The following is a 72089-nucleotide window of genomic DNA, read 5'->3' as shown; positions in this document are numbered from 1 at the left end:
GTGTAATGTTATCAGTTACAGATAAAATTGACATAAAAATCATAAATACAAGAAGAATAATAGTCTTCACAACAAAATAAGATTAAGAGCTCTGTTGCAAACTCTGCGCGAATTGAGGTATCGTTTAGCACAACAAACCCGCTTAGGGTAAGGAAGAAGACTGAGGCCAATACTGTGGCATTTTTTACAATAATGTGCGGTTTTGCCGTTGGCAGTTTTGTGTACATCTTACTTGCCATAATAAATACGCACCGGCACTACTTGCGCACAAAAATTGCCTGTACACTGCTGCCATTAACACAGCAGCCATTAATACAACTGTGGTCTAAAAAACTTCGGTGTGCAGTGACAGCATTCACCGCTCATGATTCAAATGTCTGCTCTATTTCTTTTGATTAGATCTAAGACAATTACAGTACAGCCGAATCAAGAAAGTGCAAAGTAACTCGGTTTTAAGAATAGCCGGGCGTTGAAAGACGCCCCTGTAATGGTGCCGGGGTACACTCAGACCCCTATAAAATCCAGACCAATGGAAGGGAGTCATTGAAACTGCTTTTCGCAAGCTATCAATACTTACTTCTTAATTTAAACTGGATTTCTATTTTGCAATTGCGTTCAGCATGCCCCTCCCCTTTCATGAATTCAGGCAAACATCTCATTCCTCTAGGTCACTTATGTGAGCGCGAATGTGGGAAATATTTTCAAGTCGATTTTGGCAACAAAGAAAATCTGCAAAGTTACACCCTCAAATCCGTAAACTCAAACCTTCAAGCAATGTTGACGGAAGAGTGCGACGGCGAGGTGTTACAGCTTCGTTCAGTCCTGTATTATGTGAGTGGAAGGCTAAATAAACAATATTTCATACTTTTATTGTATGAATGGGGAACACAAAAATAGCCGTTTTCTAGTGCACAGTCGTTTTTATTTAATTACCTGCTGCCACTGGCCCGTTCTGACGCTATACAAGTCCAAAACAGTCTGCATCCAACTTGTTTACGTTTGTTTTCTTGCAATTATATTACAATTTTGTGTATTTCTGAAAAAATACACCCCGTTCACTACACATTCATTATTTTTTAGAGTGAGTGGCACACCGGTTTCTATTATATTTCTAGAATTTCGCACAGGGCGGCAGAAAATTAGAAAACCTAGGCAGTACCTTTAAAAACAATAACTTTCAGGCCGACGGTTTTACTTACTGGGGTCCTTCCAGAGTCCGGTGGAACCATTGGCCAGTAGTTCTGGGTGACGAAACGCAGCTGAAATAAAATGAAAATGCAATGGAGAGAATACTTTGGAGATTCGAAATTCCACCCTTCGTGGCAATCCCGAAAACACGACGTCACGAGCGAAGGAGGAAAAACTTGGTCTTTCTTAAAGAACTGAATACAAAAAAAAAACCGACCGCACGCCAGCATTACTTGTCAGTTATACATGCGAAATTCATCATCCTCATCATTATCGGCCTACTGAGGTCTACTGCAGGAAGACATCTCCCATTTACTTCACACCGCTAATGTCCTGCGCTGGTGGAGTGCACAGCTTAACACCGAATTTCTCTATTTCAATCATTCCGTCGGGTTAATGACCTTCCACTTCTTCTAATCCTATCTCTTGGTATCCACTCTGTTACCCTAATTGTCCACAGATTGTCGGTTCGGCTCACAACAGGACAAGCCCAAGTCTCGAGTATGATATTCTCTATTCCAATTTGAACTCTTGTCCAAGTAGCTTGTTTTCTGTCCCTGGGCGTTATTCTTAACGTTATTCGTTCCATAGCACGTTGAGCCGACCTAAGTTTGCTTTTTAGCTATTTATTAAGGTGCCAAGTTTCAGCTCCGAATGTCATCACCGCCAGTAAGCACCGTTTGTATATTTTTTTTTCTTTTGCGTGACACAGGTAGCTTACTTTTCAATATCCGGGAGTGTTTGTCGAGTGCTCCCCAACCCATGCCTATTCTGCACCGGATTTATCTCTCGTGGTTGGGGCCAGCACTAAACACATGTTCGACGTAGTTACATTCTTTTACTTTTTCCTTGTTACGTTTCGTAATCTGAAGAGAGCATTCTTGGAATTCTTCCCTCCTGAAAAATTCCGTATATACGGAAATATGGGAATACGGAGTACTTTGCTAGAATGACACAAAGCCGCAACAAAGCACGGAATATTTTTGAGAAACACACATGAATGAAATAGTGCATGCTTATCTAAAAATGTGACACCAATTTTATGACTGTAAGTTTACTAGAACTGCCAAATCATTGTCCGTATGAATTTCGTATATACGGAGTATAAGGAAAACATACGGAGCGTCATTTTGCTTATTTTTGAAGATAAAAAATCGAAACCTGTGCCAAACGTTTTTATTGCGCCCACTAATGTGATTCCCTGTTTTTTATACTAACATATACTTTTGGTGTGCTTCGGGGAGGAATAATCCGTATGAACTCCGTATTCCCATAATTCCGTATATACGGAACATTTCAGTAGGGTTATTGCCCATTCTCTAGATTTATTCAAATTTATGGTTAGCCCCACGGCCGTGCTTTCTGATTGTATTTCTTCAAGCCTTCTTTGCATCTGTTCTGCGCTCTCACTTAGCAGGACTATGTCGCCCGCAAACCTAAAATAGCTCAAGTATTCCCTGCTTATCCTCAATTCGATGTTCTCCCAGTAAAGCTTTCTAAATACCCCCCCCCCCCAGACATGCTGTGAATAGTTTCGGTGACATGGTATCCCACTGTCCTGTTCACTTTCGATTGGGAAATACATCGCTTGACTTGTGGAGGGTTCTCCTGCCCGTTAATTGCTTATATATGTGTTCTAGAACTTTTATGTAGTTTTCCTGTAGTCCCTGGTCTTTCGGTGTTTCTAAAACGGCAGCGGTGAGTACGGACTCAAACGCTTTTTCGTAATCTATAAATGCCATGTAAAGAGGTTTAGTGTACTCTACGAATTTTTCTATCACTAGGTTGACAACATGAATGTGATCCATAGTTGAGTACCCTTTCCTATACCCAGCCTGCTCTCTGGGTTGGTGGAAATCTAGGCTGTCACCTTTGTGGCTAACTATACCTTTGAGTAACATCTTGTAAACGACTGAGGGTAGGTTGATGGTTCTGTACCTCTTGAGGTCCTTGGGATCTCCCTACTCATGAATCAGAATAATTTTGGCGTTTTTCCAGGCTGTGGGCACTTTTTAAGTCTTCAAAAATTCTTAAAATAGTACAGCAAGTTTTTCCAGTACAATATCTCCTCCCACCTTCGAAAAATTCACGGTTATCCCGTCGTCACCTGCACCCTTTCCTCTTTTCATACCTTTGAGATCCTTTCCTACCTCCAATTTGTTACTAGAGCGACATCACAAGTTGAGCTTGTATTCTGAGTAGATACCTCTTGGCTAAAGTTTCGGGCATACAGTTTGGTGTAGAATCGTTCTGATACCATATTATTTCATCCAAGTTTTGCGTAATCTTACCCTGCTGATCTGTAGTGCGTACATGCTGTATATGATGAGGGCTAGCTTTCTGTTGGTTGCTTTCAAGGTTCCCTCTTTTTTGCAGAGTTTCTTGGATCACTGCCGTGTTTTTTTTTTTTTGAAGGATTGTCATTTAATTTACTTCTGTCAATCTGTTTCGACAGCTCGGCTAAAAAATCTGCGGTACTTGACACTTTTGGGTACCAACGCAAGGCAATTAGTTCCTTCGCATTCTTTGTTTCAATGTTTAATTAATACGCCACCAATTTTCCTTCGCTTTTTAGCCCTGGTGGTACGGTTTTGCAGTTTTCGAATAAAATTATGGTGGTTATTTCTGAACGTTTCCACGTCGCCGTGTTGACTGTAGACCAAAATTGTGTGGGCAATATTCTTGTGAACCGTGCAGCTACCCGGCCTGTCCCTGTATTGACTCTTGCGCCCCTGGGGGACGCGCGCTGCCCAGCCTATCTTGCTGCCCAGCCATTTACTAGATAGGCGGAACGCAGAAACACCTGTTTGTCGAGATTTCGGTACACGTTAAACAACCCGACATGGTGAAAATTATTCCGGAGTCTTCCACTGCTTCGTACTTTATAGACGATGTGTAGCTCCTGCCCCATAAACCTACAAACATTTTTTTTTGTTTTATTGCCTACCATTGCCGCCAATCCTAGTATTATATTATTGCGAAACACGCGCCGTGGAACATGCAGCGGTCACGCAGGTTTAACAGCCCTTACCCCGCCATCGCAATATTTTCGCATAATTAACACTTGAGCCAGCGCTACACGTGTTCATCTACAGCATACGTCGCCCGCGTTTGTTGGTATAGTACTGCCAGCTTGACGTGTGTAAATAAAAAATGCCATAACTGAAATCTTTGGCTTATTATTCGCAGAATGTCCCATTCGTCGTCTTGAAAAATGTCGTTATCTGTGATAGGCTTCACGCCTTAAGATGCGTGTAGGCAAAGGGTTAGGAGGAAACTTGTAGCGCAAATGCCCGTCGAAACATTTGCATGTCTATTCCCCGTGCCAGTGCCATATATATTGAGCTGAGAGGACACATATACGAAATAGTTAAAGATAACATCCAAAGTCAACTACTCCAGAACGGAAACCTTCGCTGTGAATGCGTTGGCGGTTACGAAACTCAAACCAATTATTTTAATCTATAGCGTTTAAAACTGACCATTAGAAGAAACGTCTAGAATTCCAGCCATCCACAAAAACCGGCCTGCCCGGTTGGTTGTGTTTCACGATATGGCTTCAAATTTTAAGGCCTACATCTAAGTGTCAATGTCGCGTTGTGCGGTACAAAGGTGAGGTACAGGAAAGCGCTGTGGGTTGCAGAAAATTGGAGTCGGCCTCGGAAAAACGCAAAATAAGCGCCAGAGGGCGGTTTGGAGAAAGAGCAAAAGACTGTAGTACGCTCTGGACCTGCCTTTTATACGTGTCGGCGTGAGCTCAATGCTTCATTTTATATACACCCCTGTGCGTGACAATGCACCAGGCCGGCGCTGCAGGGGGAGGAGCGAGGAAAAACCATCACTGCGGTAAAGTTTAGAGCACATGGAAATGCGGCTCTTCGTCTTTGCTGCCGGGAGAGAGAGGCTATGGATGAATCTGCGGAACCGGCTCCCAGAAGAGCAGCGTAAAATTTCAACCGAAGGGTCAACTCATGATGAACGAAGAGCGAACTAGGCTTCCGGCTTCACATTCTTTGAAAGTTTTAAGCACAGCCCCTAATTTATTTTCTTGGGGGAAGTGAAGATGTCGATGCTTCACACTCGCTCGGAAAGCTCGCTGTTGGCGGAAGTCGAGCGCCGCCTCCTTTGCATCGGCGGCAACCACGCAAAGGAGTGCCCGCCTGCTGCCAACAGCGAGAGTCAACCCCCGAGTTCCCAGCGGGGCTGACACGGGCACAATAGCCTCCCTTTGGCAATGGTTGTGAACTTAAAAACCAGGCTCACGCCTTATATGCGAGAGTCAACGTTCAGAAATTGTATTTTCATAAATGTTATACGCTGGCTATAACGGGTATTATCATTTTGGATCGTTTTATGACGGAGAAATTTTAACATTGCCTGTAAAATGTAGCTCGTCTTTATAAAAGGACGTCCGCGCAAGATACCAGTGCCACTCACCTTCGAGGTCTCTAACGGTAATTGCCAGCAATTTTCCAACGTCTGCAAGAAAAGCAGAGAAGTATTTTTAGGTCAAAGGAACTATTTAATTGTGCCTCTCGCTCTCAGTAAGAACAAGTTAATCAACTGTACGTTTCTTTACTACATTGTGAAATAAAACGCAGCTTGTAGACACCTTAAGACCTCCTGGAAAAGCTGGCTCGACTATTTAGAATGAGATTCAATCCAGCTGATATGGACATCAATATTTATCACGAGTTTTTTTGCTTTCCCTTTCACCATGCCCCAACATTAGGTTTATAAGGGCGTCAAACTAAAAACACATGATGCCTAGTACATACCTGCCGGTCTATGCGAGTTTTCGTATACGTTACCTCTTGTATCTCTGCCTTAGGTTCATTGTGGTTGTTTTGTTTTATGTTGCAACTGCATCCAGATATGCAACACCCCCGCTGGCATTGCGCCGTTATACGGGTCAAAATGCCAATTTTACTCACGCTGCAATTTTCTCCGAGATCTGCTGTCAGCGTAATGTTGTACATTTGAGTCGTTTCTGCCGCACACTTTTGGGACGATCTTAATGTCAGAAAAGCGCCGAGAAGCACCTCATACGTGCCCCAAAAGCGGGTAATTGTAGAATCCTCCACTGAAAACCTTTCGTCGTACAGAAGTCTAAACTGCCAACAACAACACAGGAACGCTTAGCCCCATTCTGCGCAGCCTGCTGATAGTCACCGGCGTTACCAACAAGATTACGGATCTTTGATGTGGCATCCAATAATGTGAAATCTATAGTCTCTTGTGCAGCTTTTGTAGCAGCCAGATCGGGTCTTTTAGTGTTTCTGGGCGTGAAAATAAAGGTGACTGCAAAACTGCGCACAACGCGTGGGAGCACAATAACCATGCTAATAGCGAGATGAAAACTTCAATGGTTATCATCAGCGAAAATTACAAACTGCAGCGCTGGCTGCTGTTTGGCGGTAGGGGATACCCTAATGCGTTGCAGTTTAATGCACCCCCCCCCCCTTGCGCGCCCAGTTTTCATTCCCGTAAGGCCGCTTTACTCAAGGTCACTCCGGTGCTCCTCCTCGCCACCGCCGACCCCGTTACGCTATTGTTATTCCCCTCGCCACCACAGCTTCCTATTTTGTAAACTGCGCAATAGCCTGGTAACGCCGGTTCCCTGTTATCACATAATTGCGGATAAATAGCAGTAGCCCGATTTGGCGGTTTAAACGAATAATAGCCGCGGTAGGCCAAGGTGTAGTCGATACCGTTGCCGCCTCAAGTTCGACCTGGTTGAGTAACTGTGAAACCTTCCCGGATGAAGAGCAACATGCCCGCTTGTAACACCGATGTGAGCCAATAATTCCTGTCGAGCTTGAAGGGCTTTGGCAGCGCCATTTTTGCCGTTGTCTTTCACTCCTAAGCACGCAACTATCACCCGCGGGCGGTTTATGCGTGCACGTGTGGGGAGGGAGGGAGAGGGTGTGTACACGCTCAGCCCAAGATTTCATGCCCTCGCTGTTGACATGTCCGTTGTGCAGGCGAGAGGTTTAAACGTGGTCGTCAAATAGCCCAATGCGCCATGTCTGGTGACCTCAGTGGTCGAGGGGATTGGGTTGGATTGTTACAGAGACAGTGAGATGCCTACGACGAGGAAGAGAAAGAGAGAGCCCCATGTTTTACCGCTAGAATTAAGATCGTATCCTTATACGTTCATTCAGCTAATTGACTATGAAGTATGCTCAATCGGCACTTCGAAACAAACGTGTCTTGTTTTGTGGACTCCATGAACTGCGTCAGCTTCACAGGTTATCCTTCTTCACAGAGTGTAATTGCACTCATTATTAACCTCTGACGTTACCTCTTATAAAATGGAAGCATTAGCAATACCGCAGTTCGGGGAGCACCGCCCACAAATCTCCCTGAAGGCGCATGTGGGTATCAGCAGGCTCATAGCATGTATCGACGGCCATGCCGTTTCACGCTTTTGCTAACGGTTCTGACATCTGTAAATAGCCACTACCTAAACATTGAGTCAATAAATTTCAAAGACATCGTTTATCTGCTTGCTTCTGTACCAATCGACACTTTCTCAACTCCTTCCACATAACTGCCTCTCGCTGCTCCGCTGCTCCCCCCCCCCCCCCCCACCGTGTTAAAGTGCTTTTTCCTTTCCTTCTGACTCATCCCATGATCAATTCAGTGGACGTTTACTCAATTAGACTCAGTTTTCTCGCGTTTGGCAACACTGCCACCTTGACGCAGTCTTTGAGGCTCCCAAAGGGTTTATTTTGTGGTGTTCAGTAAGTCCATCAACCAATAAATTCCTGCCTCAGTGAATCTCCCGTACTACAGGTTATGTCTGTTTTGTTCCCACCATTTCAGCCGTCTTAATCCGCATTCTGATGTGTTATACTCAGCAATGTTATCTTAGTGACACAAAACACGACGCTTTTAGGTGCCTGGCAAGCAATCTCTGAGCAATAGGTACTCACCCTCGAAAGAAGGTCGTGCGGTCACAGCACAAACGCATGCTGCAAAGTAAAGAAAGAATAGTGGGCGAATGTCCATCCAGGCAGCCTAGTTGGGCAGCAAAAGCGCACTTAGACCTTCCCGTCATGACAAGACGCGAGTGAGCATGCGGGCAAAGCAGCACGTTTCTGGTAAGTTGCGCTTCCTGTACTGGTAAGGTGCAGAGGAAACAGTCAATTAAGTAATCAGAACGCCAGTATTTAGTTGATCCCGCATTTCAAAAATTTTAGCGACTTCTACTACGACACGTACATGCGCAAGACCGACACACGAGTGCAGATAAGATCATCATCATCATCATCATCATCATCACCAGCCTATCTACGCCCACTGCAAAGCAAAGGCCTCTCCCATTATTCTCCAATTACCTCGGTCCTGTGCCAACTGTGACCAATTTATCCCCGCAAACTTCTTGATCTCATCTGCCTATGTAACTTTCTGCCGCCCCCTGCAACGCTTGCCTTCTCTAGGGATCCACTCTGTTACCCTTAATGACCAGCGGTTATCTTGCCTTCGCATTACATGCCCTGCCCACGTCCATGTCTTCTTAATTTCTACTAATATGTCTTTAACACCAGTTTGCTCCCTGACCCACTCCGCTCTCTTCTTGTCCCTTAATGTTACACCTATCATTTTCCGCTCCATTGCCCGCTGAGTCGTTCTCAATCGCAGATAAGATATGCCCTGATTATTGTATCGTTGAAGCTTGCTACCCCAATGAATAGGGCCGGTGCCATGTCTGTCAACAGTACGTTTGGTAAACGCTGTCCTCACGCTTGCAGAATTAAGGCTTCCTTCTTGGTCTAAAGTTGGACGCCCATCGCTTTATTTGGTTGCGACGTCCACTTATATGGCGTTTTCTTTATCTAACGCTAGCTTACAATGCGAAGTTTCAAGGCCGACTTTTTTATCCAAGCATTTCAGCTGCACTGGAAGTTTTTGCTCGATTTTATATTTATTTTGCGCACACAATCATGCACCGTGGCTGCGACATTTCAGGCAAAGAGGATACGGGGTATATAAAAATGTTTGACAAAAATAACCCCGCACGGGACTGGTTTTAAACTAAACATAAGGTCGACATTCTCCGTGTGTTCTCGAAAGCTGTGCAAGGAACAGATGGATGGCACACGTAAACGAAAGAGTGGCCGCGTATACACTTGTTAGGGTTGGGGTTGCTAACTACGTGGTTTGATGCTAGGCTCTTTTCTTACGCTCTCTGGCCACCTGAATTTTTCTTCGCATTTCTAACTTCATAAGTGTTGAATTGATTGTTGTGTTAACTTAAACATGCTGCCGTGGAAACAAAAGTCAGAATAATAAATAATTTAGTTTATTCCGAAAGTCGTCCTGTTTGTTACACACGTATGCCCTAATCAATACCCTAAGTTGGGGAACGCTGAGGACTATAACGTTTGGAGACTCACAGATTGTTTCTTACCGTAGCTGAAGACCAAAATGGCGACGGAGGCTCCAAAATTTCCCATTTTCTTCCGCTGAAAATTGTTCTGCAATAATCCAACAGTGCATGTCCAGAGAAGATGTGTCTCAAAGGAAAGCTCTTTCTTGACTGTGTAATCCTTGCCTTTAAAATCATGCGGGGAACGCATGCCACCAGCACTTCTGCAATTTTTGTCAGCTACAATTTTTTTTCCTGGGCGAAAGTGGTTTACGCCTAGGGCTTAGCGGTTTCTGCGCTGGTTGGTCATGTAAAATGCTGGTATCGATAAAAGACAACTTTATGTCGATCTGAGAAACCCGTTCTCTCCGCAGGTGCACTTAGCTTCCCATTATGCATTTTTTATCGCAACAATCGACACTGTTATCGGCCTCCTGATATAAATTAAAAGATGCTTGAGAAGATGAATGGCTAACGTTAGGGACGTGATTTCGTAATGTCGGTGGCTGCATTTCCAAAACGTGCTTGAATATTGCGCCGAATTAAACACGTTGAGACGGTTCTTGCACACTAGCTGTAGAGAACGTTGCTAACATCTTCCGTGTAATATAGGATCAGTAAAACAGATGAATAAGTAGAATTTTTTGCAAGATAACTGCTACCCGAAAGCTAAACAAGCAACAATACTGGGGCTGGACGTCAGTTAAAAACTTTGATCCCATTGATCGGCTGGCTTTCCTCGGGTAATTGATGGATTAATGGGTAGGTTTGTTTTAGGAAGAAAAATGACCAAAAATATTATTTTAATAATGTTCACAATGTGATAATTAGTCAAATAAGATCGATAAGTCCATTATCCTGTGTGTAAATTTCGAAGAGAGGTAAGCAGGTCATCATTACGGCACCAATGCGGGTGATACGCTTATAACCGCGTTGATCACTCACATTTTTGTTGAATCAAGAACATTGCCACTCGAAGTAATCGCGGGGGCGCCTATAATTAGGGGTTTATTTGCGACAGAGTTGGTTTATCCAACGACCAAACTGTGCCGGTGCCCGCTAGTCGATTTTCGTTTCACGCAAATGTGTATTAAGTGTAGCTATGTTGTCTGTCTTGCCAATAGCCTTTCGGTTTGAGTTACAACATTCTCTAAGCACGCTGCATTGTTTTCTTTTGTGACATCAGGTGGCTCATTTGAATCCGAATAGGATCCTTGACACACTTGTGCACAAGTTCCACACGGCACTCTTGTTTTGGTTTGGTCGCATGACTTCAGCCGCTTAACCGAGTAAGAGGATTAATCGCGACTACAGCTTTAATTGAATAATTGGAAAGTTAAGCGATTTTGGCTGCAAAACGGGCGTTTTGTAGCCAAAATTACCCGTTTCTTTGATAAAGTAGTATTGGGTGAAGCATGAAATATGATGTGGTGTCGAAATATGATGAAACATGAAATATGATGAAATATGATGTGAAGCATAAAATATGATGTGAGTTATAGTATGCACATCTTGTTGCGTGCGCTGGGTGTCCTTGAAGCGGGTTCTGTAGCCTAAATAGGGGTAACACAGTTTTTGTGAATATTACCATCGGGGGATTCAAGTGAGTATGGGAAAATGTTTAGAGGTGACCTTTTTGAGCTTAAATTTTTCCAGTTTCGTTTTGTAAAAGCGGTACGATGAGAAACTGATTAAGGGAAAATGTTCCTTCTAAGAAACATACGCCCTAAAAGAGTCATTTGGAACCTTGCGCTTTAGAACAAACTTTTTCGGCGTTATGCACGTGACCATCCCCTTTATTTTTCAGCTAGGTTCGGCGAATTTATACCTTTTTATTGTGTAACCCCTACAACTTTCAGATGCTGATGATGGAAAAGTTGCGCAAGGGTGCAAAAACATTCTTTTTCTGTTCCTTGTATGCCCTTTCCCGTTCCTAATATTACACGTCCTAAAATATAAAACAGCATATGTGAACCTGTGTACTGCCAGTAGCCTAGCATTTCAATAAGTGACGCGCAAAAAGGCAATAAAACCTTGAGACGCTTACCACAGGGATATGAATGAACGTCTTCTGCAACTGGGAATCACGTTGTAACAAATCTCAGCGGGCTCCTACTTTTATAATGCCAACATTGCTTGGGTCACTCAACCAGTGCCCGCCTGCCCGACCAATCAAATGCATACTGCGGCTTCGACGACTTAACGCATACATTATAGCCGCCACCTGGAAGTATCACCTAAAATCTGCACTTCTACATTAATGATTCACTCATCGTGCGTCTCACTTCGCTTGTACACCATCCGATGTGCATACGACCTCCGGATGTACCACTTGTGCAAACCAACGCACGACGCGCGCGAAATGCAGGCGCATTCAAAGTAAACAAATTGACCGGGGGTGAGTGAACTTCTGCGTAGCTGAGTGCGCCAGCTTTCAGGTGGCAGAACGTTTTGCAAGTGGAATCGCTAATTGCAAAATTAGCAAGTTAGCAGGCGCTTTTTATTATTATTGAACAAATGACGCGAAACACGCTTACTAAAAACCATGACCGGCTTTAACAGATAGCGACCACTACACGCTCAGTGATGCAGTGTGCCGCATTTTTTATTGCTTGTTTGGCTTTGCCTTGTTCTTTCCAACGCCACTGCACCAACTTGCGTTGCTTTTGTTCCCTGTTATTTCCAGTTAGTTGCTGACAGTTGTGCTTTTTCCCGGTTCGTTGTGCTGAAGCTTAACCGAGTCACCCTGGGGGAAGTAAGCAGCTACTGGGCCCAAATGGAGTTCTTTTTTAACGCAAAATTATTACTTCCTTCGTTTGGTGAAAGCATGCACCCGCCTGGCGTACACCGAACGAGCACCCACCCGGATATCATCCTCGGAACGCGACCCGCAGCTGCTAACCCTTTGATAACGCGTTCCATACCGTCCACGCGTTTCAAAGCTGCGTACCAAAGAGAAAATAAAACAGAGAAATGTATGAAGCACGTTTTGTTCCGTATCATGGATTCAAAAAACGAACATGACCAAGCACTTGGCGCGCATCGGTTCATATACTTGGGCCTAAACAAAACGGGAAGAAACACTCCGCGCGCTATGAATTCCCACTGGCTTTTTGTGCGTTTAAAAGCACGAGTGTAACAAAAATGCAAAAAGCAGCGTTCATCAGAAATTATCACCCGCAATCTTGGTTAGCCTTCAGTACTTGTGGAGGCTTCGCACAGTCATGGACAACTGAAACGAGAACACAAAAATAAGTACCAGATCACGCCAAATCAAAGCATATGGATAGTGGATAGAAAACGACTTACCAGTAGTAGTATTTTGGGAAATGCACTGTTTCAAAGTTTGTTACTAAATGAAAGGCACGCAAAACGTTCACTTACGTAGAAATAAATCACTATTTTTGTGTGTTCTGCTTGATATTTTCGTGTTAGCGTTGCATTTGTCCATGCCTGTACCTCGCAGCGGCATGAATAAGGATACTGAAAACCGGTAGGTGCAGCGAGTCTCGTGCAGGGGATGTAGGCTATAGTCGACCTCGGCAGAAGGCTCGGCGACAAACCAAGCCTAATAAACACTTACGAAAAGAATGTGCTCCAAGATTCTGTGCAAATGTTTCGCACTGCACGTTTAGTGAACATATCGTGAGCGATGGTATTTATTGGGTACAGCTACAAAATACCGGCCGCCGCACGGTATAGGCAAGTTATTTTCACCAGGTTCCCGTAGCCTTCGTTCGGAGGCACTGGTTGTACGCCACATTGAGGGAGTCCGAGAAGGGTGGCTTTAGTTGCGGTAAAAACACTGCATCCTTTCAAGAGGTTCCTGTTGATTAGTGCTCCCTTCGATAGAAAAAAGTATGCTTTCTGGAAAGAATGATCGCGTTTTCGCGCACACAATCGCCTTCTTGGAGCTGCGATATAAAATGTAGATCCTTCCCTCGGACCTTTTGTGCGTGCATACACAAGCTTCATGCGAAAACAATCCTCATCAACGTAAAGCGAAAGCAAAAAAAGAAGTTTCCGTATGCTGATATGAACAAAAATGCTTCAAAATTAAGAATGATAGCCCAGCAGGCATATATGGTAGCAGTATGGTTTACTGCTGTACGTTGACGTTTACATAGCCAAGAAGCCAGTCTACATTGAACCGTCAATTTTCGGTTGATTTGATTGATTGTGGGGTTTAACGCGCCAACGCAACGCAGGCGATGAGGCGCGCCGTAGTGGAGGGCTCCGGATTAATTTTGACAACCTGCGGATCTTTATCGTGCGCCGAAATCTCGTACACACGGGCGTTTTTGCTTTTCGCCTCCATCAGAAAAGCGGCCGCCGCGGCCGGGAATCGAACCCGCGACCTCGCACTCAGCAGCGCAACACCTTAGCCACTGAGCCACCGCGGCGGAATTTTCGGTGCTAACCGGTATTGTTGGTAATAATCGGTACAATATGTACTGCATGGTACAACCGCTCGATTTCGTGCGAGAAGTCACTGGCCCCACTGCAAGCGAAGCGAAACTGGTGATGTTGGAGACTAAACTTAGCCCCACCAGATGGAGCGCGCCGTCACCACACAGCCATTTTTTGGCAAGCTGGCTCCCATTGCCGCCGACTGATATGGGCAGGTTGCTGTCTATAAAGCCGATAGTTATAAAAACTTCGCAATTTCAGGAATGCATCTCTTCAATCCTGTTGATGTACCAGAAACTACTCGGGCTGATCCTTTACTCATTGGAGAGAGTACCTGCGTGTATCAGTGCAACCCCAACTACTGGACGTTGTACGCAAATTGCCAAATATATTGGACGTTGTACGCAAATTGCCATGATATATGTTAGAAAAACACGTGCTGCTTCAACTTAAGCTTAATGCTTGTCGCAGTAAATTGCAACTGACAATAAACGGTACAAAACTCATATCTTAACGAAATATCCCGAATCATCATGTTGTCGAATTTTTTAACCCGCTGCGTTTTCTTATGCAATGTTACTACAAATTAATAAATATTGCTGGAATGCGCCTTCAGAGTCTTTCGACAGAACAAAAATGACCTATAAGAAAACTTAATCCCCAATCACAAACTCACAAATGATCTGAACAGTCCTTTCTCTAACCAACCCCATACTCCTATAGAAATGAGAAAACAATCGACTCTACCGTGCAACAAGAATATATCACATTACTTGCACGTGGCTTCTGTACAGGTGAGACGTTAATGAAGAATCAATGTTAAAACTCGCAAACACAACTTCCGTACAGACACGTTAGCTGCCATTTTGCTAAACAATATTGCGGAAGTTTGGTGCGATATTACCCAGGTTGACACCTCACGAAATACGATGACACACGTGCTACCACCCCACAATAGACGCAAAAATACTTCACACAGTGGTTCGTAGTGCATTCGGAAATACATATTTCTCCTTCCAGCAACCGCCTCAAAAAGCTATCACTGTTTTTAAAAGTAGCCTGCTCATATTTGCGATAATAAATTTGCAAAATAATTCATTTTTCAAGTGATGTTTACTGGCTGTCGGTGACTGCAATTATTTGAAGTTAATTAAACTATTTAAGAAATAAACATATGCAGTATAATGATAAACTTTCACCGGATAACAGATCAAAGTGCTGCTATTTGCGATAATAACTTTGCAAAATTATTTATTTTAAAAAATGATGTTTATTGGCTGTCCTTGACTACAATTATTTTCATGTAATTAAACCATTCAAGAAATAAACATATGCAGTATAACGCAGAACCTTCACCAGATAATAGATCAAAGTTGAAAAAAGTAGACAAATAGATGAAAGTGACTGACAGTTTTTATTGCTTGTTTGGCGGCAAAAAGGAACGGAAATTCAAAGCAACATGATCACAAGCTGCATATTTGTGTTCATTGCAGTCCGAAAGCCATTAGTCATTACTCCATAGTTGTATGACCTTTAAAATAACGTTTTTGCCACAGTTACACATGGACAGAGACTGGCGGCTAATAGAAGGAGTGCAGAACTGAACAACAGTCAGATTTCTTGCTTTTGTTGGTAACTGTTCTGTGTCGTACAACGTTAACGCTTGCTCGGTTCACGCATGCTAATATTGCGGTAGACATGCGGCTAAGGCATTGTGCTGCTGATCCCAAAGACGTGTTCAATTCCCGGCTGCGGCGTCCGCTTTTCTGATGGCGGCGAAAAGCGAAAACGCCCGTGTGTTCGAGATTTCGGAGCACATTAAAGGTACCCAGAGCGCCAACACTATTCCGGGTCCCTCCACTACGGCGACCCTCATTTTCCTGTGCAGCGTCGGCGCGCTAAACCTCCTAATCAATCAATCTCTGCAGAGGTCGAAACACACTATTCCGCTCATTTACTCAGTTACCGCTCATTAGGCCATTCACCCAGCCCCTAATAGCGCGTTCTCGTTCCGGCTTACTGGTTTTGTCTCGGTTCGTCGCACCTTACAAAGAAGCTGGGGTTGTGTCGTACCACGCTTGAAGGCGAACTCAGGTCTTTTCCGAGCTTGCCAGGTGCTCCAACCAAAGACCTCCAATTTTCAAAATAAAATATGCCTAATATCGACCAACGATGAAAACTCCGCCCGAATTTGGACAAAAAGTCGCAGAAATTTTTGGGACGGGTTAGGAACTTCGTTCAGGCTTACAAAATGCGCAATGAGGGAAGAGCGCAGGTAGTCACGTAACAGGCGGTGATCGAGAAAATTAAAACACCTGGGAAATGATACACGTACTCGTAGTTCCAGCCTTGTACGCGCAGAGAGATTAATTAAAACAGCCACGGCTGTGATCAGAGACACTTTCATCTTGAATCTTCACAAAATGCAACTCCCCCAACGCGGTAAAAACATCCCAATGGCCAAGTTCGGTAACAGCGCCGATGGGGGTAAGTAAATCGCTCAGTGAAACCACCTGGTTCAGCCAGAACACAACATTTGATGCGGGGAAAAGCTTTTCTCTTGCTTCAAAACTTTTATCACCTGATCAACTTTTTGCGAAGACAAAGTTTAGACGAGCACTTCCTACTGTTTTATTAGACTTATGGTTTCTTATGTCCCTTTTCGCCAAAACATTGGTTGTTAAATATGTTCCATGGTGACGTTTCATAGCGGAAATGGTAAAAGGGAGAACGCAAGCTCAAAGAGGCGAGGAAACACGAAATTTTCGCGCTGGCTTTAAGACTTTCAGGTTTTTAAAATATGGTCACGGATGTTTCTCACAGGCTCGCCTATAGCGTCGTGGTGCTGGTCCCACCTCTTTACGCTCTCTCTTACCTTCGCCTCCTTTTACTGTTTTCCAACTTTTTTCCCATTGTTTCCCTTCCACACATGTAGGATAGCACACTAGGCCACAGCCTGGTTTACATTCCTGCCTTTCCTTTACCTTTATTCCTTTCTTCCTTCCTCAAGACGTGTTTCAACAATTCACAAAAAATGTCAAAAAAGGAATCTTGCAAAGTTTATGACCTCCGGCCGGTACACATTGATTATAACCTACTCATTTCTAAGAAGCTTTAATACAGACCTGACTCAAGAAATATACAATTCATATACAGTTGCTATTAGTTGTAAGGCTATTAAACCAACTGTTTTAGGCGGTTACACTATTCAGAGGCACACAGAAATAAATCAACATATTTGCACAATATTTTACTCAGGGTCCTTTTTTCATTGTGTGTTGTAGGCCCACGAGTACTTCGCCCACTTCCCAATATTTACGTCAACAGGTAAAGCTCTGGCTGACAGCGCGCTAAATGATGTGGTAACAGATCTGGAAATTGCTCCGGTCATCATCATGCAAACAAAAAACACGCGTCCACCTCCGGTGCAACTGTACTTTTTGCGGCCTTTGAATGCGTACCGGAACAACACTGTTTAGGCATATCGCTCGCCGCAATTCTCTCGCAAAGAGGATCGAGGTGCTTTATTAAGCTCTGCGCACGTGCTTTACGAAGCCTAAACTGACTCACACAACGTTTTGCTATTTTTATGCAAAAAACAGCAGTAGTTAAACAATGGGCGTAGAGTGGTTATCTTGTTTCTAATATTTCCAATAAACAAAGATGGTGCTACAGAGAGGGAGAGAAAGAATGCCTTCCAATGTGAACTGGTGAGGTCAGCCTTGCTAGGGACAAGGCCTGTTATGCCAGATGTGGGCGACTACGAGTATGAGTGGTTATTATTAGACATGAGGGGTGCAGCACGAAGAAGACAAACAGGAAACGTTTAAGAAGAGAAACAAGAGAATGCTGCCAGCAGAGTAAGGACATAAAAATACATTTGAAACCAAAATCGTGAATGTAAATGCTGAAACAAAACCACAAGTAAACAACGCAAAAAAAAGAAAGAGTAGCAACACCAACCCAATAAAAATAAATCGATGAACGCCACAGTGCGAAAAAGCAGATATCGTGAGACACTTGCTCTGTCTATGCTCTAGAGGGATTTGTCCAGTCCAGTCTCTCGTGGAAACCGGAGCGGAACTTTTGTAACCAAGGTACTGTCAGCACTATTGGCCTAGGGCCCAAGAAAATGACTAAGTTCGAGACTCCCTCCATGACGTACTCGAGAGAGGGAGCTCGCTGCAGTTTTTTGCGTAGCAGCGCATCGAGGGCTGACGCACAAGTGATTTACAGTCTCACGCACAGCGTAAGTCCGGCACAGGGGGGAATCGTCCCAACCTATGTTAACCATGAAACGCCAAGTAAACGCTACATTGAGGCGCAGTCGGCGCAACACTCCTTCACACCGCTTGTAGAGGCCGCGTGGAAAGCGGAAGTTGCAGTGCTGATCAATAACCTGCAGTAGTAGATATCTGCGATGAGGGTCCTGCCACTCCGACATTTGTGCAGTCCATTCACTGGCGAGGATAAGGGCGTTGCTGTCCTCTCGGGAAAAAGAAAGCTCGGTCGTGTCGCTCAGAAGGTTGTCTGCACTGGCGGCTGCGTCAGCTCTAATATTGCCTTGTATGCCCGAGTGAATAAGTAGCCACTGAAGAATGATGTCATCACCATCGCGCAGTGCCATTGTGCGAATTTCGGCAATTTCACAAACAAGCTGGTGCTACAAAATAGGCTTCATGCATACGTACACCACCTTCCTGCTGTTGTGAGTACATTATCTTCCGCAGCGGAAATGACCCAAGATGCTAAAGCGGAATGGTGCCCCAAATATCAGTAGAGACCACTCCAAAGCGAACAGAATTCTTGTTTGTGCTTGAATTGTTTCCTGAATGTGATTCAAATGCGAAACTTCAAAACTGCTTGAAAACTGGCGAAACCGCTAAGACAAAAACATTCTAGTCTAGTGGAAACGCACTTGAACCAAATGGGCGGTTTCTGCACAAGCTGGCAACCCTGGTCCTTTCTTTAGTACTCTTTGTACATAAATCGGAATGGACGCCTCTCTACGGAGAGTTACGGGAATCAGTCGCAAATCGCCGGCATCTTCCGGGACTGTGCATTTGCTTTTGCAGACATAGGAGCTTTGTGCTTTCAAGATGTCTTTTTTGACCTTACAAATGCTCAGTCAGTTTTATTGGCGCCCATCTTAAGCGAAGACGATTCAGATATAGGAAAGAAATCAGGGTTACAGTGGTTTTCCAGCTTACCCGTGCTGAAAATTGTTTAACCTTGTCAAAGTGATTTCAGTCAAATTACCGCTGAACTGCACTATAATATAGTGGCCGTTGTTCTTGTGGAAGTGACTGAACATGACAATTCTGCCATCTGTATCAGCAAGTGGTGATGCGGCTATGTTAAATACCTCAATGATGCTTATTGAAGCGAACTTGAATTCTATGAAAAAACTCTAAATAACAGACGTGTTGGGTGCAGTCAAACAAAATCACTTGCGCTCGAAATTTTGGGCGAGGAAGAGGAATAAATGATAAGATAACTCATTCGATGACCCCTTGAGACGGACCAGTTTCTCGGGCTCTCTTCACAAGCGACAGGCGGTCATCAGGTTTAGAACTGGACAGTGCGCTATCGCAGGGCTGGAAGAGCAAAGGCAGGGTATACGCGGGTTCTCACCGCAGCGCCGAATACGTCAGTGAATCGAAAGCCGCGGCTTTTGGTCAGCGCATATTGGTATCACTGCACAACTCATTTCACAAGCGTTCATTCAAATCGAGATATTATCGACGAGGCGTGATAATGTAGGATATTAAGCAGCGGCTCATATTTCCTTGTGTAGTATGCGAGCATTTCAGTCTTACTGCTGTATTAGATTCGCGTGTGGGTTTCGGGATTGAAAACAAATGAGACACCATCCGATATATTAACATGACTCGCTGAAACACAACCGCTCTGAAATAGGGCTTAAAGGGGCACTGACACAAAAATTTAGCATCTTGTTTTTTTCGTTGCGATAAGTAGCTAGTGACCTACTTATAACATGTACAAACCTCATTTGCTTCAGCGTGCGACGGTTGTTAAATTAGAGGGATTTTAAATGCGGCCAGTCGCAGTTTCGGTTTCAGCGAGTGCCGCGAAACGATGGATTTTGTGGATTTTGTGTGAACAAAGCTGACCACGTGACCCTCGGAGGGATATCACAGAGCAGAGCCGCCGTAGCACTGTCGAATCCGCATCGAAGGCAGTTTCTGCGAATGCCCCCACGTACTGATCTCGTGAGGCGTTTAATTAAAAAGCGACCGTGGATGTGGCGCAGGCGCTGCGAGTGCAAATGCTACCGCGGCTAAAGAACGACGCGCGACGCTCGAGGCGGTGGGTGGCAAGACGCGCGCTGGGAGCAGCCGGCCGGTCTGCCTACAGGTCCGCCTACAAATGTGTTCGGCTCAGCACTGCGGCGGATATTCGAGTGTCGCTCTCGTAAGCGGTGCAGATGACAATTTTTAATGCAACCCGCCATCGCATCATTAACTCCTTTCTCATTTAAGCCACTATGGTCGGGACTTGGGGACAATTTCGTGCAGCGGTAACAAGCTATCACACGAGCTACCTGCGCCGGCCTGGGCCACTTCGCGGCCGTGGCCGCCGCCTGCACAGCGACCGTGCGGCTAGCTCAGTGGGCTTTTCGTGCCTCCGGCGCGTTTTCGCGTCCAATGGTAATAAACAGTAATAGAAACAGAGTGCCTGGAATCGCTGTAGAACTTTGGTCGCGGCGAGCTGCCCGATTAGCTGACGAAATCACGGCGCCTCCGCCGCCAACGATCGGGTCGTTCGTTCTCGAGAGCAGAAGCTCCGCCCTCCGGCCCTCCGATTGGAGCGGCGAGCCGGGCGAGCCCGCGTAAAACGCCGGTAGTGCGGAAGCGGCAAACACAAACTCGTGACGTATTTGGATGTTGTTTATTTACAATTGCGCGTGGTCCTCTGCTGGCTGCTCGGTTGCGTTTCGCACACTTCAAAATTGATTTTAAATATGTTCTAGGCTGTATTCGCCGCTGATATTTTGCAGATGATGTATATGTGTTCCCACCAATCTATCTCCGACGTTATCTCGCCTTCAAAATTTTGTGTCAGTGCCCCTTTAAACAGAAAAAAACCATCCTCCCCTCCGTCTAACCCCGACTATGGGTAAACGCTAAACTCAATCATGATCATGGATTCTTTGGTTTGGCAGTACCACACTGTGAATATGTGCTACTCTCGAGGTAAGCACCACTTTTCTAGAATACCCACAGGAACGCTTGGGTGTGCACTCCGTCGGTCTTACGCTTCAGTTTCGGGTTTACGGCGCGAATCGGTACCCGCTGCTTGGCGTTCGCCTAGTACTTGTCGAAATGTAACTGGTATGGACGGCAGCTTCACAACGCGAGGGAACCAGGTCGATTGGAGCCACAAGAATCGTTTTAAATGCAGAGCATTTCTTTAACTCACATGTAGCGTCCGCCGTCCGTCCGCAACAGCTGAGCGCGCAGGTGCGCCCTCTCCCCCACTCCTCCTCTCCCGCATCACGCTACCCTCCTCGCTCTCAACAACAGGTCCGCACCCCTTCCCCTACACTATATATAAAAAAAATAATAGATATCGGCGCCTGGTTTCGATCCCACGACCCTGTGGGCGGAACGCGAGGTACACGGCGCTCTACCCACTGCGCCACAAAAGCGACAAAGAATCAAAGGGTACGAACGCGCCTTATATCCTTGACTCATTCAAAGTACGTCAAGAAGCTGCTGATACACGGCAGCAGTTGCATCGATCTCGTCTTCACCAGTTGCTGCAACGTAAATAAATAACGACTTACAACAACCTACTCCTTGCCTTCACTTCTTGCGTCACAAAAAAAAAGAAAAATTGGGCCCATCTCTCCACGAGGGGGGACTCGTGTCGCAAAATCACGAAAGTAATAATTAATATATGAAAGAAATAATAATAATTAATAGTAATAAACAATAATAGTTAACACATTCACTACCACCCCACCCCCACCCCCCAAACACTAACGTTAACGCAATACACCCACCCCCTACGCGACGCATTTACTCGAGTCACCCCTCGTGGGGAGATGGGCACATTTTTGTCTTACAATTAACCCACGATCACTCATCCTCATCTTCACAGAGTGTTTGTTTTTTCGCAGGGCGTATCTCCTTGCAACGACATCAGTGAGGACACTGAAGCTTTGCTTTAAAACACGGTTTTCACACAAAAAAAAACAGTTTTCGCTTCGACACAATAACAATCACTGCCATTAGGCGAATCATATAGCAGAGAGCATGGCTTCCGCTTTTGTGGCTCGAGCAATACCGTTATGTACTTACTCGCAAGCACGGTAGTGCCAAATAATATATTTAGCCTCAATAATTGCTAAAATACAGGCGAAAAAGAATACATTGTTTTTAACTATGAAGTTACCGCCGTGTTTTTTTAGTTACAGCAAATATTTTTTCAACTAACAAGTGCTATCACAGCGAGTTGCGAGGGGCATCATTTAAAAGGAGTGTACAGCAAACACCGTAATTCGTGTCGGAGGTTGCGTAGATAACCATTGTAAGATGAGAAAAGTTCACATTTTTTAACAAACGCACAATGGAGTGTGGTGCGAACACGCCCTCACACTGAACCACGTCACGTGGGAACGCACAAAATTAGCACTCTAAATACAACAGATACAACAATTTTTTTAGCGTGGTGGGAGCGGGTGATATTCATTGATGACGAGCAGGCACAACGTGCTATGATACACCGTGTCAAGTAGGCGGCACAAGGCAGCGGCAGCCTGTACTATGGGCCAAACATAACCAACTGGGTAACAGGCGAACTGCGAGAAATAAACTAAAAAAATAGTTAAATTCAATTCACTACATCGTCAAAAAGACGCTTTTGCCACTAAAATTCCCAAGCGTGGCATAAAAATTGTTATTTGTTTGAAAATATTATAAGGCAATCCCTAAAGTTGTCTTTTAGCATTTTCTTTTCTGTTGCATTTCGCGGCAACTCGTGATGTGCAATTATACGAAACCATTTAGTGTCAAAATATTCTATCCCCCCTTGTATGAATAATTTAGGGGAGCTATGTTCGGAGCCCTTGCCCTCCGTATTTTCTTTAAATCTTTATAGGCATAAATAAAAGGTTACACGCCTCGAGTAATGTTTTACTTGTGGATACCAATTTATTTGCCGATCTGCAACTTCGTTGAGCATTCAATTACCCAACGGTCTTTGAGAAAGGTTTAAGAAGACATTCAAAGCCCAGTTACAGTTCATTGTACATTGCTGAATCACTCTATGTAACAAATAGGCTTCCTTCTTTAACTTGCTTGCACCCACAAAAAAAGAAGTGGTACGTTGTGAAGCTGCAGTGTGCAGCATTTCTCCCACTACCTTCTTTGCGACGTTATGTCATAGAATAGACAGATGTGGTGGTGATGGCAGAATGGTTTGTTGGCTACGGGGAAGAAAGATCGAATGGCAGTTTTGCGATTTTAGGGGTATGGGGACAGAGTTACGAAAGTATGACGACTAGCATTCGGCTCTTTAGTGCTGAGCTCGGTGTTCGTAGATTGTTTCATGCGAGAAAGAGTTTAAAAAATATCTTTATGTCGTCATAAAGTGTAGGAGCCAGGAGATATAGTTTTATAGTTTGTAGAGTTACCCCCCATGAAGATCTGGAAAGAAAAATACAGGACGTGATGGATGCATCTTGGCTGCAACCCGGCGTAAAAAATCTCCTGCATGCCAATATGGGTTTATGCCCACCCTGCCAGAAATTGGGGACAAATGTACAGGCCAATATGAGACGATGGATTTTTGGTTGGTTTGATTTGAACACTACTTGAGGTCAGCTAGTATGAAACAAAACACTTCTCCGTACCCGCACGGCGCACGTATGCGTAGACGCCAATTGCCAAAGATAATACAGTCAAACCCGGCTATACCGAACCCGGATAGAGCGAATTATGCTATATATCGAACAAAAATAATTCAGATACGGAAATACATGGGAAACATATTCCTTATAACGAAGTTCACATCCGATATATCGAACTCTGGGCGCCTAGAATGGCCGCCGAAATGCATGATCTCGGAGCGGCGATTGAGATGTGGATTGGCCGCGACCACGGAGCAAGAGCGGCGACTGAGACATTGCGCCTCGCATGGAGCGACGTGACGCCTAATACTTTCCGTAACTGTTTCCGATGCGCGGGACTCGCGACGGAACCCGCCCAGTCAGCGAGTCCGGACCAAGACAGCAGCATCGGTGATTGGTGGGAAGAGCTCGCCAACGTTCCCGGTGACGTCGCGAGTGAAATCCGCCCAATGCTTATAGTGAAGCGCTTTCGGCAGTCGATGTGCTCCGCCAATGCTTCTTAGATTTTTGAGGACGCGGACTCGAACTGGTGCAAGCAATGTTTTGTGTAGAGAATGCTACGCTAGTTGAAGCCGCCAAAACGAAAGTGAAAACAAAAATCACTGGGTTTTTTTTTGCAACGTGGGCAGTTAAGGTGGAAAGTAGCTTTGATACTTGCAATAAATGGATTATTTTGGTATGGTAATGGCTAACGTACTGTGTTTGTTTCTGCCTACGCGGCTGGCGGAGTTGGGGAGGCGGCAGGGGGCTCCAGCGGATTGCGAACTCGTAACAATAACCTCGGTATAGGCGGGTTCGGCTATATCGAACTATTGGATATATCGAACTAATTGGGTGTATATTGAAGTTCGCTATAAACGGTTTTGACTGTAGGTAGATCCCAGCTTCATGCTGGAACACCGGGTGTCTTGCTTCATCACACGCTTCCTTTCTTAAACATATTCCAAGGCATACAACAGCCAGGGGGAAATTGTTTTCGTTTTATATTCATGTTTTACTCTATCACCGGTAAACATTTCCTAGAAAACGAAGCTTTGTCTCGCGAGTCTTCATACAGCTTCTGTACAACGAGCGTGTGAAAGTATTGTTCGCTAACAATGAGGTTGAAAATTTTTTCGGTATGTTTACTCATCTCGATTTTCCAACTATGGTTCAGCAGAGGCTAATCAAATACCTGTTTATAAAAGCTGCAGTCCTATTTTAAGCCCATCATTATCGCATAATTATAAAGAGGCAGCTTATACAAATTTTTAATAATGTTCCAGAATACTCTTTAAGCTATTCGCCAGAAAGGCGGCGATCTCCTTATCTCAGCGAAAATATTAGCCTATCCTGTAATGTCGACGCTTCGTTTTGCAAAGATCACATGACATTAAGCTAAATGGGTACTTACTTAATTAACAAACTCTATAGGTGTCTATCCGAGACGCGCACTCCGTCCTAAAATCGTGGTGAATTTATTTCGTTTACTGAGAGGTTTCAATCGCATATTAACACTCAGGTCGCTGCAACCTGCCGTATTTGTTCCGATACAGGTCCCCTAGATTTAATTCAGGCACAGCGGGCAAAAAACTATCATTCGAACACTGGCTTTCTAGCTGCTGTTTGGCGGTGGCTAGGTGCGGACTTTCTATTGCAATTAAGAGTCAATCTCAAGCGGTCATGGTATAAAGCTCAGACACCCAATCTGGACTATAGTGCGACAAATAAAATGCCACTTGTCTTTAAAAAATTAGTTATTCGGCGCGTTAGGTCCATTCTTAGGTGTATAGAATTCACGCGTTCTTGAAGAAACACAGGTGCGGGTCGCGGCATGTGAGCGATTTGTCAATGGGAGAATGAAAGTGCCTTTCAAATTCACAATCAAATTTTCTATTTTTGAATCGTACAGATGAAAGCGAAGTCACTGCTACAATTCTTCATTTTAAAAATATAAATGGCTGCGAAGCAGGAAATATGCAAATGAAACCGCTGAATTACGTCGTAGACATTATAGCACTGCCATTAACTCATATATTTAACCTAATCCTGGCAAATGGAGTATTTCCCAATCGCATGCAACTTGCTAACGTTGTGCTGGTAATTAAAGGCGTCGACGCCATATCATAAAAAAATTATCGGCCGATTTTGATATTACCCGTTTTTTCGGAGGCGATTGAAAAGATTATACGTTGTAGGTTGTCTAAATATCTCTTTAAAAACAATTTCCTTCGCTGTTTTCAACACGGTTTTCGCAGGCATTGTTCTACGGAAACTGCATTACCTAAACAAAAAGAAACAATATTACAGAATTTTGCCGAAAATTTATTAACACTGGGAATTTACATTGATTTATCCAAAGCTTTTGATTCGTTGCGTCATAACGTTCTGCTAAATCAACTACAGACCTATGGAATTCGTGGTACTACTCTTTACCTTATAACACCTTACTTAAATCACCGACAACCGTACAAATCCTTAGGTAAATTTTCATCTGAACTTAGATGCCTAACGACAGGAGTACCGCCGGGAAGCATATTAGGGCCCCTGTCATTTTCCCTATATATAAACGGTCTGCACTGTATTGTTACACGCCCTGTAGTGCACCTTATATGCTATGCCGATGACACCAGTCTTCTAATTGCAGATAAACGTACAAAGAATATTGAAAACATTTGTGATGAAGTATTACCCATTTTTCTAGAGTGGGCAAATAATAATTGCCTTTTTTATAATGCTGATAAAACGGAGGCATACACTTTGGGCCCGAAAATAGGATTGCAGCTCTTCCTGAACTATTGCTTGGCACAAAAGAGGTGGTTACTGTAGAGACTTTGAAAGTGCTAGGAGTGCACTTTACTGGTAACCTAACTTGGGACGTTCACGTTGGCGAATAAATAACTGCGATACTAAATAGGGCCCGTCATATATTATCTGAAAAAATAGAGCTTTTAATTATAATTCCCTTGTTTTTCCCCACCTAACCTATGGCCAGTTAGTCCATGGACAACAACTAAAATGAATTTAAATACGTTGCTTCTATTGCAAAAGAGAGTTTTAACAGTCGTAGCAAATGTTGCATTTGCCGCTCACGCAAATGTGCTGTTCGATAGATATTAAAAAAATTAACGTTCATAATTCCCGCGACTTTTGTCTAACACAAGCATATAAAAATGCAGTTAACATCAACATCCCATTTTGTGCTGAGTTATCCGGATTAAGAAAAATTACTATTCTGTAGAACCCGCCCTTCACAAATGCATGACACACGCCCACTCCTAAAAAACAACTACGGCTTACAGTCATTAAGATTTAACCTCCCTGTCCTTTTAAATAAGCTAAATGTGGCTGAAGTAGACCTTTTACGCCTCTCCAAGCGGAACGTGCGAGAAATATTCATTCAATTTGATTCTTTTATGTTTTGTTTCTTAATTTTTATTTTTTTCGGAATAACTATGCTCGGTTGCGGCATCCGCGTATCCCTTAATTTGTATTATGTACGTCGTGTAATAACTGTGTTTGAGTGCTATATTTAAATTTGTGCATCTTTCCACTTGTATTGTTGTATCCTTGTAAACTTCTATTAGGCTGTTAGGCCGATGTTAGGCGCGCAATTATGGAATTGTAGTTGGGGCTTGGGGTGCGGCCTGATCCCGGCGACCATTTCCGGTAACGCACTCCCTCCCCAGAGCAGGATTGGCCACCCTGGTGTAGTAACGGCCACAACCTCCCATGAATACGCCAATTAACCCACGGCCCTCAGTCTCCAGTGGCTGCGAAGCAACTGACCACGGCGGCGGTCAGACCTGTGACGCACCAGAGGGCGCTAAGAATACCTGGACCCGGACAGGCCGCCATTGAAATATGAACCAGTCAACGTTTAACACGAGAATTTTATCTAGTGAAGAGAGTCTAGAGGTGTTCTTAGAAAAGTTAAAGGGCATCAAATGGGATGTCATAGGGCTTAGTGAGGTTAGGAGAACAGGTGAAGCCTTTACGGTGATAAAAATGGACACGTTCTATGTTACCATGTTCTAGAGGACAGAAGAAAACTGGGAGTGGGATTTCTAGTCAATAAAAGCATAGCTGGCAACATAGAAGAATACTATAGCATTAACGAAAGGGCAGCAGGTCTTGTAATTAGGCTCAATAAGAGGTACAAGCTCAAGGTGGTACAGGGCTATGCCCCCACATCCAGCCATGACGACCAGGTAGTGGAACGCTTCTATAAAGATGTGGAATCGGCAATGGCTAAAGTAAAAACACAGTATACCGTTGCTATGGGGAACTTCAATGCTAAAGTAGGCAAGAATCAGGCTCGAGACAACGCATTTGGGAACTGTGGTCTGGGTTGTAGAAATAGCAGGGGGGACCTACTAGTTGAATTTGCAGAAAGGAATAACCTACGCATAATAAATACCTTCTTCTATAAACGGGAGAGCCGGCAGTGGACGTGGAGGAGCCCGAATGGGGACCATAAAAATGAAATAGACTTTATATTATGCGATAACCCTGGTGTCGTGAATGATGTGGAAGTGCTCGGAAGGGTAAGGTGTAGTGACCATCGTATGGTAAGATCTCGAATTAAGCTAGATTTGAGGACGGACCGTAACGAGCTAGTACGAAAGAAGCCGTATAATGTGTTAACAGTACGGCGTAAAGTAGAAGAATTCAGGATCGCGCTGCAGAACCGATATTCAGCTCTTACCGATGAAGCCGAGCTTATGACACAGGAAGCCAGCGACAACCTTCAACGCATTATCACGGAGTGTGCAGTAGAATTCAGGGGCACGATGGCTAGACAGGATACTGGTAAACTTTCCCAGGAGACTAAAGATCTAATTAGGAAACGGCCAACCATGACAATCGCCAGCCCAGCTGACAGAATAGAAGTAGCGGAGCTTTCGAAGTTAATCAATAAGCTTAAGACAGCTGACATACGCAAGTATAATATGGAGAGGATCGAATACGCTGTAAAGAACGGAGGTAGCCTGAAAGCAGTGAACAGGCGTCTTGGCGTCGGGATAAATCAAATGTATGCACTTAAAGATTAGCAAGGCAATGTCATCACGAATAGGCATAAAATAGTCACAGTGGCCGAGGAGTTTTATAGGGATCTGTACAGTAGCCAGGACATCCAGGATACTGCCGAACGTGAAAGTAGTTCAGAGGGGATAGACATCCCACCAGTAACGACCGAAGAAGTAAGGAAGGCTTTGAAAGAAATGAAAGGAGGAAAAGCACCTGGTCAGGATCAGATAACAGCCTTCCTCTTGAAGGCTGCCAGAGAAATTGTACTGTAAAAACTGGCAAACCTGTATACGCAATGCCTAATTACCGCAACCGTAACGGAATCTTGGAAGAACGCGAACATCATCCTAAGAAAGGTGACACGAAGGACTTGAAAAATTACACGCCGATCAGCTTACTGTCAGTCGTATAAAAGGTATTTACCAAGGTAATGGCTAACCGAATCTCTGAAACCTTAGATTTCAGTCAACCTAAAGAACAAGCAGGATTCCGTAAAGGTTATTCAACAATGGACCATATTCACACGATCAATCAGGTGATAGAGAAGTGCGCTGAGTATACTGAACCCCTATATATAGCCTTCATAGATTATGAGAAAGCATTTGACTCGGTCGAAACCCTAGCAGACATTCAGGCATTACGGAACCAGGGGGTAGATGAGCATTATGTAAGAATACTAGAGGATATCTACAATGGGTCTACAGCTACCATCATCCTCCATAGGGAGAGCAGTAAAATACCTATAAGGAAGGGTGTCAGACAAGGAGACACAATCTCTCCAATGTTTTTCACAGCATGTTTACAAGAATTATTCAGAACGCTGGGTTGGGAACAGGTGGGAGTATGTTTAATGGAGAATACCTCAGTAACCTCAGATTTGCTGAAGATGTTGCCTTGCTAGGTAACTGGGGGGACGAATTGCAAAGCATGCTTTCCGCACTAGACTAACAGAGTATAACCGTGGGCCTGAAAATTAACATGCAGAAAACTAAAGTAATGATCAATACCATCGGGACAGCACAGCAGTTTGGGATAGGGGGCGAGGTTAGAAGTGGTAAAAGAATATATCTACTTAGGCCAAGTTGTGACCCCGGATCCCAAATATGAGGCATAGATAATTAGAAGGATAAGAATGGGGTGGAGTGCATACGGCAGACATTTTCCGATAATGAATAGCAGCCTATCATTGTCCCTGAAGAAGAAAGTGTATGACAGCTGCATCTCACCGGTGCTCAGCTACAGGGCAGAAACTTGGAGGCTCACTACGACGGTTCAACGTAAATTGAGAACGACTCAGAGGGCAATGGAGCGGAAAATGATAGGTGTAATATTTAAGAGACAAGAAGAGAGAGGAGTGGGCCAGGGTACGAACGCGTGTTAAGGACATACTAGTAGAAATTAAGAAGCAATGGACGTGGCCAAGGCATGTAATGCGCAGGCAAGATAACTGTTGGTCATTAAGGGTAACAGAGTGGATCCCTAGAGAAGGCAAGCGTTGCAGGGGGTGGCAGAAAGTTACATAGGCAGATGAGATCAAGAAGTTTGCGGGGATAAATGGGTCACAGTTTGCACAGGACCGGGGTAATTAGAGAATAACGGGAGAGGCCTTTGCCCTGCAGCGGGCGCAGATAGGCTGGTGATGATGGTGATATGGGATGTTTTTTTTCATAATTAGGAAAACATGAAGCCTGCTCATGTTTTTCATTATGATTGCCTGCAATGTATATATACACGTCAAGCTTTCTGTCAACATGTTTACGGCTATTTACGATTCAGATTTTACGATTGTAGTAATATCTCCTACGTGTGTCTTTTTTTGTTTCCTTTTTTTCTTTTCCTACACTTGTTTTAACACTCCCAATTCCTGTTGATATTTATCAATCCAACCAGTACACCGATCTTCTCAGCGTTCTTTTTTGGCACGACCAACTCGTGTCGCCAGTTGCTGTCGAATGTAGGGCCAGTTGCCTCGTGAAGCTGCCATGTAGTGCAGCTTTTTGTGACTGCCCCCACCTTGTATGCTCAAGGAAAATAAAGTTTAATTGGATTTAATGGTGATAGTAGGTGGCAGCTGCCAATGGTATCCTTCTTTTCATCCATAATATTTTCCCCAACCTTACTGGTACGCGATAAATGGAGGAGGAAGATGCTGAACATAACCTGAATGAATGAATGTATGAAATCTTTATTGAAAACAACAGGCGCAGTTGTTAGGGCACCCGCCCCGTGGAGGGGATCCCTAGTCCGGGATCCCCTGGCTGCGGCTGGCTGCGCGGGACCTTTGCACCAGGTCAAGCTGGAACGTAGGATCCTTGGTGGTTAACCGCGCCGTCCACTGTTGTATGGAGGGGTTAGAGATTGGTTGCAGGTCCAGTGTTTTTTTGGCACTCCCACACCCAATGGTATAGGGTACCCGTCGCTGGGCAGTAGTTGCAAGTGGCTTGATAGACTCTTAGATAAATGGCATCAAGAAGGTTACGGTGTGCATACGTGTTAGTTTGAAGTCATCTGAACGTTGTTGCTTCATTCTTTGTGAGTTGGTGATTTATTGTAGGGTTTAACGCGCCGACGCAACGCAGGCGATGGGGCACGCTGTACTGGAGGGCTCCGGATTAATTTTGACCCCCTGGAGATCTTTAACGTGCGCCGAAATCTCGTTCACCCTTGTGAGTTGGTTGTGCGGAATCGGGAAAATTTGCCGTTTGTGTCGGTAGTCCCCCAAGATAGCTGTGTAGCGCAAGAGACGTTGCGGGTTGAGTTCACTTTTCCGCGCTAATCAAGCGCCACTGTGGCCAACACCACGCACACTTTTGTTGAACAATGTGAACCGACCAATATGATAACAATCGATGTCCCGTTTGTGTTAGCCGTACAGTGGTAGTCGACATTTCTACTTCCATCGATGCTTCCTGTGTGTCTGGAACATGCACGTTTTTGAATCATACCAAGGTGCACGGCTGACCTGGAAAATAGCATAGTGCATCGCCTGGGCCAGCGTAGGTCCTGAATGATGACAAGGCAGTGATCGTGCAAGCTCTAAGTGATGCGTCGGATCGGTTGTCGTAACCTAGAGAAATACAGTCTTTTTATGCGGATAACGATCCTTTCTAGTGACACTGTCCTTTTCTTTCTCATTTTGCTGATCTCTGAATATTTCGTGAGGTGGTATGGTGGAGCCTTGTTTGGGGAAGTAGCGCCCGTAAATCCCAGAGCCACCATTTTTTACCGTTTTGGCGATCTTCATTGGACGTAGAGGTTTTCTTACCTTTTTTACACTTCGCCTTGGCTTAAAAAATGTCCTCTTACTCGCACTGACGCGATGGCTATATGTATCAGCAGGCTTCCCGGCAAGTGTGATGTTTTTGGAAGATGTCGCTACGCCTGAAGTGTTTCATGTCTCACCTGTGGTGCTCGGGTCTTCATTGATTCGTTCGTTGCTCACTAATCTTTTCGCACCGTAAACACTACGCGAACCAGAAATCCTCAGAAGCACCCACTGGGTTGTCGTTCTTCTTATAACTGCTTGGGAAAGGTTCGTAATAGGGAGTGAAAATGTTTTACCAATCATAAGAAGTGGTTGCCTCTTTGTTAGTTGATGCACTTCTTCCTTGCACAAAAAAAACTTACGGCAACTTTTTGTTCCTGGAGGGCTTTTCGAAAAGTGTCATTGAATAATTTTTTTTGTTAAGACGGTTGCTGTTTCGCAAAGCCGATTCTTTGATGCTTACAAAATCACTGTTTTCTTGGCTATTTTATATAAGTCATTGCTAGAATGCTGTGGCAACTTCGAGAAAAATGCTCTATTTTAAATGTAGCAAGAAAAATTGAAGTTTCCAATTGATCGGCACTTCCAGCTTCTTCTGGTAAATGATCTAGGTCAGCATAATCTTCTGCCACGCTGTCCAACTTTTTCAGGATGTCATGTCTTTTTATTAGGCTTTTATGCTTAGCGATTCATGGTGTGTCGGCGTTTATCTCTGTTTTGCTGTCGTCAACATGTGCGGTGAAGTTGTTCTGTTTTAGGCTTCGTCGTTGGCGGACGGCATCCATGTCACTTCTCGGCGTCGGTAGTGCCTGTGGGTCGTCGAGAAGAATCATGCTGCGCGCACATTCTATGCCCCAGCTTCTACCGGTGCCCGCAACGCGTTTTATAAGAATCGGTTGCGTTTACTGAGGGGATTGGGACCGGTACTCGCTGTGGCGAGTGGTCGATTAATCATCAGGTCACCACGTCCGCCTGCAGTCAGTGGTCAGAGGTAGCAGTCTGGTGCCATCGCAGGCGTGTCCCTCGTGTAATCATTGTATGGCAGTCGGCACGCGGTTCTTCAACTGTATAGCTATGCCATCCTGGTCACAGCACTTATTTGTTGAAAAAACCGAGGTGCTGGTCGCGGGACGTGAGTGATTTTTGATGGGCGCATTGAATCGCTATGTAATGATGTTGATAGTAGGAGACAGCTGTTGTTGTTGTTGTTGTTGATCCTGATAATTAATGGCGCATACCCAATTAGGGGATCGGCCAATCAACAGAGGATTGTAAAAATGAATGGCCACTTCTTCTTCGTCTTTAATGTTTTAAACAGCTGTAACTTGTCGTTTTATTCTCTTCATGTCCTGTTTTTTGAACTTTGAACTAAGTTTTACTTGAAGTCTGTCTGAACTTACAATTTCCCTGCCGTCAGTTTGAGATTTACGCATTAAAAATGAAGGAAGCTAACACTAACACGTAAGAGCTGAAGGTAGAGAAACTGTACGCACCCGTCACGACCATCACGACGGTTGAATTCCAGGACTGCAGCCGATTTGCTTCTTCTTTACTGCCGCAACGAGCTTTACTCTATCTTTGTTTCTATAACGGCGAAGAAGAAGCAAATCGAAGGAGCATAACCAAGGGACGGAACGCCCAAACATAAACTAGGCGCCCGCAGGTGCAACTTGTACCTTACCACGTGTTCTGTGTCGAGCAGGTGGAGTGATTCTTCTCCCCACAGTCACAGCCAAATGAGAGTAAGCCGTTTCAGTCTCCGGTATTAACTCACCATCGTAGCCGTGTGGGCAAGACGGCTCACTCCAACTCCGTTCATGTACCACAGAAACGTTCTAATACTGCCGGTGCCGTGCCGGTGAAGGAATCAACGACTTGCTAAGCAGCTTCGTGCTTAAAAAATCAAAGCCTTCGTGTACAACAACGCAAGCCTTCAGTCAAAGCAGAGTTGTGTTGGTCTCACTATGTTTAATTGAACGAGAGCAATATAAGTATCACAACCATTTACCCTGTGTACATATATGCGCTCATCAGCAGAAGGCAAAGCCAAACGCGAAGTAATTATATAAGGGCTTCATTTGTTCAGTGCCCTCTTCCGTTTCCGTATACTTCATCGTCTGCCGCGGCAAAGTATTCGTCGACCACTCCCTCGCCGTTGAACACCTGCACTACTTCTTCTTTTTGTTCTGGGCGTCTGTATCCTCGCCTGGCAGCACGGCACGCTTCCTGATAAGCCACCTCTTCTTCGGAAGTCCCTAACTTCTTTGGTCGCCCCATCGCACATGTGCACGGCAATGTTGGAGAGAGTTCTGCCGCCAACGCCTCGGCGACTCTCCGTTTAAGCGAAGGTGTTTGCCCCTAGCAACGCGGAGAGAGTGACGTCAGGAGCAGGCGAGACTCGTTTTGTCAGCGGCGCTGGTTGCTCAAAACGTGCTGAAACGATGACTGGCACGAAGCCGTTCGGGGTTCTCGGCTCATCGTCGCCGATTGCATTCTCGTGAGAGATAATGCGGCGATCGCTGGGCGGAGTGTTCTTGGAGGAGTTGGATAATGTCGGGCTTTCATCGCGAGGCGAAACAGGACGTGCGCTCGGTTTTCTTTCTTTTCTTTTTGCGCACCGCTCAGGTGGCACAAGCCCACACGCAAGCCTGGGCGACGCTGGGCGCTCCTCAAGGCACTCGTGCTCACGTGCGCTCAATATTTTCTTGATAATTTTTTTTCATTCATGGATGTCGCAACATGAGCTTAAACAGCTCTGCGGTTAATGATATCCTCAGCGTCTGAACTTTCTCCCTAAGACTCATTATATTTTCAACGCGGTTAAACGCTCATCCTCTTGAATTACAGGGCATTTCCGGCAATTCTTTAAACGTTTTTTAAGTGCGAATGCACTTTATAAGCGACCCTGAATTCCGGTGACCACCGTCCGTCCACATAGCAACAGCTGCGGGTGCGCGCGCTCCTCGCCTTCCTTGGCAACGGGGGGAGATGGGCGCGCGCTGCCTGGCCGCTGACATGACACATACCCACGTGGGGGATTGGCCAGGAATCTCCTCGTCTTCCTTGGCAACGGGGGGAGATGGGCGCGCGCTGCCTGGCCGCTGACATGGCACATACCCACGTGGGGGATTGGCCAGGAATCGGGCGTGAGAAGGGCTAATGCACCCGCTTAAAGGAGTACTGACACGAATTTTCAAAGCTGAGATCCGCTCTAGCAATCAATTACAACGACAACACAAATAGGTGTCTGTGCATGGCACATACCCACGTGGGGGATTGGCCAGGAATCGGGCGTGAGAAGGGCTAATGCACCCGCTTAAAGGAGTACTGACACGAAATTTCAAAGCTGAGATCCGCTCTAGCAATCAAGTACAACGACAACACAAATAGGTGTCTGTGAATAAATGCATCTTTCTTTCTTTGTAGTTGTGTGTGTGTGTGTGATCTCTCTTACGCGAACATTACCGAACCGCGCAAATTCAACTCATGCATTCGCACTTTCACATTCTTCCCCTCGGGGAAAGGCGGGGAAATTTTTTCCTCGGTATTCTACAATAACGGTTAATAGCAAACAATATCAGGGCTATCGGGCGTTTTTGGTTTTCTTGCTATTCATTGATTTCTCCCTATTTTCTTTTCTTGTGGATTTTTTATATAGTGTGAAATTTTTTTTAACTTTCTCTTTAGCCGTCCACAATGGCCCAGCTAAATTGCTCGCTTTCGGTTTTCGCACGACTGCAGTACTCCAAAGAAGTGTCCTCGTGCTCCCCTTGTTATTTAATTGTCAGAACCGGGAAGTCGTTATACTTGCCAGGGTGCATCTGCACTGTAATTCTATGGAACATTAAGAAGCCAATAAGTTGGGTGCACTGCCACATCGCCCATAGCATTCTAGTAAAGCCAAACGTTATCCACCCTTAATGTTGGAGGCGGAGGAATGCTTTTGCACAGGGTCGATATTGCGTGAAAGGACAGGGTGCTGCTTATTGGGGGTGACTGCGTCCTCTATTAATGATCCGGTATTGTACAACGTGTCATTCAGGATAATAGAAGCTCGCAATGATTATTTCGCTTGCCAGGTTTAACGTGGAATGGGTATGGCTGAAAATATTTCTTCTCATCTATGAGCCGGACTGCCTCTCAGGCGACCGGTAGCATTGCAATCCAGCGAAAGATTTGGAAGTGCAGTGAGATCCTTGCGCTCTTTTGTGAAAGTTCCACCATTTACACCCGACAAAATATCTACGCTGTACCATTGCACTGCACAGCGCACACTTCTGACCCAAATAAGAACTGCCGGTTGGAAGAATCCAAGCACAAGAATAGGAAAGGTGCCAACAGCCACTACTGTTTTGTGTTTTAGAGCAATACAGCAAGTGATGTAAGGGCTTATTTTGCGTATGTTCAGTTTTGCATGTGCGTGTAGCTCGTGTGATTTACTAAAATCGCTACAGAATATCGACGGGCCTTTCGTCACTTCCCGACGTAGGTAGCAGCATCCAGGCACGGAAGAATTGTTGTAGTGGTATTGGTGCCAGACAATTCAGTCATATTTACTTAGAGGGATTGGCCTAGAAATGGGCGCTTAACAAGATAATTTATATTCGGGATTGAAAGTAAGATCTAAAAATTTCCCCGCATTTCCCCGAGGGGAAGAATGTGAAAGTACGAATGCATGAGTTGAATTTGCGCGGTTCGGTAATGTTCGCGAAAGAGAGATCACACACACACACACAACTACAAAGAAAGAAAGATGCATTTATTCACAGACACCTATTTGTGTTGTCGTTGTACTTGATTGCTAGAGCGGATCTCAGCTTTGAAATTTCGTGTCAGTACTCCTTTAAGCGGGTGCATTAGCCCTTCTCACGCCCGATTCCTGGCCAATCCCCCACGTGGGTATGTGCCATGCACAGACACCTATTTGTGTTGTCGTTGTACTTGATTGCTAGAGCGGATCTCAGCTTTGAAACTTCGTGTCAGTACTTCTTTAAGCGGGTGCATTAGCCCTTCTCACGCCCGATTCCTGGCCAATCCCCCACGTGGGTATGTGCCATGTCAGCGGCCAGGCAGCGCGCGCCCATCTCCCCCCGTTGCCAAGGAAGACGAGGAGATTCCTGGCCAATCCCCCACGTGGGTATGTCCATGTCAGCGGCCAGGCAGCGCGCGCCCATCTCCCCCCGTTGCCAAGGAAGACGAGGAGCGCGCGCACCCGCAGCTGTTGCTATGTGGACGGACGGCGGTCACCGGAATTCAGGGTCGCTTATAAAGTGCATTCGCACTTAAAAATGCACGAACTGCGCGTATAGAGAAAATACAGAAAAAATAATGAAAAAAAAACTGCCAGAAAATCTCGAGTGCCCCACCAAAGTTAACGACAACAAAATCGACATTAATTATATCGAAAAGACCGCTGTGAAAAGTATTTAAAAACAAATACCGCGGAAACGGAATGTAGGGAAGGTGAGAAATCGCTGTCGCATTGTAAAACGACGTATTGTAACCAGCGCTAGTCATCATGGGCAGCAGGTATAGTTGTATTAAATCTGCAATGAAAATTGTTTCCGACCTCACAGGAGCTACGGTGTCATGTTGTACCGAATGCAAGTGTGTGAGCTCACGTAAGTTGCACCCGTAATATTTTTACCACGCGTGAATTTGAAAACACTGAATGCTAATTAAATCAGAGTCCATCTGACCACGAGTAAATTCCTAGCACGAGAGAGTTGTGAGGCCCTTTGAGTTCTGAAATCATTTTGAGTTCTCTGCTCTTTTTGAGTTCTGAGTTCATTTTGAGTTTTGGGAACATTTTGCGTTTTGAGTCCATTTTGAGTTTGAGTACATTTTGAGTTTGGTTACATTTTAAGTTTTGAGTACATTTTTAATTTGAGTACATTTTGAGTTCTGAGTACATTTTGAGTTTTGAGTACATTTTGAGTTTTGAGTCCATTTTGAGTTTGAGTACATTTTGAGTTTGAGTACATTTTGAGTATTGATTACGTTATAAGTTTTGAGTCCATTTTGTGTTTGAGTACATTTTGAGTTTTGAGTACATTTTGAGTTTTGTGTCTATTTTGAGTTTGAGTACAATTGGAGTTTAAGTACACTTTGAGTTTTGAGTACATTTCGAGTTTTGAGTCCATTTTGAGTTTGAGTGCATTTTGAGTTTTGAGTACATTTTGAGTTTGAGTACATTTTGAGTTCCGAGTACATTTTGAGTTTTTAATACATTTTGAGTTTGAGTACATTTTGAGTTCTGAGTACATTTTCAGTTTTGAGTCAGAGTGAGTTCTGAGTTTCGCGCTCTATGTGAGTTTAAGTTTGAGTGAGCTGGCTCAGTGGCTAAGGCGTTGCGCTGCTGAGCACGAGGTCGCGGGTTCGATTCCCGGCCGCGGCGGCCGCTTTTCTGATGGAGGCGAAAAGCAAAAACGCCCGTGTGCACGAGATTTCGGCGCACGTTAAAGATCCCCAGGTGGTCAAAATTAATCCGGAGCCCTCCACTACGGCGCGCCTCATCGCCTGCGTTGCGTCGGTGCGTTAAACCCTACAATCAATCAATCAAATCAAGTTTCAGTGAGCGCAGATGTGCTGCTCAGCATTGAGTGGTGATTCGAAAAAAGAGTTTGTGAGTGAGTTTGAGTTAGCCGCGCAAACTTTGCCGAGGTATGATGTCAAGCCTAAACTTCCCAACGGGTACTGGCTACGGACGGAGCTGGCTGATCCGAGTTCTTCGAAGCTGGCGCCCCGCACGCGTTATTCCCTATTGGCGCAAAGGTCAAGCCCCGCCCACACACCGTGTGCGGATTGGCGCATCGCGCGCTAGCCTCGATCTCAGTAGCCTAGCGTGCCTCGAAAGGGGCGCCTTTGATACGTGCGCCTTAAGGAGGGTGTGTGAAGCGCAAGGCGGCCTTTTCTCATTCTGGTCCTTTTCCGACACTTACGAAAGGATTCCTTATGGCATAAGTTAAGTACGCTTTCTGAACACGGGGGTTAGGGTGCACATTCACGCGCGTCCGCCGCAAGAGTGGAGACACTTAAACGACGGCCCCGCCATTTTTGGTCACTGGCTAGCCGCCGCAGCAAGGCCGCGCTATAATTTTCACCGCAACACGATTGACTTCCGATGTTTGAATCATCTTATCTATATCGCTTTGCTGGACCTTGTGGTAAGCGAAAACACCCATGTGGCGAGCCCTTTGACCCAATAGCGATGGCGCGGGACGTTTAAAGGGTGTCTCCACCCTGTAAGGGAACTGCGTTTTTTTTCATCACCGCTTAAACTTGGCAGTTTCACACTTGCTTTTTTCTCGGTCAAGTTGCATGACCACGTCGGCCTTATCTCGCGAGCGGAAGTCGCGGGGCTGGCGGGCCAGCTCGGATGCCCTGGAGGGAGGGGGGGCGCAACACAGGCGTTTCTTTTTAAAAAACTTGGAATTTTAGAAAAAGGTTCGCAAATATGAAAGAAGAACGCACTAAATATAGTAGTTTAAATAAGTTCTTAGCCCACCTGACGCGTGAGACTATTTACTAGGACGGCATTTACCCGCACCCCAGTCGTACGACACCCCGGTCGTACGACGCTTTCTCGCAGTCCCTTGAAAGTCGTATTATCGGGATTCCACTGTATCTAAGTGCTATCACTGACTAGTGCAATTCCTGGAAAATGAGCCTCAATGTAAAAAACTGTGCCTAAATGACCGTAACGCTTAAAAGAGACCACCTCAAACTTACTTACAAACTGAACAATACTGCACTCCAAACTGTAAACCAGTTTAAATGCCCACGTGTAACAAGAACTTCCAACGTAAGCTGGAACACACGTATTCTAATCGTATCATCAATTGCTATATAGCGTTTGTGGTTGCTAAGGCACCGATTACAACACTGCAGAAACAAAACAAAACAGTCGGCATACACATCTTTAGTAAGACCTATATTTGAATATGCAGATGTTGTGTCGGATCCCCATACAAAATAAGACATATGCAGTCTCCAACGCATTTAAAACAAGTCCCTACGGCTTATTTACAAGCGTATGGCAGGCGGGTTTCAGTTACAGAACTACGTACCCTATCAGGACTTTCACACTACAGGCACGTAAGAAACAACACCGCCGAAAATTTCTTTTCAACATTGTTAACAAGAACTAACCAATAGCTTTTCGCACCTACATGCAGTTTAATACATCACGTCAAACACGCAACAAACATGCTAACACAATTGAAATGCCCCGCACCAGAACTAATGCTCACCGTTTTTGTTTTTTTCAACGAACAATATCGGATTGGATTGCGCTGCCACAAATTGTCACTGAAATTGTGACCCAGGAATCATTCGTACCGGCTATCAGTTCGTACGTTTAATAAACAGGGCCCGCAAGACGCCAACGAGCGTTATCACCTCACGCTGGGTAAACATTGTGTACATTTTAACTTGTCTATATTTTCTTGGAAGCCGGGATGTACTTGCCCAGGAGTGTCTCTTTTCGGGCGTGTTACGCGCTCTTTTTTTTGTTTGTTGTTTCTACTCCGGAAACTTTGTTACTCATGTACCTAACCAAGAGTGCTTGTTGTCGGGTGTGTTACGCACTATTTTTTCTGATTGCTGGTTTCAACTCAGAAACTTTGGGCTGCCTTCTTTGGTTACCTGTTTCGCTGTACCACGCGAGTTTTTCGCTGCGCCACAGTAATGAATGGATAAATATGTAACCCCTCCTGCCTTGGCTGCCAAGAGGTGGCTGGCAGTATATGATAAGTAAAAATATATAAATAAACTCTTCCTGAGTGAATTGGACTTTTGTGTGCACGCAGATTGCCTAAATTATTTTGAAAGATTATCCAATAAACATAAAAAGTTCGCAACAACAAATAGACTGAAGGGCCTGGAAGAGGATGAGGCAGCTGCTCACGAAGCATGTTCAGTCTCAATGTGTACTCACTGCGACCGCCACTGCCACCGCCACTGCCACTTTACTCCCCCAGAAAAACTTAAAAAACGTCTGTTCCGACACCTCAGAATACGATTCTTCTACGTTCCAGAAGCGCTTCGCAATACCTAAGAATCTCAAACACTGCGTAGGAGGAACCAACAGATAAATTTCAAATAGAGATGAGCGAATGCGTTTGTTGAGAGTTATCTGACATTTGCCTTAAGCTATGTTAAATGCGGAGAAACATGCTCGTTCTTCCACGAAGCCTTGCCATTTCAATGGGTATGCAAAGGGGGAACCACTTAAAGATTACATACTGTAGTTCTACTGGGGAATGGGAGGCAGCTTTGATGAGTTCATCCCCTACCGATCACCGTGAGTTGATCGACAGGACAAGGGAAGCAGATGCTGCGTCAGGCGCCCTGAACTTTGTGTTGCATCCTCAAGCTCCCTACCATCTCTTTAACTCCTCTTTCCAAACCCCCATTAACTTTCACTCGCCAAAGTTCTTTTCACTCTCCCTCTCTCTCAGCAAAAAATCAAAACCTTCAGCCCCCTCACGGCCTTAGAGAATGAATACTTTGGAACACTGACTCATTCACCTTCACGCTCAAACTGCCCTTCTTCCGACAGCCGTAACTGACGCCGTCGGAGTCTTAAGCTACCCAAGCATCGCTAATCTGTCTTTCCGGCTCAACGGCGAGTAAAACCCGTTGCCGCCAGCCTTGATCTCTCCCTTCTGTTTTCCAAAGCATAAATCATAAAAGCAGGAATTCAGTTTCAAAACATTCGCTACGCGGTGAAGTAATTCTACCGAGTCTTGCATTTTCAAAACAGACGATGGTGTCACCTGCAACATTATTTTTCAACTGTAGAGTTTCAGGTACAACTTTACGACTCTCCTTCGTACGCGTACCGCTCAATTTAGGGTCGATACCACATTTCCTCTTGCAGAAACCAACTACAACTTCGAAGTTTCGTCTTTACTGGTCGTTAACTCTTGTGTATCGATGCGAGCTATACACTATCTGGCACTACAACATTAGTGAACTAAAAGCTTAGTTGCTCTCGCACTCTAAGCTTAGTTGGTGGAGAAAGTGCCCTAGACCGGTGTAGGTCCTGGGTTCAAGTCATGGACCAGGGCAAAAGCTACCTCCAGCCACGGAGTTTTTGAGAAAGCTTGTAGGCTCTGCTTTGTAGCTGCGCGATTTAATTCAAGGCGTCCTCATTAGTTTAAGATTGAAGTTCCGGTTGATGTAATTGTGTCTCACAACTTGTTTTTATCCCTGTTGAAGAGCGAAAGTTGCGTTGCAGTGGAATAGGGCGCCTACACCTGAGAACCCGGGTATGAATCTCATACTAAACTAACTGTAATTTTTACTTTCCATACGGCGGGGTTTTTTTGTACCAGACAACAACTACAGGATAAATCAATAACTGAACCCTGACTGGAAGAACACAGCGCTAAAACAAGGCAAGAGCAACCCGTATAGGGCACACAACCTACTCTTGCTCCGTGCGTAGTGCTGTTTCTATAAAGTTAAAAAGGACCAACTGGCGTGTTAATAAGCCCTTGTAAATATAGCAGAGCAAGACACAACGGGCACACCTGTTGTCACACCCATCTCATTTATCTAACTACAGGCAGAATAAAAAGTTTTGATTAATTACTTCCTTAGCGTCTTCAAGCTTGCCCGAGATGCCCCAGCTGTTGCAGCATACCTGATAGATTCACGATCAGCGCGGGTAGGTAACACCCCTTTCTGACCACCCTGCATGTTCTGTCAAGTGACAGATCCGGGGTCTGTTGCCAACATTCATTCCAAAAAGCTTGGTTCTCCAAATCTTCTTTCTGTGAGTGCTACTTGCACTTTCTCTACATTGATGTTTATCGTCGCCAGCCCGTTAGACATTCGGCTTCTTAACGCTATAGTGTGTCCGAACGTTGCTCCCCAACAGGTCACGTGCACGTACATTACGACTGAAAAGTGACCGTACACCAGAGCAGATCTCCTCGTAGTGCGAGATGCGCTGCTATATACAACTACATTTCTTTCACGGCATATCATAGCGTACCATCAAAACTAATTCATCGTCGGCTTTCGTAGAGCTTCGTATAAGCGCTTACACCCAAATAACTTGCCCTGGATATTCAGGGAATAGTGCACACTAACCCAGGCCGTTCGCCCGTGCACAGGCGCCAAAGTAAGGGCATCCTGGATGGAGGCAGCAGATACTGGCAGGCACCCCGTGCGTCTGCAATAATCCGCCCTTGTCGCACATTTCTCAGCTGCTATTCCCCTCTCAGAGCAAAAGAATATCGTTGCTGCAGCGCACCCACAATCCTTCCTAAAAACGAAGTAGAGTTTTTCCAGGCCGGTTGTGCGGCCAAAATCAAGTCGTCCTCCAACGTTTGCCCCTGTGGGTTGCCCTCTCCCTCCGTTTGACGAGAAACTGGCCACCTCACTGTCATGCCATATTTCCGTAGACATGTTCTTGTTTGCGACACCTTAAAACAGCAAGGCAGTGTCTCGCTTTCGGCCTGACATTTAGATCTGACAACCGGAGTGCTTGCATCGTGGTTTTGCAGTGTGTATTCTGCTGTATAGTTTTGTATTGCCGTAGTGATTCTTGTGTGTTGCTTTCAGTTAGGAATATTGCATCTCCTTCGTTTTGCTACTCCTCAAGTTCAACGCTTTTACGCTTTTACCACTTCTGGTTTGCAAGCTTTTCGAATACAAATTAAAACGCAAGCCAGAAAGCAAGTGAATTTCTTTATTTACTTTTTTTCGAGTGCACCATGAGGTGATCCAAAAAATAACTAATCAACAAATTCATTGCTGCCGTGCTGTGAAGTTGGCAGCCTCTCATTATTATCCCGACGTAAACACCAGGTGCTTGGAGTCCTTCAAAGTTTGCACAATTTGGTATTCCGGAAGCTGCGCTGCAATGTCACCTAAATGAGGGAAAATATGAACAGGATTATATTTTTACGGGAATTTCAGGACTTGTTGAGACACTGTACACACTCCAAAAATTATTCGACATGCGCTCTCACAGTACACGTGAATCGACTAATAGCCTAGATGTTTAGAAGCTGCCATTCGGTAAAAATAAATCCAGTGTGACTAAAAACCCAGCATGGGACTTCCGGAAATTTTAAACATAATGTTTTGCTTCATGCGGCATTTACAATGGCATTTACATCATCAAGCAATAACTCGAGGTTATTGCACTTGCTATGAATAAATACTTCGCGCGCCGTATTTGCAGGAAGGCACCACCGAACGACGTTCACAATTCTTATCTGCAGCATGGGCTGCATATTGGGTGCTCTTAAATATGTAGCTTATCGGTGGAGGGTCTTGAAGCCATGTTCAAACTTTATTTCAGCTAAACTAATCTTCGAGAGTTCGCGTTGATCAAAATGTCTGGAGGTGCATTTACGTGGAAACGTAGTCGAAATACTGTTCATCGGAGAAAATATTTTTCGCTGCTGCAACTAGTAGTGAAGGCTGGAGAAAGCAGATATGGTGGCCCCCTTCACTTCGTCAAAGACCCGGTTGATGCACCTCACATGGATTCCATAACTTGCCGTGGAAACTTCTTCATGACTCCAGACCCAAATCGTTTTGTTCACAGGCTTTCGAATATTTCCCAAAGAGAACTGTAGAACTGCTGCCGCCTTTGGACATTGCCGAGGAAGGGAGATTGCGAGATCATTGCGAGCAGGGTCATTCGGCATGGCAAGCTGACGGGAAGCTGAATGATGGTGCGTATCTTAGTCTCGAACGGGCGCGCGGTGTAAGTTTTTGAGAATCTGCGAGGCCGGCGCCGGGAGCGCTCCCTTGACGGGTCGTTCGCCTTGAAGACGATCGCTTGGGCCTGAAGCGCCTCTTCCCGGGGGGCAGACGGCAGGCGGCGGCGTCCTTAGTCTGGGAGGGGATTAGCGGCGACTCCCGCATTGTCCCGAAGCGCGCGCAGACGAGGGGGCAGGGCAGACGCGGGGGGATGTTAGCCTCGCAAATACCGCTGTAAGCCTGCCGCTTGACTTTTGTGCAGATGCCGCCCGCTGAACGTAATGTGTGTCCACTTAGGCCAAAGATTTCCTGTATTTGCTCGTCGGGTGCTATGGCGTTCGTGAGAAACGCACTATGAGTGTGTAAGAGAGAGTGTTAGGTCACGTGACCTCAGGGGTGGACATGTGTGTGATTGGCTGGTTCCTGTGGCCAATCAATGGTTTGTAATAATTGTTTTGAAAGGTTTTTCTCTCTTTCTTGAACTCCCCCTTTTTGGAGGCGGTGTTTTTGCTATCAAAACCGGAGTGTTGGGTTTTGTCGGGGGTCGGTCGAGAGGGGATCTAGTTTAGTATAGATCTCGGCCGAACAGGCTGCTGCTGTCAGAGTGACAATGTAACCGTCACTCTGACCTGATGTAAAGTTGGAGTTTTGTAAATAATGTAAATAAACCTAATATCCAGCAAGGAAGGCAGTCCTCATCCCTCACCCGCTCCAAGCATCGGTCGTCGGTCATCGGAGCGAGTCGAGATCGTCCTCTCGGCTCGCGCATCAAAAGAACATCACTATTTCGGCTCCATCAGTTCGCCAAGAAGATGGAGAGGCGAAATTTAACTGGCGCAGTTGGCAGGATGACCACGACCATCGGCTGGAGCTGGTGGGGCATTCCGGAGAGACTCCTTCAACGCAAGGTTCGGCTCCGACCAACAACGAGCCCGACTCCAAGCATCGACGGGGCGGCACCTCAGCGGGAGGCCTCGTGAGTTCTGCCGCGATTCAACGGCAACGGGGCGACACCTCAGCGGGAGGCCTCGTGGGCTCCGGCCCAGGGTGGCGTAAGCCGTGGTTCAACGGGGCGACACCTCAGCGGGAGGCCTCGTGAGCTCTAGCCCAGGGCGGCGTAAGCCGCGGTTCAACGGGGCGACACCTCAGCGGTAGGCCTCGTGGGCTCTGGCCCAGGGCGGCGAAAGCCGCGGTTCAACGGGGCGACACCTCAGCGGGAGGCCTCATGGGCTCTGGCCCAGGGCGGCGTAAGCCGTGGTTCAACGGGGCGTCACCTCAGCGGGAGGCCTCGTGGGCTCCGGCCCAGGGCGGCGTAAGCCGCAGTTCAACGGGGCGACACCTCAGCGGGAGGCCTCGTGGGCTCCGGCCCAGGGAGCACGGCCACATCCCAGCGGCGAGAGCGGCGCATCGGGTCCACGAGCTGCTGCATCAGCGACACTGCGACCCGGCCGAACCCGGAGCGAGCACAGATGGGCCCTGATTTGTTTTCTCCGGGTTCACCATGGCCACTATGCGAACGGGATGTCGTGGCACCGACCAGAAGGTTAGTGCCATTGTGCTCGAGATTGAGGAGTTGAGAGCGCAATTAGCTCTCAAAAATGCCTAGCACGCTTTGGAAAAAGCAAGGCTAGCGGGTAGCCGGGGCGCGGGTAGCCCGTCCGTGTGGACGGCTGAGGAGCTCAGTGCTCAATTAGCCCAAGGAAGAGCGGAGATCGCTTACGAAAAAGCGAAGCTCCGTAGGATCGGTAAACTCGAAGATGACGCCAATGTCTTCACCGTGTTCGTTCCATCATGGGCGTTTCGAACGCCACAGGATGAGGAGAGTGGGAATGCAGTTGAGGGGGCTGAAACCACTCCAGTTGTAGAGAAACCCCTTAGCGTTCCCACTGCGAGATATGAGATTACGGGACTGCGCGAGACAGCTGTCCCAGCTCCGTAAATTCTCTTTGTGGAGGCGCGCAATGTACACCCGTCTGTCGCCGAGGCAGCACAAGGGGCATGCAAGGGCAGCGGAACGGCGCGCCTAATTGTTGAGCTTCCGTGCGTAAGCATGAAAGAGCAGGCGGACAGCGGTGTCTCGCGCGTAGGGCGATTCAGACGGGCCCAAGAACGCGGAACGCGGTGGCAGGTGTGGCGGCGCAGGTGCGACATCGTCGTACGCGCTATCGCCGCGTAGGGTGTTCCTTTTCTCCCGGGAGCACAGGGCACCGCGAGCCGAACCAGGGTTCGTGTAGAATCAGCTGGTGGCACACAAAACGGAATCAGCTTCCGTGCGACGGTCGGTGTGTGCCGCCGTGGAAAGGGGGGGGGGTTGCGCTGAATAGTGTGCAGTGCTAGACAGAACGGGTCAGTGTTGTTTGGCGCACACTTAGTTGTTAGTGTCTTTATCTCTGGGTGCGTAGGGATCGCTCAGAGGGCAATTATTGTTAGTTTCACCTGTATTGTAGTTCTCCCCCTTCTTGTTAGTTTTTTTTTTGTTTGTGCATATGTTGGCTGCGTTCAGCTGTCGTAAGTCGTGGGATTTGCGAGAAGCTCAGCCTGGCGGTCTTAACGCTGTCTTCCTGAGGAGTAGAGCCGCTGTTACAGCACGGTAGGGAGTTTACCTCTGGGTACAATGGCGAGTGCATTCCTTTATTTGCGCTCGTTCGCATGTGGTCATGGTGGGCCATGGAATGTGCAAGTAGGGCCCCCTTGTGGCGCTTGTGTGCGAACGAGTGTCTGAAGTACTGAAAAGAGAACTTTCAGTACATCGCATGTGGACAGCAAATGAACCGCAACCGGGATGAACAATCTGTGCATTCTGAAAGAACAGGCGTCCGCGAGTGCGTGAAGAGACGCTGAACTTCCTTAGACATTTTTTATTTGTACACGACTAGGCTCATTTTGTGCGTTTGGGTTTTGTTCGGGTGTTGGTTTTTTTTTTCTTTCATTAGAGTGAAAGAATGTTCCTACACGCGCTGAACGGTTAAGGATGGATGGTGTCATTCATTCAGTTGTCAGGTCGAACATTTATACCCTTCGTGGGGTTGGTTGCCTTTAATGGTAGAGGGTGCCACGAGTTTGTTCTCACGGGCCCTGTAGTTGAGCGCTTTCGTTTGTTGTTTGATGTTGCGCAAGCCATGGCTAGGCCAAGGCACTGAGTAGGTCGTGTTGTATCCGTTTTAAGTGCGAATGCACTTCTTAAGCGAGCCTAAATCGTCCGCCGCCGTCGTCCGCATAGCAACAGCTGCGGGTGCGCGCGCTCCTCGTCTTCCTCCTCGTCTTCCCTAGCAACGGGGGGAGATGGGAGCGCGCTACTCTCCTCCTCCTCTCTCCGCTCAGTGACTGCGGGTGTTGGGCGCCTCCTCTCCACTTCGGGCGGGAGAGCTCTCGCTCGCGTAGCGGGCGCTCCGCATTCCGACGCGTGAGGGCGCTCGTGTAGCCCTCGCCGTAACGGCGGGTGCTACTCTCCTCCTCCTCTCTCCGCTCAGTGACTGCGGGTGTTGGGCGCCTCCTCTCCACTCCAAGATCACGATATCCACCGTAATCGCGCAATCAACAACCGTACATTCGCACTTACACACTCTCCCCCTCGGGGAAGTGCGAGGGAATTTTTGGTGCAGTTGGCCGGCACGTTGTGCTGGTTGGGTTGGTGTGTGCCGGGGTAATTTTTTTTATTGTTGTACTGTATTGTACTCGCGTTGTATTGTACTTGCGTAACGGCTTGAGTGTGTTTTTTTTAGTTCTGGCTCTGCAGTAAGACATAACCTGCAGGAGAGTTAATATTGTATGTACAGCTAGTGTACGGACAACATCTTAGTGTGGAGGTGTTAAGTTCGGGCTCCGCATGCAATTAATGAAGGCCGCTTGTGGCCCATGTATTGGCGGCGCCTCCGCTGGTAGCTACGATCCTGTGTCCCTTTCATGTAGCCGCACGGACGCCAAGTTCGGAGCCGCGGAGAGCGTGTGTTGTGCCCGTCCTTTTGTGTGTCTCCAAAGGACGGGGGCGATTAGCCTGAGTACCTATGTCGCGTCAAAGGTGGCAGGGTCATTCGGCATGGCAAGCTGACGGGAAGCTGAATGATGGTGCGTATCTTAGTGTCGAACGGGCGCGCGGTGTAAGTTTTTGAGAATCTGCGAGGCCGGCGCCGGGAGCGCTCCGTTGACGGGTCGTTCGCCTTGAAGACGATCGCTTGGGCCTGAAGCGCCTCTTCCCGGGGGACAGACGGCAGGCGGCGGCGTCCTTAGTCTGGGAGGAGATTAGCGGCGACTCCCGCATTGTCCCGACGCGCGCGCAGACGAGGGGGCAGGGCAGACGCGGGGGGATGTTAGCCTTGCAAATACCGCTGTAAACCTGCCGCTTGGCTTTTGTGCAGATGCCGCCCGCTGAACGTAATGTGTGTCCACTTAGGCCACAAATGTCCTGTATTTGCTTCTCGGGTGCTATGGCGTTCGTGAGAAACGCACTATGAGTGTGTAAGAGAGAGTGTTAGGTCACGTGACCGCAGGTGGGGACATGTGTGTGATTGGCTGGTTCCTGTGGCCAATCAATGGTTTTTAATAATTGTTTTGAAAGGTTTTTCTCTCTTTCTTGAACGCCCCCTTTTTGGAGGCGGGGTTTTTGCTATCAAAACCGGAGTGTTGGGTTTTGTCGGGGGTCGGTCGAGAGGGGATCTAGTTTAGTATAGATCTCGGCCGAACAGGCTGCTGCTGTCAGAGTGACAATGTAACCGTCACTCTGCCCTGATGTAAAGTTGGAGTTTTGTAAATAATGTAAATAAACCTAATATCTAGCAAGGAAGGCAGTCCTCATCCCTCACCCGCTCCAAGCATCGGTCGTCGGTCATCGCAGTGAGTCGAGATCGTCCTCTCGGCTCGCGCATCAAAAGAACATCACTATTTCGTCTCCATCAGTTCGCCAAGAAGATGGAGAGACGAAATTTAACTGGGCGCGGCCAATTAAGGCAGTAAAACGCCGTTTTGGGGTTGTGTCCCGTGGGGCCACCGTGTTACGCTTGGAGTGCGTAAGCCCGTGCGGCGGCTTTTGAAAGTGCCGCGCCGCCTAATGGCCCCCTGACCGTGGCAAAGTTGTCCCGTGCACTTGTACGCGTCTTCTTGCGTCCGCTCCGTCTGGGGAGAGGAGAAAAGTGCGCAAAGTTTGGGAAGGCTGCGTTTGGCCCCATGATTGGTGGGATTCGAGATGTCGCTCTTACCAACCAGATGGGCTGTCCGGATTACAACGGACGCGAGGGATTATACTCCCGGCGAAAACGGGCAGCGCAGACTTAGCTGAGACAGCTTGGGCGGGAGACCAGCGAGCCTTGGTATTTAAGGCACGTAATCCTTGCCGTCTAGGGCGTAACCCAGAGTCGATCGCTAAGGTATGGCACCTAGGGCGTAACTCGGAGGGTCGATCACTAAGACGGCCATGCATAACCAACCCTGTAATCAACTTTCTGTTACCAACTCTTGTAAATAACCGTAAATACAGTTTTTGTTCGTCATCATCTCTTCCTCCTGTCATCGCCTTCTCATCCCGCCTGCTTCACCGCCAACACCGCAGAATTCTTCAAGCGAAGGGTTCCTTCGCCACCGAAAACGAACCTGAAAACCTACCAACAAAGATTTTAACTAGAACGATGCTAGCAAGCGCTAGAACCGACAGCAACCAGCTTTGCGAATTCGGCGTCTGTACGGGTACTCGGCGATGTGCTTCGCACTTGAGGCGCGCACGACGGTGAACTCGCGAATAGAAGAGCTCGCCACGCCACTGACGCTGGGCAGAGTGTTCTCAAATCACACGCTTACGTGCGGTTGGTATGTTTTTGTGTTTCTTTCCGAATTCAACACGTAGGGCAAGCCTGCGCGCAATCCTGGCTGACTGCGGGCACGCTTACGTGTACTCGGACTTTTTTCATGGTATTGTTTTCTGGTAACACCATACGACTGAACTACAAGCTTAAACAGCTTCAAATCTGGTGAAGAATATATTATAGTGAACCTCTCTATGTCTAAGAGATAGCGTCTGCATTCCCACTTCAAAATCATCTACAGAAGAACCAACTTTCTGTTGGTATGATGATGATCGTGCGTGAATAAAAGGGAAAAGACATTCCTGTACTAGGAATCGAACGTAGGTCACTCGCTTTATAGAGCCCACGTTTATCCGAGCCACCATTCCGACATGGTCAAAGCTTAAAGCGAAGCTCTCCTTGTCCGAATAATGATGTCTGCAGTGCACCTCAAATCCCACTGGAGCAATGTAACTTCCACCTGTAACGCGTACTCCTGCTCCAATATAATCTTTCACAGCTTAAGCCTGTTTTAGGTTTTCGTATAAACAGAGGAATCCCTCTCGAGAAAGCTTAGGGTTAAACCATCGCCGTTGTTGGACGGACGGGTGCACCTTCATTGTAATAATTCTTTATTTAGAAGGGCTGTTCAAGGTCTGGTCAGCAATGGAAAGGCGGTAAAAGAGGTGAGGGCTCCTAGGGTTTCTTGTGTTTCCCTTAGAACCTGCGAAAGTCTACAATGGCATAATAGCTTCTTCTGTGCGCGCTCGGCCCACAGGAAGCGATGCCCACTCCTGCAATGTCTTTATATTCGGTGGAAGATAGGGTCTTCTCTCCGCCGCGATAGTGAGCATATTGTGCATATGTATAGGCGCCAAAATCCGCCAGTTGTTACATGCTCTGAAGATAGGCTCTTCTCTCCGCCGCGAGAGAGAACATATTCTGCATATCTGTAGGCGCAAAATCTGTGAGTTGTTACATACTCTGACCCCGTAGCAAAGTTTGTTAATTATCACCCCTTGCACTCCAAGCAAAGATGCCCATGTAATAGCTATTCTTACTGCATGCCGTGCATAGTATCTCCAGTTCGTTTTCAATCCCCATGTTCGTAACAATCGTTATTAAAGAAACTAAAAAAGCATACCCCAACTCACAAAGAACCAAAAGTTATTTTATAGAGTACGTACTAAAGAGTGAAAATAACGCTATCTCTAGTTGTTCTTGGGGGTGCTGAGAGTATAGACGTATAGTCGTGTAAGTAAAATACGGGTGTTGGTATTTCTGCACTATTAGGTACTAAGCTGATTATATAATTTGCCACCTGTGAAATAAATGGAAGAATCATTTGCAAAATTTTTCTAGCTCAGCAATTTTACTTTTGCGGATGTAGTTCAGTGTAGGCTACAGAAAGCCGGTTAGCCACAGAAAATGAGAAAAGGATGCTAAAAAACATTGTCAAATGGAATAATTTGAATGTCAGATGTTTGTTGTCCGAATTCAAGTGTTGAACCACTCTGGCATCTAATGCTTCGTTTTATTGGTGTTAGTAAGCTATAGAAATATGTCTCGCTTTAGAATTAAAATTGGTGTCGTTGATACGTCGTTGTGCAATTTAGAATAACAATATTGACTTCCGGCTCCCTGCATTTGTAATTAAATTTCTTCAATATTGTTCGCAAGTCAAGTTTATGTGTTAGTATAGAATAAATCCCAGCTCTTACGCTTGCTGACTGAGTTCTTGAAAAGTGGCGCATCTGAAAAGAACAGATAGGTCAGTCACGACATTGTAAATCCAAAATTATTCACATTAACGAATTTGGTTTTTTGACATTCACATGAGAACTTGTAATATAAGCAATTAAAGAGTGGAGTTGGCTTTTTCCCTTTTGCGAGACAAGAAAGCATTTCCTGTTTGACTATTACCCCGGGTCTGGTAACACTTAGCTTGCACGTACCGATGATTGTGTCAAGTTCATCTAAAGGCCATCATATAAAGGCCATCATCGACACGAATAGCATTTTCGAGCCTATATAGAAAGAAAGACCTGTGCCAAATTGCATCCTTTATATTCTGGGTGTCCAAGCTTACTTTTTTCACGTCGTTTGTGATACAGTTTTCTATTCGACTTTAGAGCGAAGTCTGGCGCCGCTGTCACCCACCAAACAAAAACTGATACCAATTATTAACGTGCGGGAAATCTCGTGAGTTGAAAACGCTCCAACACGTCGGTTGTGTGTTAGTGGTACAGCAAGTTGTAGGTGCTTCGGTACTTCCGGGCACAAACCAGTAATATTGGTAAAAGCCTACATACAGTGGTTCTCCACTTCTGGAAAGCTGCTTTTATACTTGCAAGGGGCCCCTCACACTTGCCATCTGTACAACACCGAATCGCTGGCGGAGGGGGGAAGGGTAAAAGAGTTCGGCGGCTATTTCCCCACAGAAGGTTTCCAAGTTAGCATCCACCGTGGCGGTAAAAATCATCACGTGCATTCGCGCACCTTGGTGGTGCCTGAAATTGAACCGGTAAAATCGCTACACCCATTCCCGGCCTTGTGCTCACTCCTTGTGCGGGAGGACAAGTCTTGCTATGTTGACCGGGCTTGTACGGGAACTCGCCCCTATCTAATGGGGTGTCTGGAAAAGACAACTTCAACCACAGTGCTGATACCGGTTACAACATTCGCCTCGTATACGGAAGGTACCACAGCGTACCACTGGATAACGAGTTAATTTATTGAGTACAGGCGTCACAAGTAAGCGCGGAGCCTCAAAAGGGCATTGATGCCTGGAAATCTGCCATTGCTCCCGCTACAGGAACCTGGTACTTAACGGTCCCGCGATGCCCCCGGCCGTCTACAACATCGCATTACCGGGGGTATAAGAGTTCGTCGACTGCGATGCCACTCGTCGCCGTTGCTAATTTCAGTGGCCCTGTAGCTTTCAGTGGCCCTGAAGTGCATTGTTTTGCCTTCGTTCCATCGGGAAGCTCCCGGTAATATAGCTGCAAGCGACTCTTGCCCTTTCGCACTTTCCTTGTGCGGCACAACAATGCCGGGGAAATTGGCCCGACTGTCACGGGAAGTCGGTTGTATGCGTGGAGCGGCGGTAATATCATGTTGCTGTTTTCTTCGTGCTATGTGTTACCCGCAGCATTCTTCCTGTGGTTCGTTCGGCTGATTGCTTATACCTTCAAGGTAAAAGTGAGACCCCAAGGTTTCGCACCGTATCTGATCGCCAGAAGCCCACCTTGATTGTATACCGGTATTTTTACTGACAGCGATAGCCTGCGGCCGAAAATGTGATACTACGTACTAAATGCAATACACCCTATAAAGAGTATTCAGCGTCTTTCTTTTTCCTAATTTCGACCAGCACTAACGCTTTGCTGAACATTGTTATGGCGTTCTATTTGTTGTACAATTTTCTTATGTATGCTGAGCGTCTCTATGCAAGGCTGTTTAGCTTTTCCTTCGATATCTGTGTCTGCGTTCTGCCTTGTTGCCCAACTTTCCGAGTAGCAGTGTTGAAACGCTCTGAATAGGTCCCAGAGGTATAGACTTAGTGTGATAATGTCGTTTTTCTAATCATTTTCGGTATTCCAAATTATTCCGTATTCCCGTTGTTTCCCAATAACTTGTACATATGTCCTATACACACACTGTTCATATTATCGGCTATATTGTGTCCTTTTCCTAACTATATTAACCGCGACATTTTTATTTCAGTTGTAAGATGAGTTACTTCGCCTGATATATATGTCAACAACGAACATTAGATTTTCTGAATTTTAGTGTCTGATAATATTTCCACAACAGCAGCGGTGACCGCTGCACCTCAGGCTTTACCGAAGTTCAATATTAGAATATTTTGTGCGATTTTATACAGTGCAGATATTAGTTTCCATGGATGAGAGCATAAATGCGGGGCGTTCTTCGAACTTCCTACCTAAAGACAGCATGCTTTTGTGGTGGCTGTTGCTGAGAGTGTAGCATGAGACTTAACACTTTATAGTTATTTTTGTGAGCAATGTGGGCGGAACAGAGAGTAGGCTAACGACTTGATTTCTTTGGCATCGCTCATTTTGAGAGTTAACATGAGGTCTGTACTACTTTAGTGCCATGAATGTTTTAATGCATGCCTTGTAGAAACCGCGTAAGTTTTACTGTCTCAATATTTCCCGTTTTCCCGTATGGTGTAACATATATCTGTTATTGTTCCGTTATGACCTCCAACTTCTTTTTTTTCAATATTTTCGGGGCCTATTCAACCTTATTATTCGTTATGCCTGCAAGCTGCCCAACCTGGACAGTTTGTTGCCAACCGTTTTTGTAGGCAATAAGATAACTTCAAAGCGATATTAAATTTATGTACTTTTTTGTGTTGTCTATACTGTTTCACGTATTACCTTGATGGCATTTTTTATTGATTGCTTGCAAACCCCGTTTGCTTTTCAACGTTCCCCATGTTCAGTCCGTACATTTACCCAATGTTCCTTGAATTGATTATCTTGAAATCTCTGCAATTACGTTTTAAATGCGAATGCATTTATTAGTCAAGGGTTGTCTTGCGTCCATCGAGCGGCGTGCGCTTGCATTCCTCCAGCGCGAACGCACGTGAGCGCGCGCCTCGTAGTTCTGCCTTCGTCGTCGTCCTAAATGCGAATGCATTTCTTAGTCGGGGGTTGTCGTGCTCCGTCGGCGTGCGCCCGCAGGTGTTATATGTCCGCGCTCAATGCCGAACGCATGCGCTTGAAGCGAGCTGTACTAGTTTGCTCGAAGCGGCAAGGACGGCGAGTACTGCGGTGTTAGTCTCGTGTCTAACGTGTATGGGAACTTGATATCGCACGCCGTTGCCACGTCTCCCGTTCGAGACACGTCTCCGTACAAGGACTTGTACACCCTTGCCTACACCGGAGACCGAGTCTTTGTGGTGACCGTGTACCTCGCGCCCAACCTCGCTCGAGACGCCTTTGCCGCGCAGCTGGACGCGGCTATGGAAAGTGTGCGCGTGCGCTTCAAACCCTCTGACCCCATAGTCTTGGTTGGCGACTTCAACGTTGACGTGCGCAAGAAGAGTGGCGAGTGGCTGGTCGAGTACATGCAGTCCAGGCACTCTATGCATTGTCTCTCTGCCGGCTTCGACACGTGCCCCACTACCATTCACGGGAGTTACATTGATCTGGACTTTACGCGAAACTGTGACGCGCGTATGCTTCTCAAAGACCCTTTGACCGTGCACGTTAGCGATCACAAGGCAGTGATTGTGGCCGTCAGTAACAACGATAACACAAACAGGTGCTAATGAATAAATGATTACGTTCACACTCTCGTCATTAATTACGCCATTACTCGCAACACACTCATCGGTGCACCCAATGCGTTCGCATTTCTAAGCACGATTCCCTTCGGGGAGGTGCGGGGAAACTTTTTTTCTATATCACTTGACTCAGCATAGTTTAGAGTTTTTTTTTTATCAGAATCGTTTGATTTCTGAGACGGCGAACCCAATTTTTTCCGGCTCTCTTAACGCACACGTATTGGTGACTGATTGGGTATGTGAAATTATCATTATAAAACGCCTGCGCTCTCGTCAACTGTACTCAATACTGGGAATTTTTCCTGGTAGCAGTTTGATTTCCAGGGACGCGTTTTCATTAGCAGCAGAAGAGATCCCGTTTGTTTGACGAACCTAATCTTCTCCCTTCTAAGGTTTTGCCTATTTTGCTCATCACCATTTGGAATCACTGGTTGTTTACCAAAAACATGCCCATTTTGCGGCATGTTCCAACTTTTTCTCTATTAAATGAATTTCATTCTTCAAGCGGAACTTCTATAAGACGAATTGGGCCGTCCGTGGTGACGCACGACAAAACGCCTAGCAGCAAATTGAACTTTACCTACGTTCTCTAATGACAACGATGATGATGACGATCATAATGGTGATGCTGCCATTTGAGTGTTTGGCACGTACGAACTTGTGGGGATCCGCCAAAGACAAAGTGTTTCCAACCCTATTAGAGCACGCACATTCATAGGCAAAGCCTACTTTCTCCACATGCTGTTCTAGCGCAGCTTTCCTTCGCACCTGGCGCGAGCGCGCGCCCACACGTGACGCCCTGCAGAGAAAGATTATGTAACTCACCGGCGTATTGTCTCACATTCTTCCAGCGACGGAGTGCGGGGTTCTCATGGACTTGGTAAACTGAAATAGGAAAAAATTAGAGAGGTCGCAAATGTTGGGGCAATTCAGGTCAAGCCCAAGGTGGGCACAAATAAACTGTTTTGTCCTTCTTACATAATTTGTTTTGAAAATTAGAGGTGCGAAAAACCTTAGAGATAAGCCGAGGCATAGTGGACCTCGCAGATTAGCGGGTAATTTTTTTTAAGTGAAGAAAACACATATTCATTTCGTGCACGTGACGTGTCAGCGATATTAAGAAAACCTAGGTAGATAAAACTAAAAGACAGATTTTTAACAGTAATGAGACGTATTCTTAACCAAAAGACAAATGCCGCAATAAACGGCCTGCAGAAAGGCGAACATTTTAAGAAAAAAGGGCACTTTTGATTCGGTCATGCATTTTAGACCTCTTTTCCTCTGCGAAAGCAGCTAATTCGGTAATTGAGCCGATTCGGTGTACATGGCTGCTCTGAAAATATGAGCCAGTATCCAAAGGCAACGTAGCGGCGTGCCAAATGGTCTGTTGATAGCTGTCAATGCGGCTTAGCTGTCAAGTAGGTGGTAGCGGTACACGGACATTGGTGGCCTCTGGTGATTCTTTAGGGCTTTCTGAGAACCTTACAGTGCAGCCCCATCCGCTTGTATTAGATAACAGATTTCAGTCCTGGACACGAATGCCTGCCCATCGACCTAGACGCAGCTGCAAGTTTGTGTCCTGGATCCTGTCTGTTCTGTAATTTTCGCTTGTCCTGCTATCATCCCGATTTCTTACGGAGGAGCAGTCTCACCTCCTCGCAAGGTGAGGCATCTCATTCAACACGGATTGATACAGGTTCAAGGAACCCGGTGCAGCAGGCAGCGTTGATGAAGCGATTAAAGCACAGAATGGGAGTCAGTCAGGCTGCGTGATAGTTTCAGAAGTGAGATGGGATTTATAAGGATTCGTCGTGAACCGCTAAGCACCTGCTTCCAACTTAACGGCTATATGATGTTTCGTTAAACCACTTTTGACCAGCAAAGTTATTCAATTGTGCGAAACTTAGCTGTGAAAAAGGAGAGGGATGCTTGCGTCGTGGTCTTACGCAATGAATGGCCTGAAGTTTAAGATGGGAATAAACTGCATGAACACGTTTATCGAAGGAAGAACAAAATGAAACGAAGGAGGAAATTAAAAATTTTGGCAGCGTAGAAATAACTAGCGAGAAGCAGGGATGCTGTTCCTCGTACAGTTTCACCATCACCCAGTTCGGTCGCTTTCCTGCACCTAAAAGATGTGCTCAAGCGCATGGACTCGAAATACCTACCATAAAACGTAGCACCTACAAAATGCTAAAGTATCCCGTAGGTATTTTTATATTACGCTCAATACAGAGATTCAATGGTTCGTCAGAATATTTCTTCATCAATATCAGCATTCTTCTACTGCATAGGCACATTTCGCATATTCAGAATTCGTTGACCCACCTGTTACGTGGCGCACAGCAAAGGTGTCCCTAGTTCCTGCATGAGAATCCGGAAAGAAGATTGCACACCATCATCTTTCCATTTCGCGCCAGTGACATCAGATGTTATTAGAAAAATTGTCATCTGAGAGGGCATTAAGTTGCAGTCAAGCGCCAAAACCCCTTCAGCGGTTGCGTTACGTTCGCGGCAGATGGGGCGTATAAGTGAAAATATTCGCCATGAATCCACGAACACAAAGCACAGTAGAACCGAGAACAAAAGATCGCGTACAGCGACGAGGTACGTCAAGAACCGCGGGTAGCGCCGTTGACTCTGCTGCCACTGCGTTTGCGCCTCTGCTGGCCCCGCTGCTCAGCCTAACGAATACTTAAGGTACCGGTGCCGGCAGCGCTAATGCACGTGCTCATTTGCGCCTCATACCGTACTCGCTCATGTATTACTCGCTTATGGCGTGCTCGCTCACACTGTACTGGCTGCTTGATGCTTAGGAAAAGTAACTACTGCAGTCCAAATGCTACAATCAAACAACTATCGTTTGCGCTTTCTTACACAGTCAAACGCCCTTTTAGTGCTACATTTGTAGGTAGCCTAGACAGTAAGCCTTCCGTTGTCAATATGGCTAATATGCATGTTTCCAAAATAATGAAGGGAGGACTGGATGGAGAGATAGGTTGAAGGAACATTTCAAGTTTCAAGTTCATTCACTTTCCAATTGTGCAAATTGAAGCAAGACCTAAAGGCTACGGCCTGACAGAGCCGCTTGCTTCACGGGGAAATGCAGCAGTACAGCAATCAACACAATAACATTCAATTTCATACACACAAAAATATACTCGAAGCGTGAGTAGTGTGAGGGGAGTGGGGTGAATAAACATATTCGCAGGCTTTCCCGTGCAGCTGTAGAATACCTAAATACAAAACAATATAGTTTGGAGCTTGCAAACACACAACCTGTTGTTACAGGTACATCTTGTATACACACAATAAACATATAATAAATATAATATACATTTACAGACAAAAAATAGCAATAAGAGGCAGATTAGGAGTATTTTGTACAAAGTTCTAGCAGAAGTTTAATGAATATGTTAGACAAGCGTCTCCTACAATCATAGTTTTCATCAATTTTGTTTAAGAGCAATTGTATCCGAAATTGAGTATGTCGTTTACCCCAATTAGTACGGATATGTGTAGTTTTCATACGCCTACGACGTAGGCAGTAATGACGCGCTGGCTGAGGTTGACAGTGGTCAAAAATCTTATAGTGTGTAAGTGTGTACAAAGGTGTAAGTGGTTATAATGAACAGATTGGCCCTACAAACGGTGGGACTGGGTACTTAAGGTGAATGTGAATATAGTGAGACGGAGCAAAAGGGAAATTATGAGGTGAAATTTACAAATAAGTGCGATGCTAATATTTCGGCGGATTGAAAGAGGAGCCTTAAAGGAGAAAAGAACTGGGGATACCAGGGTTAGGAAGCGTCAAACAGTCCTAAATCATTTACAAAGGTCTTTATGGTGTTTGTATCCAAATCCACGGCAGCGCGATTCACCATGGTGCCAGAAAGTCATGCGCGTGTAAACGGCTGGTTCATCGCTGTCGCCCAAGCCTTTCTGTTCGTTTTCGCATGTGGTGTTGTAGTCTGTTGCAAATGGCATAATAGTGACTTAGGTTCTCTTCATAGAGCCCACTGAGGACAACGACGGTTCACCCGCCGTGGCGGACCGGTGGCTAAATCGTTGGGCTGCGGATCCCGAAGACACGCGTTCGCCTTGCACATCCCAAGGACGCGGCGGCCCCTTTTCTTATGGAGGCAAAAAGCGGCAGCGCCTGTGTGTTTGTAATCTGTTAAAGATCCCGAATTGGTCAAATACAATCTGGAGGTCTCTGAAACGGTGCGCCTCATCGCCAGTGCAGCGTCGGCGCGTTAAACCTCGTAATCGATCCTCAATACACAACGGTGAGTTCGCCCAGTCTATCCTAAACAATCATATGCGCCTGAGAAATTGTTAATTCCTGCGAACATAACAGCTGCATTCTCCACCCCAAGCCAGAAATTATACAAAAATTATTCGTGTCAATTATACGGAGCTCAAACAGACGTGCATACTGCGTCCTGCTTCCTCAGCTTCATCATAGATGACGCTATCCTTAACGTCAGAATTGCCTGGCAGCTACTGAATGATCAGTACAATGCAAATAAATATAATTTTCAACACGGTAATCCATGCAAGCAGTCAGACTCCCTTAACATTGATCCCTTTGCTGATTCAAATTTTGCAAACACAGTCCGATTCTACTGTTGCTGTTGTCCTTGCCATACGTTCCATATCCTCGTAATGCCATATCTCGTTACGCTCATAGTGGCCCAATTTTGGGCACCTTGTATTGTTAGGGGCTGCCTTACAATTCGCTAGGCGTGTGGTGCTTTTTTAGTGCAGCTAAACAAAGCCCTCTAATGGCTCATAAAGTGCGACGCCGTAGATAATTGTCTAACTTTAAAAAAAGCACCTGAATGTCTTAGAAATATTCAACTCCCTAAAGAAAGCCTGCAGTTTTCAAAATTTCAAGCAGTGTCCGCAAATATTCTTGCTAAAACGTAGCCTTTAAATGTAATACCGGCAACCCCTTTTGCTATTTCAGGTAATACATAAAGTGTATAGAATATTTTATGGAACTTACCCGGCACACCAGTAACGTAGAACTTGTAACCGTGATGTTCTATAACTAAACCACAGGGGAGAAAACAGAATAACGAAGTTAGGTTTTATGTCATGTGCACCTTTGTAGGAAAGCAGAACCATATCACACTCGCATTTACGTTGGGTAAATAAAATTTACGAAGAAAAGTGAGGCCTATGAGATCCCCATACCACTGACACTCGTTATGAAATATTCACAGAGAGTACTTCTTGACGAGTCAGGCATCTGGCTTCTGGCCCTTTCTCGCGTGGCCTTCTGTGCTTCTGTGATGCAACAAACAGCAGCCCAATTTTGTTTTGTGTTTTGTATTCCTTGCTCTCAACTATTAATAAGTTGTGCACATAAAGATAATTTAAAATATATACTTGCAAAACCGAAAAAAAAAGCTAAGATTTCGTGAAAAAATATTTTGAGACATTTTTCTTAGCTAATCGTAAACTCATTGCTGTTTTGAGGTGTCACACAGAAAATATGTGACATATGACGCATTAGTAACTATTCGAAACGCAGATTTTTTATTTTTATATTCAAACTATTATCCGTGCTATACCGCATCTGTGTCGGGTACACTGTGGGTAAACTAATACCGATAACCTATATTGGGCACAATTTAGCATTGCCAGTATAAATATATTATAGCCAATCGGAAGCGTCTTGAGAGGAAAAATCAGCCGTGACTTCATACCAGTTTACTAAGGTGTCAGTTATACCAAAAGGGTTGGTATACGAAGGCTTGGCCTAAAAGTCCAGCGCATAATTAGCTATTTGCCACAAGAAAATTAGTAAGGGCGCTTGATAAAGAAACACGCGTTAACCATCCGTTCATGGAATACAAACGCAATGTGAGGTCTGGCGTCTAATTTCCATGGGGAATATATATCATAACCACTCTCCGCGTTTTTTCAGGTTGTCCAATGAGGATGATCACCGACTCGTAGCCTTTTATAAACCATTTTCTTCGCGGGTGGGATAATGCTGGTCTTGGTATCGAATACGCGGTGATTGCATAAAAGCTCATGAAATCGGCCACTCGTGGGTAGCAAATCAATCAATACAAAAACAGAAAATTTCAATCTAACCCTACAGCACCTCGGCTTCCACAGTTCCTAGGCTAAAGAGCAGTAAGTATTAATTTTTTTACAGATGCCAAAATACCACCTTGTTAAGCTTTGTCCTGGCTGATCGTGCAAATATTAATATGGCTTCATGCTAAGTATGCACAATTACTCAACCTTTCTACTGTTCCCTGTGAAGACTAGTATATAACGTCTGCAATAAACCGTGTCTCCTCTAGAGAAGAGAGACCTGTGTCTCTAAAAGTCAACTGTGTCTCTTTAAGAGAGGCGGAAATTTTATAGTACAAAACTACTTATCACTTTCTGTGCCTTCACTGATAGCCACGATCTACATTTTTGTCTTGTTTTACCCTTAACGTGCAAATTTTATTTCCGCCTGATCAAATCATCAACACAAAAAAAAAAGAAGTGGGTAGAAGCAATTCTGCCTTACCGAGTGTTTCCTCTGGGCCACTATCCAACTCGAAATCTGTAAAAGAAAAAAAATTGGCACGTCTTGCACTAGTCCCGCACATCTTGCACTCGTAGCAGAACTGGTGGCCCCTCTGCCTTCGTCGCAGACCTGCATCATCAGCCACAGCAGCACCCCGTTACGTTCACTGCATGACGAAAGCCTCTCCCATAGACATCCAACTGCTCCCGCCTCGCGTCGCTCATGTCGATTTCTGCCCCCGAATTCCCTTATCGTTCCTTCATCGAGTAATTGGCCTTCCTCGTTTTCAAGACCTATCTCTGGGTGTCACCTCTGTCACCCTCGTAGTCCACCGATTGCCATTTGACCTAATTACACGGCCATCCCAAGTCCAGTTTTCCCCTTATGTCAACTATGATATCCTCTACAGTACTTTGTTCTCTGATCGGTGAAGCTGATTTCCTCTTTCTAAGTGTTACTCCAAATATTATTCGTTCCGCGGTTTGCTGAGCCGACATAAGTGTGCTTTCAAGTTGTTGAGTAAGGCGCCGAATTTCTGCTCCATATGTGATCATCTCACTTTTTTTTCTGCGCTTTCCACTGAAATACCTTTATCTTTTTAGGCCTCGGATCGTTTCATCAGCAGACTTTAAAACCTCCCCAAGGTGAGCCAGCTTCGCACGCACTAGAACCTGCGGTCGAATCCAAAGCCAATGCTCGCACTATGAACTACAGAAAATGGTGTGCGCTGTGTACGCCTCGAGCGCGGCCTGTAGGGGCGCCACTGAAATCTTCCTAGCGGCCCGTTTCGAAAGCAGCCGCGGGAGTCGCCGGCCCGCTCCCCACTATCACCGTTGCTTTCGGTGCCCGTTCACGACTGAGATTTACCGTTTGTAGGCGTTGGAAATACATATTTATGTGAAGCAGTCCCTCTGTTCGCAAATGTGATGTGTTTACGAGAGTGTAAATGTGCGTTACGCGACCTTGGTCTGGTACATTCGGTCTGTACAAGCGCCAAGTGTGCATCACAGGTCGGCGTCGCGAAACCGGGATATGTATATGGAGATTATTGTGATTCCACTGCCCCGAAATTTACTAACAGTGTCTCCGTAAGCATAATATCCCCAGATGGTCATGCCATGGCTATACACTACGATATAAATCAGTTTTGTTCGCTATATAACCTAGTGGAGCGCTCATGCCTGACAGCACGCCAGTAATGCTTGCGAATATCATACCTCAGATATTGATCACTACCCTGGACGTAAGTTTCACGAACGTTCTACGAAATAAGTACGATAGATAATCCAAAATTATACCCTGGATCAGCGCACGACAAAAAAAAATAATGCTGGGGCGTCTTGTTGTGAGGTGAGCGCCCGCACACTTTCATATTCGTTACATATATCCTCCGCAAGCAGGCCGGAAAAGGATTTCTACAGTAATGCCCGTTCGCGACTAAACGTTTCTTCGAAGCATAGTCATATGACGCAGGGAGCCTTCAGAATTTAGCACAAACGGAAATCAGAAGGCCTTATCAGATATCCCACTCTTCTAACGATACCTTTGATCAGTTTTGAACTTGTATAGTACCTCAAAAATGCGTTCGCCGAAGGATCAGCTGTTAGTTGAAGTCTAAAAACTAGAGTGACGTGAACGAGTAGCTTGTGTGTGTGATTACTAAAACGTTCTTTCCTTGATTTCGCTCCGCAATCGTACACAACGATACGTAAGCGTTCCCCTCCGCCTCCTCCTCCCCATGTCTCGCGAAATAGTAGTGCATTTCGCACACTAGTTGGTCTCGTAAGTCCTACCCGGCTTAAGTTTACACGAACGTCTTTAACATTTCAGAAGCTGCATTGAGTTTTTTTTTTTTTTTTTCATTTCTGTCCGAGCTATTTTGTTTCTTCCGGACTTGCAGACCATTAATTTTTTAGTGGTTTAATTCACTTTTCTTGGTTCTTGCTATAAGGCATGAGTGCACATCTTTCACGACGCAGAGCCTTGGAATATACTTAGCATTTTCGCGTGGCTTATATTCTTATAAAAGGCACAAGTTATTAACAGGTATTGGGTAATCGCATCCCCGAAACATATTTTTCTACGACGCATATATTCGTAATGAGGCCGCATTCGTTATTCGCGCTACAAAACAAAACACACCTCTCACTGTGCCAGTATCAGGTTTAAACGAGGCGACAATAAAATTCACTTGCGCCGGACGTATTCAAAAGTGACTGTGGTGGTATGCTGCTGCCGTCGCCGACGCCCGTAACCAGCGGCTGAGAAGGATCGCAGAGCCGCGTTCCCGGATAGCTATTGTTGGTGTTTGAGAACCCTACCTAGACGCAGCGGCTTTTGAAGTGACCTAAACGTACTGTTTACTTACAGACGTCACCATAACAAGTTTTTTAGCGCTTGGACGGGCAAAAAGAAGCGAAGGAGAATCAAAACACTGCACGAACCCCTATGGGCCGCGCAGCGCTAGTCCCGCCAACCCCGCGGAGAAGCGGCGGCAGGCGGCGCAGCGATCGCAAAGCTCGAGCGTATAGCTCAATCGGATAGGTGGCGGTTTCATAACCCAAGCGAGCCAGGGTCCATTCCGACATCAGGAAGCGTATTTTTTTTTTTGTTTCCAGTTGACAGCATGTGTTATTCTTCCCCATCGTTGCTACCCCGTTTTCTTCACTCTTATAACTTTCGCAGGAAGATAAAATTTGTTAAATTTAACAAATCTAACGCTAAGTGAGAAGGAATTGGTGTTCATCACCGATTTGAGTGCTAAAGTACATTTAACCACGTAGTAAAAACACAGCTTTTTTTTATTACTCACCGAGAAAAAACCAAACAGAATATACTTTTGCGACGATTGACAATTCGTTCATAAGCTCTTCTTTTTAGCATTCTTGCATAAAACGACTATTACAAAGTGATTGAAATTACCCGTAGGCCCCCATCGCAGAACAAAATGAATGAGAATGACCAATCGTAACAACAAATTTTACGCTTGATACGAGACCCTGATAGCACCAATGCGTGGTCGCGGGATCTGCTTTTGAAAGGTGAGTCACACAAACGCATGCAATTTCAAAGGCATTTTTACAGTCCTCTATCAGAATGTTGAGTTTATCGTGCCGTAAGTAGCCCATTTAAAATTCAGTGAGTTAGATTGACGAATCACACCTATAGAGCTGTTCCCTGCAAAGTCTGCAGAAAATACAAAGAAAACTCATAAATCTTGCCTGCGCAAACAAAAAGTGACCCTGAGAAATTAAAAAAGCGTAAAGAAGTGTGAAACCCAATAAACCTTCAAAATAGGCTAAGAAATCCTTCCCTAGGTGAGTGCCTTTTAAACTACCTTTTCCAAGCTATCAGTGCTGATATCCACACCGAAAACAAAAAAAAAATAAGCAGATTTCAAAGGGCAGTAAGCTACCTCTGCTGTTGAAACGATTTGTATGAACTAGTGTGTGTATGAACAAGATCTAGGGGAAATCCCTTGGGGATCCTTGGGGATTTCCTTGGGGATTTCCCCTAAATCTGGTCGATTAACACCTGCCCTTCACTTCGAGTTGTTGATTAATTCGCTTTCGCGCTACTAACGACTACCCTACTGGTTAGCTCAATTGGTTGAGCGACTGCTCCGGTTAGCAGTGCTCCCTCGTTCGAATCCTGGACCAGGACGAATTTTTCTTCAACTGCGAAGTTTCTGAGAAAGCTGTATAGCTTTCCTTTGTAGCCATATGGCTGCATTTAGGTGGATGTCAAACTTTACTAAATCCACTGCACAGAAAAATTCAGTTCTTCACCCGCTGTCGCTGCGCCTCCATAGCTCCTGGTGGAGTTTTAACAAATCAAACAGCACAGGAACGAAAGGTTCCACTAGATCGTCATCACGTCCCGCTTGTTACGCACGTGGAGCAGGGCAACGTCGTCCTAAAAACCTTGGAAAAGGGTGCCTCATTTCATGCGCGTCTCCGCCTTACGGCAGCGCTTGCATCAAGGCACCAGGCCTGGAGCAGTTGAACGCAGTAACTTTAAATTGATTTCAGCAAACCTCTAGCGTGTTAATCTGGGTGGAGTGAGACGGGAGGGGAACGGCATAACAGGTGAGCTGAAAAGAGAATACAGGCATTTATTTGGCAGGGGCGCCAGATGACTATCATCGTTCATCGACATTTGCTACGAAATGAGCAGATACGCGCACATCTTTCGCGTTTCGCCTCCATCATAAAAGCGACCACAGGGGCCGGTTATAAAACCCCAGTTTTGTGGGCTAAAAGTTCGAAAACTAAGGCGTTTACTAGTGATGCTGCGGGTGGAAGTAACATCACAAAATCCACGCGGAAATTGTTAGGTACATCAGTGAGCAATATATTGCAAAGCTTATTTCCACAACAAGTGGCTGTAAACATAGCTGAATATCTGTATAGGCTAACAAACCTTAAATAAGAAAGCCTGCTTCAAAGTCTGACATTCCGAATTCCTGTAAGCCAACCTGCTTGAGGATCAGGCAAGATCGAAGTTCAGTGATTGTGACGGCTTGATATTATGCTTCCAACGACAGCCCAATTTCCAGAATGCATTCAAACCAGAGGTAGATATCTCCCAGTCTGAAGTATTATGCCGCGAGCAGTAGAAGGATCGAGCACTCTTAATCCTTGGCCGTAATCTTAAACATCTGAGAAGGCAAAGAACGCAGAATAGTAAACGGCACTTCAGCGCAGTGGAAATTCGGTGGCCTGCACCACGCTTGTGCAGTGAGGCATCATGGAAGATGCGTAATGGGTACCTGGTAGTGTGGGTGTTTGAGCTGCATGTGCATGGCTTCGGCACACAGCAAGAACTTCTGAGAAGGATAGGTGTGGCGCCAAAAGGGAACAATTGCAATGGGCGCAGAAAATAAAGACTGGTGCAAGCATGCTAACGCAAACAAAAAGGACATCTTCCAGCCCGTTTAGGAAAAATTATAAGCAGCGGAGTCACTGTAGTGCAACTAAATAAATGTCTACCACATTTCTCTTCAAGATTTTCCCACTTTCCGAAACAAATTTTCCGAATACATTCCATTTCTTCCTTGTCTTGAATGTACATAAGCTGTCATGAAGGTTAATTAAGCTATCCCTGCTTTACGTGGCACGGAAACGACTTCACGAAACGAATATTAGTTCTCACAAAAGTAATAATACCTATCTATGTCAACAGACCAGCTTTTCGTAGAACAAATTTTGTCAAGGCCTTCCGACTTGTTCCATATTTGTGTTGACCACAATTTTTATACTGCTTAATCACCGTTTCAGCGTTTGCCATACGGACATTATAGAATTATAAAATTATAGTGTTCGTTTATTCTTTTGTTGTTTGTTATTATTACGCGCGTTTACTATTGTATATGTGTATTGTTTGTCTCCATCAAATTGGACACTGTCACTGGGTATTTGTCGCCCCCCCCCCTTATGTATTGCCCTCGGGCCTTTAAGGATGCAATAGATGAAATGCACAGAAGTGAAACGAAATCAGGCTTTTTTCAAGCTGTCTAAGAGTTTTAACAGAATTGGTTCGTGCACGCGCTATTATCTAATGTGTCACAGTAAACGGGAATTGTTCGCTAGTAAGGAGTCCTTTACAGACGTCGGCCGCCCTAATAACAAAAGTACACAAAGCGTCTCAAACTGTGTCACTTCCGTTTATGCGGATATGTCCCATTCCTTTTATTTCTTGCCGTGCCGCATGAAACGGCTATGCTGAGTTTTTCACCACCAAGTACATTACGTTCCGGAAGCGTAAAAAAGTTATAAAATACTTACCTTGAATCTTGACGATGTACAGCCATTCACCCTTCTTTGGGGCTAAAACGTGAAGGCAAAACACATTAGGCCTTAAAAATTGATTGAATGAATGTAAATTGTTCAAGTTTCAGGTACTGAAAAAGATTATATTGAATTGCCCCTAAAAGCGTCCACACTCTTTATTTAAACTTTCAAATGCAGTTCAGTTTTTCTAAGCCACAGGTACTTTATTTGCACAGAAAACAAAGACATAACAAGTACCCGAATGCTTGTACGCTACACATTCCCTTCGGACAAATGCTCATAAAAACCTTTCTCGTAAAAGAGCAGCTTCGTTACACGCATTAAAAAACAACTCCTCTCTTACGGCACGAACTACAAACCATGGTGCAGAAAATACTTTCTGTGGCACTGAAACATATCTCGCGCAGCTCTCGCATAAAAAAAGAACTGGAAGAAATCTGATCTCCTCCTTCACTGCTTCTCTGCTTTTTTCACTACAAATAATGTCAAAGCATAACACTGCACCACCCCTGCCATTGCGCCGACCTTTGAATCCCCGTTCCTACCCCCATGACCTCTGGTAAGCTCTCCCGCCTCATATTGACCTCCCACCTGCCCTTCTTTTCTTCTGCCTGACCCCGACTCTTCATATCCTCCTCTTTTCTCCTCCTTATAACTATTTTCTTCTCATGTTTTTGTCCCCCACTCTCCCCCAATTTCTTCTTCTTTGTGCTTCTTTCTCTCTTTGCCTTCTCGCGTTCGGCATTTCTGTTGTCCTCTACTATTCAGAACCTGGTCGTCCACCTACCTTCCTCCTTTCACAATCTGCGCCGCCCCACCGACCTTGTATCTCATCCACCTTTTCTCATGCCTTACGCCTCCTCTTATCTTCTCTCGTGCTCCACTCGTCTCTCTCACAGCCTTGTACCGATTTCACGTTCTATTCACATATACCTCCCTGCTTCCAATTTCCCCTCCTACTATCGCTCCTTGTATTGTTTCTTTTCCCCACAATACAGTGTTCTATATTCAGTTAGAAAAAGGCTATGATTACCGTTTACGGTTTTATGGGACCAAATAACAATTTAACGCTTTCAAAAATGTCAAATGTGGAAAACATAATGAACTCACCGGGAGCGGCCATCATCGCAAAGTGATAGTAATCTGAAAGATAGTGAAAAATGAATATATGTGGCACGAAACTATATTTCGCTTGAGAGTTGGTTACAGCGGCACTGTGTTTAGTAACCCTAACAACACATGACCCACAAACTTCTCGAATGAACTTCTCGAGAAAGTTTTTTTTTTTTTGTGGCACGTATATACAGTTTACAAACACAACCTGCAGCCACAGGCTAATATCTTTTGTTCCGCTGTCACTAATGTCTGCTTTCACGCGTCACATTTTTTCGAACATCTTTGAAGGTACAAAGTTCTCGATACTGCTATAGTCCTAATGATTTGACAGGGGTTTCTTCCTTGTAAATAAACAGTACAACCTGTATACACTTAACTGCTCAAAGAAACTACTAAATAACGAGCTTTTGCTAGGAGAGCTGCAAACGTTTTTAGGATGTGTTTGCGTCACGTCCAGCAAGAACGAACACGCAAAATACAGCCGCAGCGGCCACTCGATGTCCAAAAACCTGATTTCCGTATCGTTAGCAATCAGGCATATATTGTAGCGTTTTTATGGGCCGTATGTTCTGTCAAGTTCTGTTACACTTATGTTTGGCATTGAGAATTCAGATGCCTTCATGCAATTCACAACTGGTTATGGCGACATTCAACACCCGCCTACTCCCGTCCTTTATGTTGCATTGAAATGGTTCGGCGTGGCATGGAAAAGGCCGCCTAGGAACCGTTCCCCGAGTTTTCCTCTACACTGTCAAAATGTGATGCTCGATTCAAGCATACAGCTAGACTGCTGTGAATCATTACAAAAAAGGTAATTTGATGTCCTTGACAGGGTGATTCGTAATTACGCAACTACACCCCTATGCCAACAAGTAAGATACTTATGAACCTTTTTCTTGCCTTCACAGCCCCAGTTCGGTGGTATTTTTATAAATACCAGTTAAATAGGTGCGAGAGTCTTATCAAATTGCAAATGTTTATTGAATTTAAAAGTTATAGCAAATATCTCTGCAGCTAGAAACATGTAAAATCAAAATATATGGCACTTAAGCACATTTGTCTACTAACGAGGTCAAGTTAACCACATTTTCTTTGTGCCTCTTTCAAGAAATTCATTACCCTTTAGACCTTTAATTTCTGCGTCAAAACATTCAGCATGCCATTCCATCAAAAATATAGAATCTTGAACATGCATGCAGATGAAAATGGCCGTACAGATACTTTCTAGAAAATCTCGGGGGTCAAAAAAGTCTGTGCTGTATTGCGTTGACAAATCGTTTTACCCATCATTCACTGCGGCAGCATATTTTCCAATATACCACTAACGTATAAACGTTACTTTACCGACCTATTAGGTCGACTCAACTTAAGGTAAAAGGCATTCTGTACTTTTTATGCTGGCATAATAAACTCGTTAATGCCCATATTAGTGTTTTAAAATATTTAAAGGTAAGAGTATTCATCCCGACTGCCCAAGAAGGTGCCACCCCCCTTTCACATTACGGATGTCCTCGGTCTAATGAGCACGGTTCTTTATGCTTGCTCTGGCATGGTTCTTTGTGCTCTTGTCTGCCTCACGTCAAGTTATGTTCTTTTAAAGAAATACTATGCTTTTTAAAACCGTGCAAACTCAAGGATTCCCATCGCTGTGTTGAATCAATTTGCTGGACTAAGACTTTTTCTGTCCTTTACAAGACACCCTTGCCGTAATTCTTGCAGCGCATACCGGGGGCAGATAAATTGCTTCACACACTTGTTTCACATAGTCCGTGTAGTGTTACCAGTTGCACATAAAAAGTAATATAAAAACAGGATGACAAGAAGAATAATAGTGTCTACAAGAGAAAATAAATTTGAGAACTCTGTTGCAAGCTGTGAACGAAACCTGGAATCGCTTTGCAGCCCAAGTCCACTTAGGATAACGAAGATTCAGGCCAATACTGTCGAAGTCTTTGACAGCAAAATGCTGTTTTGCAGGAGGCAGTTTTGTATTAATCTTTCTTTCCATAACAAACGCACACCGGCAGTACTTGCGAACAAAAAATTGCACAAATACTGCTGTGCACTGCAGCACCAATTATAACAACTGGGTGATAAAAATTGGTGCGCAACAATGACATTCACCGCTCACAATGTAAAACGTCTGCTTTTTTTGTTTTTAATATTTTCAAGCCAATAAGAGCACAACCGAATCCGGGAAGAGCCAAGGAACTCCGTTTTAAGAATAGCCGTGTGTTTTGTGACACCCCAGCAATGATACCAGGGTACACACAGGCCTTTATAAAAAATCGAAAGACAGAAAGGAAGTCATTGAAACTGTTTTCCACAAGCCAGCAATGCTTGCTTGCGGTCCGTCTTCTTTCTTAATTTAAACTGGGTTCCTATCCTGCGGCTGCGTTCAGTACCCTGCTCCCTTTTGATGAATTCGGAAAAATAACTTATTTTTCTCGGTCACTCATGTGAGCGCGAATGTGAAAAATTTGTTCAGGTCGATTTTGGAAACACACACAGTCTGAAAAGTTACACCCAAAACTGGATAGACTCAAAACTTGGGGCAATGTTGTTGACGGAAGTATAGAACTACGAGGTGTTACAGCTTCGCTCAATCCTCTTGTGTGAGCGAAAGGGTAAATGAACAATATTTTATAAATTTATTGTGTGCATGGGGAACACAAAAATACCCGTTTTCGAGATGCACT

The 72089-nt window shown here is 45.4% G+C and overlaps 2 long non-coding RNA genes across 2 annotated transcripts; both read right to left on the bottom strand.

Annotated features, from left to right (window-relative positions):
• Positions 1-43875: 43875 nt before the first annotated feature.
• LOC144145056 (uncharacterized) lies at positions 43876-56829 on the bottom strand. The gene is made up of 3 exons (XR_013317410.1): positions 56767-56829; positions 52346-52378; positions 43876-44009 (listed from the first exon to the last, which is right to left on the bottom strand). It is a non-coding gene; the product is annotated as an uncharacterized LOC144145056 (long non-coding RNA).
• A 4122-nt stretch (positions 56830-60951) lies between these two features.
• LOC144145055 (uncharacterized) lies at positions 60952-69420 on the bottom strand. Its single transcript, XR_013317409.1, has 4 exons — positions 69385-69420; positions 68269-68310; positions 62483-62518; positions 60952-60997 (listed from the first exon to the last, which is right to left on the bottom strand). It is a non-coding gene; the product is annotated as an uncharacterized LOC144145055 (long non-coding RNA).
• Positions 69421-72089: the final 2669 nt, after the last annotated feature.

The sequence above is a fragment of the Haemaphysalis longicornis genome, unplaced genomic scaffold, assembly GCF_048455015.1.
Source record: "Haemaphysalis longicornis isolate Haplotype H1 unplaced genomic scaffold, Haemaphysalis longicornis Haplotype H1 scaffold_7, whole genome shotgun sequence".
Classification (NCBI taxonomy): Eukaryota; Metazoa; Arthropoda; class Arachnida; order Ixodida; family Ixodidae; genus Haemaphysalis; species Haemaphysalis longicornis.
The sequence above is the reverse complement of the archived record's forward strand: the minus strand, read 5'-3'. Positions and strand labels throughout refer to the sequence as shown.